Genomic DNA, 69166 nt, shown 5'->3' with positions numbered 1-69166 from the left:
AGTTTTACAGTTTTTTTCTATTTTTCATTTGCACTATGTATGTTCTTTTAATAATTTTAAAGCAAATCATTATTTTTATGTTGAACTCTCATATTTTTTGGTCTATTTTAGTCTAGTTTTTTGTTTACTTTCTCTCCTTCTATTTTTCTGTAATTTTTCTATAATTCTTTTTATTATAATTGGGGGGTTTAATTGTATATTTTCATTTTTCCAATTTGTACTGTTAAATATTTTGTTTTTATGTAAAGCACATTGAGTTGCATGAAATGTGCTATATAAAGAAAGCTGCCTTGCTTTCTTCACAGGCAGAGAAACTACAAGTTCCTGAACATCAGTGACCAACATGTGCAGGTCAAACACACAGAAACGCTTCAGGCTGAACTACAGGAACAAGCAGTTGGGATTAAATCAATTTTTTTGTGTAAAGCGATGAATGGACCCCCAGCAGCAACTGCCTTTGGGTTAAGTTGTGCTGAATTCTTCACTTAATAGTTCCGTTCAAGACTGCCATGAATCTATTGCTGAATAACAGCTGAGACTTTCAGGCTTTTGAGCTCACAAATGTCACTCACCCACAGGCTTTGATTGAATTGAACAGAGATTTTGGGGTTCAGATGGAGCACAAATCAGAGTAAAGGTCTATCTTAAGTCTTGTGGTGTATCTGACACCATTTAATAGTCCACCCATCCATCCTGCTTTCATGTGGTCATCTTGTTTCAACAGTTCCTCGCTCTGAAGGCCAGCATCACATAATGAGCAAATGTTGTGAGAGACATTTGGTGGTTTGTCATCAGCCTGGATCTTGCCCTGTGAATTTGCTCATTTCGGTTTTCACTTGCATGTTTGTGACTCGGATGACTAATTCAGAAGGTTACAGCCTGGAGATTCAACCACGTACCATTAACAGGCTTCACAGTGGACATCATGTAGATAAAAATACAAACTAATGAAGTCAGCTGAATAAAGATTGCATATTAACATTTTTGAAATTAGTTCAAACATGTGAGTCACTTAGCTTTGACTCACATGTTCAATCTGTTGCTTGGTCATTTTTGATCAGTCGAAAACAACAAAAACAGCTGTTGCAACACAGCTAGGGACATTGGACATTTCAAGGAATTATTACATTGTTGGTTGTACTCCACTGCTTTGAAAACTGCTACATGTAACGTTCAATGATGTTTTTTTGTGTCCATGTGGTTTAGTCCAATTTAAAGGGGTTAAAATGTGAAAATAAAGGTATGAATAACTTCCACACATTCTTTTTTTGTGGACCCAAAATCAAATGTCTGCTTTTAATCCATTTTGAGAGAGGATTATGGCACAAATGTCAAAGTGGTGTAACCATATAAAACGTTGTACCAAATCAAAAACCATATAAGCTAGTTTGGCACTATAACTTTTTTTTAATATCAATTAAATAAATTGATCTAAATATTAAATTTAATCTGGGGAATCATGTAAATCAGGAACCATTTCACCAATTTTTAAAAAGTGAAGTAATTGTTTGCATTAGTACACTTAAATACACTGTAGGTGGATAAAATATTTAATATTTATCATTCTTTTGTGGTGACACCATTTGACATTTTCAGGAGTATGCAGTCTTACTTTTGATTTTTTTTTTTTTTTTTTTTAAATGAGAGACAAATAATTCAGGAATTTATACAATCATAGTTTGTCATCATTACTTCTTTTTTTTAATACTGTATCTTTGCTGAATATCACTAGTCTCTGGTAACATGGAGCAGCTGGAGGTTATGTAGTAACACATTTTAATCTTGATTATCAGAGGGTTGGTCTACCACCTGGTCTATGGGTTTGGTGTACAGGCACACAATAAAACGGCATTATCTGTGTCTCTAACTTCATAAATTGTACAACTAGAAACCATCTGTGTCCATCTTTGCACAGTGACTTCATCAATTTTCTATCTCTCTCTGAGGAATCACCCAATTGGTTGATCCTCCGTCGTCACCATGGTCGTAACCTTTGTACCAGGAGACTCTTGAGGCCCATCTGAATGCAATGAGGCAGCCCATCACCATCTGATTAGCCTTTCACAAGATGAGAGTGGGTGTTGGTTGACTCGCTGCCTATGAATAACAAATACTGTCCTCATGCACATATGTAGGGTTTCTGTACAGCTGCAGCTGATCTCACTGCAGTGTAAATATCACTGCCAAAAAGCATATAAGAGAAACTTTGCTTGCAGCTGACGGGCTAAATGCTTCTTGGAGAAATGACAGAATTAATACATTTACATTATTGTGAAACAAAGTATTTTTCCAAACTCTTCTGGCATCTCTAATGAAGTGTAAATTGATAATAAATTAACAGTCCAGGAGGGGACCGAGGAAAAAACCCTGGCTGTCGTTTGCCGCGATGAAAGACTTAATTATGTAATCCCATTTCCTTCTAATGAGCGGAGAAGAGGCCAGAGGGATGGAAAATATAGCCTCACACACAGACAACCAGCACGAACACATGGGCAATATACAATCTGGCTAAAAGCATACTAACAAAAGATGGCAACATGCCCTGAAACTAGCATGACTGAGGTGATGCACTCATGTAGCCGGGCTCTTACTGCCCTTAACGCTGTGTGTTTCTGACCATAAAGCAATATGTAAAAGTGCAACATAGCTCACAGTGTGAAAAAGCTAAATGAATCATGATGACTTGGAGCTACTTTAAGTCCATGCTGCACCAATAATCAAACACTTTTACAGATCCTATATGAGGGAGACACTGAAAACTGAAACTTGCTATAAATTAAAACTGAAACAGTCTAGTACTTGATGTTTCTCAGCTCTAAGTGGGCCAACTTCGATGGAAAAACTTGTCAGATTGTCATTGAAGGATACAATATTCCTTAATAAAATGATGAAGCCAGGCAAAAATTATGCAAGATTTCCCATTGCTGACTTAGTCTGAGCTTAATTTGCTTTCCTGTGACTAGAAATTGACCAAACTCTCCTTCACCATACTCAGTTGGACAGTGAAGGTTATGGCAGCAATTGCTTCAATATCTGCTGCACTTAATAATATCCTTGCCTATCCTCTACTTATGTTAATGAGTATTACAGTAAGGGTTCAGTAGGCTTCATATGAACTAGTTAGATCATGTCTAAAGGCTAAACCTGCTCCAAATTGCCTACCATCACAGAGAATGGTGAGACTTGATGAATCGTATAGAAATAATAGCACACAGTTAAGGAAAATCTCTCCACTAAAGCCTTCATAGTGTTTCTCTCTGTCCAGTAGTAATCCAGTATTAAAAACCATAGAGGAGCTGGGTGTGATTGATTGTGATTTTCATTTTTGGAGAGTTAGAAGAATATTAAAAAAGAAAGATGAGGAGTTTCAGTCATCATCATCTGGTCCAACAAGTCTACAGACACCTTTAGTCTGTCACTGGTGGTACTTAAACTAAAAGAGTAAAAACGATGACAACGAAGGAGCTACAGGCTGCCATATTCACAAAAGCCACCATCCTGAAAACTGCATATACTGCTCATTGAAATTTTGAAAATGTACATTTCCCAAACTTCACCATCACAGGAATAAAAGTAAAGCAAAAAAATATATACCATGTTGTAATTTTGGTTAACTGACCCTCTTAAATTATTCTTCTCATTGTGTCATTATTTATCTATGTATGTAAAGATATTATTATTTATTTTATCCTCAAAAGCTACAGATAACTGTGAATGTGACTAATGCAGTGAAAAAGCCTTTTTCTCTATGCTGCTGAATATCACTCCTGTTATTTTGGGCTTTAAGCTTCATTGATCCTGGTCTCACTTTCCAGCAGAGTAGTGTATTGGGAATATTAGATTTCATTAGCACTATAAGAAGGCTGCCCACATCTCTACTATTTCTCTTTCAAAGGACCATCAGAGATTTCCACCTGCCACTGAAGGAGTTATAACCACATTAGTCGGACTCTGACGAGGAACTGTGTAACAGACACATTCAAAATTGGCACTGATGGTTTCATGCTATTTAACAATTACGTTTAAGTGCGCTGTTAGAACACAAACCTTGAAAGCATTGGCTAAACTAAGCAGCTCAAAATAGATTTCTCTTCTCACACGGGGGGCTTTGGCACTCAATGATGGGAACAGGACATTTTATTTAGTGGGAAATACAAGACCCATTTAGCAGCAGATAGATTCTGGTAGAGAAAAAGACAAGTGGTTACAGGCTCGGAGAAGATGGATGAGAGGGGAGAAAACCACTCGACAGTTCATATACAGCACCGTGACTGTTGCCCTTAAACCACTCAACTCACCAAAAAAATGTTCTCCGAATAAACTAGCTTTGATGAAATCCCATCACGCTCACGGCTCAATTCAGTTTCTTGACGGCAAGAGGTAGACAGAGTTATTATCTTTTCTCCTGCTTCCTTTCTCTTTACCGACACCCCAGATAAGACCAACAGAAAAGTGTAAATGATGAAGCCAAATGCTAAAATCGACTGTCTGACTTTTACTTTCACTTGACAAAGAGGTGAAAATGGTATGTCCACACTGATGTTTAATCACAGTTTCTGTCCACATGGTTAATTAAGCACACTGCACTGATCCACACCTCAGTTTGACCTCATTAATGATACGTTTGTGTGTGGCTGTTAAGCTACATGACCCCATTATAACTTCGTTTCAGCATCTAAAAGATCTGAAAAAAACATGCTTTGAGCTGGAGAATAAAAGGAATAAGACATGCTGCTGCTGAAAACTTTTTGGTATTAAGAGAAATGAAACATGCATGACACATTATCACCTCTTAAAGCTGTTAATGTGGACAAAAAACAGCTGATTTACACATCCAGCAGACATAGAGCAACATTCATCTGGAGTCATGTTTTTGGCCGCCTGATGAATCTTAGTCTAATATTCTCCTTTTAGCTCTGTTTGGCTCTCCACCTACTAAAATATCTGTCTCTCTGGCTGCTAAATGCTTCACTGTGTTCACCAGCTATAGTTGCTAACTTCCTTCTTCACTGCTTCTGAAAGTGACGTTGATGGGAGCAGTGAGACCAATAGGAAAAAGTAAAGTTATGGGCAGTAAAAAAACAAAACAACGAGCTGTGAGACAGTCAAACTTTCTGAGCAGCTGAGGGGAACAGTAGAGATGGTGGATAATAATGTATTCTCTGCACGTTCATCACTACAAGCGACCTTTAACGTTAGTCATTTGAGCTCCTGTTCTTATTAAATATTGATTAGTGCAGCTTTAAAGAGGAGAATTTGCTCCTTTGTGTAGTTTCCTATTTAAAGAAGGAAAAATCCAGCATTTCATCATCTACAAATGATCAAGAATCACATTGAGTTATACAGTATAACTAAATGAGCTCAACACTGAGAATATTAACCATCTTTACCAACTAATAAACTATTTTCTCATTCATCAACTGGGTTGGCGTTTAGGAAGTTGCTTTACAGCAAAAACAGAAACAGTTGCTGTTAAAAAGAGTTATTAGAGCTGCATGAAATAAACTCAAAAAAGTTTGAAGGCCTTTTTCAGCAGAACAAAAGGAAAAACAAATGCAGCTTCATTCGTTCATTCATTGTCAATCTTCTCTCTGTCTCTTTAGTTAACATACAGATTCCGCCATAATCTTTATTAACCAAGTATGTCAAACTGGGAGTGAAAACGTTCGTTGACCAAATACCACGATATCGATATCGCAATAATATTGTAGGGATGACTATCTGTGCTTTCACAAACTATTTACACAATGATATTTTGATAAATAATCATCAGTACTGTGGATATAATGACAAAGTGGGTAAAAGCAAATAATAGAACACCTAGAACAGTCTGGTAAGTTCAGAAAATTACATCATTTTACTGTAATGCAGCCTTTAAAACCAGGAAAAGACACTTATGCTGCATCACAATATTACGATATCCAAATTCTAAGAAGATATCTAGTCTCATATCACGATATAGATATAATATTGATATATTGCCCAGCCCTGCTCCACGCCTCAGATTGAGAAGCTCGCTCTTCTTCTCCTCATCAAGATCTCCACCAAATTCATCTCCACTTCATCACTTCAGCACCAGGTCCAAGACCACCAGAAGCCTGCTCCTCTTCCACCATCCAGATCTCAGCATCCCCTTATTCATCAGTGTCTGGACTCCATCAGGAGGATATTCCTATTCTACTCTTGCCTTCACTTTCGTCTTCACAAATACACTGCCTGGCCAAAAAAAAGGTTGCCAGCCAAAGATTCTCAATGGGGTTAAGGTCTGGACTCTGTGGTGGCTAATCCATGTGTGAAAATGATGTCTCATGCTCCCTAAACCACTCTTTCACAATTTGAGCCCGATGAATCCTGGCAAATAATTGTTCACTGAAGTCTGTCCTGAATGAAATACTCACTAAAAGATTAAAAGAGGAGATGGGACCATTGGCAACAACCTCAAACAGGGAAAAAAACTGGGATTTTATAAAAATCTGGTGGCTTAAACGTGCAAAAATGCTGGTCTACAAAGAGATTATGGACTATGATCTCATGTATTTAATGTAATTCAGTAAATAACTCCATATATAATACAGAATGAGCTTACAATCAGAAGGATTTACATCTCTACATCAAGCTTCAGAAAGGTGAAACAGCCTCTGTTACTGTAGCTCTGCGTGTGTGCCTTAGGGTTGATGTTTTTCCATGTGACTTTCTCACGTCACAGAGAGATGAAATTCCTGTTGTGCACACACGAGCAGGTTAGAACACAGCTTGGAGAGCAGCAGCGCAGGTTGGAACAGTTTATAGCAACGAAAAACCACGATCAAACGGGGAGTGAAAATGTTCGTTAAAAGTTGCATCCAATTAACAGCCCTGCGTTCGCTGCCAGGATGAGTCATTCCTCATCTCCAAATATAACCTCAGCTTTCATCAACACGCTGTTTAACACACCTTCACACATGCACACACACGACTTCAGGTGTAAACCATCACTCTCCATCACACAGTAAAATAAGGCTGGTTGAAATTAATAAGAATATTTATCAGATATCATATTTCACGATGAGGAAAAATATATAAACTAAACTATAATCAATCTGATGTTCAAGAACAATAAGGGTGCTCTAATGTTGCATTTAATCAAACACAAACACTTAAATTAATCTGTGTATAGCTTTGCTTATTAAATCTGTGCATGTGCAAAGAAGTAGTGTACATGTGCTTGAGAATAAATGAAGTAAAAAAGAAATGAATTCATGAAAAAGTGAAACAATGCAGTGTGTGAGAAAAGAAACAAATGGACGTCAGCGGTGAATCTTCAGAGCTGCAGATGGCTGGTAATGTCACGCAGTGTCGAATTCATTCCTCTTGACATCTTTGATTTCAAGCAGTGACGCATGCAGTGAATTTTGCTGATAGATAGAAAAATAAAAGCATGAATATTGAATTGAATATTCCAGAAAATAATTAATTTCCATTTTAACCAAAAACAAATAATCAGCTTAAGTCTAATATTAAGTATCATTTCAGAAGTACAGACAGGTTGGTCCTCAAATTACAAATTACATTCTCAATCTGTGTTTTTTTTTTTATGCCCTGAATGGGTGGCAGTTTTCTTTCTTTGCAGACTCATTGTTTAAATGTGAATTCAGAACAAAACTCCTTCAGTTTCTTAGCAACATCAAGCGCTGCAATCATGTCGATGAGAGAGAAAGTTGTGGCTGACGTCCCCTCTGAAGTCAACACCAGTGAAAGCTGGGTACTTCAGCTAGGCCGCAACATCAGTGTGACTCATGCATGCTAATTACTTCATGCTGTCTCACCAGAAGTTCAACAATGAAGATTTCTTCCCTCACAATCTGCTTATTCCTCTGTGGCTGAACACCTGCTATTTCCTGCTAACTTTTTCACCGTCACGCCAAGCTGTCAAAATCCCTACATTCACAATTCTGATTCGGTCACTGTACCTGATAAGTGGTCTTTCTAACAATAAATGATTCCCTGGCTGCTGTTCTTTATTACAACTCTGTCTTTCTTTCCACCTCTGCTCCATCACCACCTCGACTTCACAGATTTCCAGAGAGGCTCAGCAGAAATTTTTCATCATGCACCTGCTGACTCCTCTCCACCGACACCAGCCTCTAGATCCTGTCCTATCTCCCGTCTTCACGTTTAAGGGATAATGCTGGCAAATTTCAAATTCATGGTCAGCATATCTCATGCAGAGTAAATCAGTGCACTGGGTAAAATTTTGAGTCTCTGGAGAGTAGTTCTTTGTAAGGCAGACACCACTCAGCATTTGTAGGAAGGTAGTTCTGTTATGTACTAATACGTCGAAGTACAAACATAAGAGGTCTACTCTCCAGAAAGTGAAGACGTGATTGGTGCTATTAGTCTTTGATGCCGTTTCTAAACAAGTTAACATCATTATACATTTTTGTGGGGAAGGAACATGTCACCCAGTGCAGCAGTGTGCGGCTCAATTATGTATTTTTAATAATCTTTGGACAAAAAAAGAGAGAGGAATAAGATATATCAGGCTTTGGATGCGTGCACAACCCTGTTAGTAGATCAATACATTGTTGTTTTGGCTCTGCACATCAGATTCTGTGAAAATAAGAAAAATATAGAAAACTGTCAGCCTTATCTTTTAATGAAGATGCTTGATGGATTCTAATTGCCAAAATCTTGTTCTGTTGCTAACCTCAATAAATGTTGTTATACACTTCCAAATGAATCCTTCGCCACAAGAGAACAAGGGAAACTATTTCTATTTATCTGCTGTATGTTATTTCTCATGAGATTAACATAAAATACTCCTGAGGTACACAGACATCAGTAAAATCTGAATCCACACTCTGTCCAATAGACGGCCACTTACATCTTCAGCTGGAGAGTCTTTTCTGCTCTCATGAGTGTAACCAGAAGCGTTGCATTGTGGGGTAGGGTCAACACAGCCCACGCGCCTGCTGATGATTTCCCCCCTCCACACAAGACTCAGTCAACAAACACCAACGCTCATGATAAAGCACACTGTCTGCTGCCATGATGGGCTCAGACCACAGGAGGAGATTACACTCAGCCGTATGTTCGTTTCATATCAGCTCGCCAAAGAGGAGAGACGAGGCAGCTGACGTGGACTGTCTTTAAATATATAACATTAACTGAAGGGAAACAAGCTGCTTAAACTGCTGACAGAGTAGCTGCCATAAGCTATAATTATTCAACTTACTGTATATCCGACTCATAGAAAATTTACATTCACAGTTTTAAACACCTGGTACCTGGTAGTTTATTCTCTAATATAAACGTTATTTAATCAAGTAGCCTCACTGAGATTTCACTGAGATTTATTTAAAGAGAGACCTGAGAACAAAAACATTGGTAATAAAAAAAAGCATACTTCTTTTTAATGGTAAAAATGTTGTGTTTTATGCCACTAAAATGCTGTGTCACTGGCATAAAAACCTCAGCACATAAAAATCCAAGAATAATGTATTTTTAGGGAGCTTAGGAAGCTGAACTCTTAATGATGTAAATACTGCAACAACTTATTATTCCTGCATTCAAATGTATTGTGCTGATCTATTAATTTAAGCGGGTTACATGGTAATTACATGACAAAGATTTTAGTCAAGCCATAATCAATCAGTTTACTCAATTACAGACTCAGTAACTGTGACTATTATCAACACTTCCTCCTTAGTAATTTAAATACTTCTGGGTGCTAATATCTTTGTCATGCGATAATTATATGACAAATATTTTTCGCCAAGCCGTAATCAGAGCTCGACTTTGCTACATTACAGAAGCAGCAACTGTACTGCCTACAGGTCTGCCTGAAATATTTAAACATCCCCTCAAGACATGTATGAAGACATATAAAATTACTACTACTACTACTACTTTAAACCCCTTAAACATCTCCCCCTTCTCCCTCATTAAAGATTCCTATGAATATGCAAATACATTTAATTTAAGTTTACCCGCCGGACACAAGATGACTCCTACTCTTCATTTTCAGTGTTTGTGCATTGGAGGCTTCATGTTCCCACAGCACACGTGTGTGAGTTGAATATTGGACCACAATCAGCTTCTAAACTATTTGTGATATAATAAATCATGCTCAATGACCACATGAAAAAATAGTGTAAAAACAGACGTCTAGTGTCAAACTCTGCACGAACATCATTCTTCAAAGATGATAAAAAACATATTTTTGAGTGTAGTGGGACTTTAAATATATTAATTGTACAAATCAACATAGTCTTCTTTAAATGTTTGTGGATGATGACATTTTTCCAAAAATAGATATCAGTCCTGAAAAGGTTATTGTCTTGTTAAAAATGATTTATACTGGCTCATTTTCAACAATTGCCTCTGGGGTCTGAGGGGGTTAAAGGCTAAATCAATATTATCTCAGACACTAATCAAAATAATATCAACCCCCTAGTGTGAGCTGGTTTAAAAACCTCAATGGTAAAGTAATTGAAATACCCTCTAGACTATTTCTGACAGCAGGGTGAGGAGGAAATTTTAGTATTCTTTTGAAGCACACACACACACACACACACACACACACATACAGCACTGACTCATACTCATCTTACTCTGTTTCACCCATCGAACAGCATCTTTCATCCATCCTCATCTATCATTTTTTCTATCAGCTACTCTGGTCTGAGCTTCCAGGGGAGTCCTGCTGAGGCCATGTGAAGGATGCATCAATTATTCATGTGTTGTTTTCTGGCCACAAGGACAGAGGTGCCAGAGCCGACACGTCCCCCCCTCAGTGGTGATGTATCGGGGCGATAAAAACCTCGGCTCACAGCAGTCCGGTCCCTCCTAAACTGCACCAACCACAGTGTGACATCTGAACAGAGTCGCACAGGAAGTGACAGTGTTATTCAGCTGCACCATGTTCCTGCATGGCTCCAGGCTCATCCAGGCTAAGGACATAACAGCAGCCAGAGAGGAGGGTGTGATGATTGGTTGTTAGGCTTACTGGGTCATAGCTCCTCCCCAACACTGGGCTGTGTATACACAAGTCCCCTTTGGGAGAAATTTGCAGCCTAACATGAGTCACGTCATTGTTCCCCTGCTTGGGCTTTCAGTGTGCACCGTCACCCTGGTGGCACCACGGCAGCTAGCAACACCATGTCAAACACAGTGACGTCAGCTCTCTGCATCCATTTTGGCTTTGCTCACTGCAAAATGGACTGAAGAGGAGTCAGACTGAGGGCAGCTGAGAGGTGCAGTTCCACACCTGCAGCAGGGTAGATAAAAAAAACAACAACAAAAAAACAGCTGTGTGCACGACATCAGTTTTTCACAGCAGCTCACATTGATGTCATTTTCTGTTGTTCAGCTCATTAGCATTCACCACAAGTGCAAGACCTCTATAATTTAATTTTCTTGTGAGCAGCAATATGCCAAAATGTCTTTCTCTAGCTGAAGGTTTGTTAGGAAACGACGTGCTGAGAATCCACAAATATGAAGCAGACTAAATTAAAATAAGTGAAAGCTGACAAACTGCTCATTACGAACCCGAGCTAATGACCTCTAATACTGAGGAAACATAATTAGACTTTGTACAGTTTATCTGTTTTGAGACTAACAAGATTGAGAGGCTGTATTTTGTCACCATGCCAACATTAACATGCAGAAAGTGTCTCATTTTTAAGCCCTTTCCAAATGTTGGCAACACTGATATCACACAATATCCAACACTGCAAAGGCATATGTGCCACTGCTATTAATCCATGTGTGCTTTAACTCCCTCTAACGCTGTCATATATGTATTTTTATATCATCTTTATCTGTGTAAATTAATTGTAGTTGTGTATTTTCTATTTATGGACTCGCTTGCCTCAAATTTCCCCTTGAGAGACAGGCAGTACATCTGTGGTTTATTACTAACAAACTGAAATATTAGATAGATTAAAATTCTGACTTTATGGTAGCATTGGGAGAATATGAATGTGCTGAGATATTTCACTCAAAACCATAATATCAGCCTCATGGTGGCACTTGAGGAAAAGTCAGAGGATCTCTAAAGTCAGCTGGATTAATCATCTGGGAACCATGAATGCCTCTACTGAATATCACACCAATCCATTCAGTAGGTGATGAGATATTTCAGTCTAAATCAAAGTGGTGGGCTGAATGACATTACAATCACACAGATGGGGAAAAAGGAAAAAGGGGCCTCAGAGGATACACTCCAGTTAACACGTTATTTCTAATAGTGAATAATTAACTGTTAAGCAACAGCATTTCCTCCTTGGAGGAAGCGAATTCTTTCCAGACACCCAAGAATATGCTGCAGGGATTAAAAAGGGAGATTACAGAAGTCACTATGCACTCTGCAGATGCTTTGCCGCTGCTTCTCTCTCTCAGTGAACAATCAGTGTTGTCACTACAAGTTTGCTCTTGCCTCCCTGTGCATCAAAGCTACGTGTTTATGTTTGTTTATCTCATTACTGCGTTCAGCTCAGTCCACTGAACATTGTGTGAGTAGAGGAGATCTGGTAACACTTTACAGGTTTTATAATTTCATCATCATTTCCCAGTAAGTTTCCTGGAATGACTAATAAAAGAAATACTAAATACAGGAAAAATGGAGATGTTATATACATATTAAAGGAGTAGTTGGACATTTTCAAACTGTGCTTTCTTGCAGCATAAAGATAAAGTGATACCACTCTCATGTTTGTGCGTCAAGTATGAAGCTGAACCCATGAGGCAATTAGCTTAACTTAGTATGAAGTGTAAAGGCAGCTAATCTGGCTCCAAATATATGCCTACCTACACCTGTAAAGCTCATCACTAACTAAACATTTGTATCTCATCTCAGTTATGTGATGCCTTCAGTTTTATGCTAAGCTAGGCTAATTGCCTCCTGGCACCAGTTCTTCACTTAACACATGGGTACGAAAGTGGGATCAATCTTCTCATCTAGCTGAATAGTTACCTTGAAAGAACTGCAGAAATCTTAATGATTGATGAATGAAAAAACTGACAAATTGACATTTTTTGGAAACCTTGTTATATATTATATTGCTATTGATAACTGTCAGATTGTTTCCTTTACCATTATATAATAATATATATAATTAATTATAATTTTTACATTTACATTCTACAATTAATCTACACAGAAACTATTTTACATTTTCTAAATGTTAAAGCTGACTTGTTGTGCACCAGCTAATGAGTGGTTACTCTAGTACTACAAAATTGTGCTACCAATTAATTAGTCTTTTCAAATATGCCGATTGAACACTGTATTTGCTTTTTTCTTAGTGTCAGATTACATTGTTTTTAAGAGTTTACAGTTATTCGATCAGTTCCTTTAGTAGGAAACTACCGGTAAAATCTCTGATGATTTGTTGCATAACTACAGTAGCTGTCAATCAATAAACAAATATTAAAAAGCCAAAATGTGTGTATAAAAATCTGAAGTAGACCTCTTCTCTCAGCTGATAAACAAAGGCACTGTCAGCTGTTAATGGAGAGTTATGTGCTTGACACTAATCGCCGTTTCGATCCCCCCCAATCTGGAGACGGGGGAAAAGGGCCATTGATTACCTCTCAGTCTCACAGTAAATCTTTAGCAGAGAGGAACATTTCTGCAGCAGCACAAACCAGAAACAGACCTTCTAGAAAAGCAGCGCAGCACAAATGTACCAGTGATTCCTTGAAGCATTGATCTTAATGTTCAAACAGCTGTGTGGATCTTGACCACACCCGGGTGGGGTAATTGAGGTAGGTAGCTGAGCTCTACTGCAGCGCTGCCTGTGTTTTTTTTATCCAATATGCTAATATATCCGGCACCACTGCTTTCCTCGCAGCCGCGGCAGAGGCGAGTTGTAACTTGTGACAGGGCTAATCTCTGTGGACAGACTGGAGCACGGCCCAATCAGCAGGGGTAGCAGGCAGAAAATGAGAACACCAAACAGAGCAGCTCCCTTAGCTCCTCCTGGTTTTAAGTGGTGCTCCTGTGTGATAAACTGTGTGAACAGTCATTTAAACGGGGATGTCAGCCTCGCCAGCAATAAGATGTCAAGTCAAGGGCATTAACTGAGTAGACTAACTTCAAAGGGAAATGCACAGCATACTCATTTGTCTTTCAACTCAGTTCAGATAAGTGAACATGTTGCTAATCCATCAAAAGGGATGTTTTGAATTTTCAGCTATCTTTCTTAGTCACTGAACCACTGCAAAGTTGGTGCAAACACCATTTTATTGTAGGTTGAGTGACAGCTTAATTACAGTCCATACTGAAATCTTCTACACCATGCTTAGCACTGTTGTCTTGGGTTTAACATGAAGTTCTCCTCCTGGTGCTTCAGAGGAATCACCTGAACCTGGTCCAGCTGCAGCACAACACTGCACAAGTGTAAAAAAAAATGTATTGATGGGTGGACTGCATTTAAACATTAGAACCAGCACACAAGAAAAAATGGAAGCTTGCTAAAGATTTGATTAGTAATTGTTGTATGTGAAATGCTTTTTAAGTCTATTTAGGATCCGATCATCTACACCAAAAAGAATATAATCATCACAACCATCACTTCTGGATCCCTGAAGAGGGAAAGACCTGTCCTAATTACCTCGTTACCTCATTACATTGTAGAATTTATTATTTTCTATCTATTCCGGGCATGTGAAATAAAGGTGTGTACATTTTTGCATGAAAATGCTGCTTTCAGTACAGTAGGCTATACATCTCTGTTATATTGCATCCTAATACAGACTAATTAGGAGGCCTGAGGTGTCAGAGGCGTTGGCTGGTTTAATTCACACTTGGCTATCAAAGTCAAATTTTGGAGAAAAAAGGAGAAGAAACGATTTTCCTGCAGGTTCTAAAGTGGGGCTGCTTCCATCATGAGGGCTGGATGCATAAATAGCTCATAAACTGACTGAGCTGCAATGATGGCTGCCAGGGGGACAAGACATCAGCATGCAAAGTTGTAAAACGCATCACCTCCAAACAGGGAATAAATCATAAATCCACGCAGTCGTTTTTACCCTCAAAACTAAATCCACCTTTAAAGAAGAGTTCCCATCATTCATAAAATATACTCACAATATCAAACAACCTACCTCTCAGAGCAAAGACGTTTGAGCACCACTGACATAAACCACCGCAAAGCAACGCAAAACCACAGAGGAGATCAGAGAGAGAGAGGGGGAGAGGGAAAAAAATTGCTCATCACTCTTTCTCCATCACATTCTCCCCGCTGGGTTTCTACAAGGTCATTTTGGCGCACGACGCAGGACAGGACTCCCCAACCACACATGCACTGATAATCTAACCTGAAATTTGCACATATTCAACCCAACAACACATAAGAAAGCCAACTTTTTTTTTTATAATAGAAAGGGGTAATAAAAAGAAAAAGTGTGGTTAAGACAGAACTACAAATTTATGACCGTGTGCTAATGAGGAGGCAACACCGGCGACGAAGGGGGACAAGGGCATCGATGCCAAAACCGTCGCCAATTAGACAAAACTGGATCGATGATGGGAAGCTGCACATTTGTGCCGTCTAACGACATTCAAACATAACAATCGTAACCTCCTACCCTTCCCTCACTGCTTCCCCCTCAGAGAAGACCTGGATGGATGGGATGGATGGATGGATGGGTGATGTTCACTATTTAACGCACAAACCTTCTCACAAAAAACAAGAGCGACGAGCGTATTTCATCCAAATACACAGAGAAGTCTTTAAAATCTTATCTGATTGCAATATTTATAATTAATAAGCTATATTTTCTTATCCATAATCCGAGTTAAGCATTGGTTCCATTTGGGTACAGGTTTAGGGGTCATCGCGTTGCGCACCACAGGCCTGTGAACTCGTTTTTAAATCATCAATAAATGTTTAATTGTGTCATAAACACAATTAAATATTACTATCTGTAATCCTGCTCGTACATGCACGGTTAATATCGGCGGCAGCAGAGTAAAAAAAAAGGACATCCATGCACTGAAATAGAAGTTTAAGATATATTTACGCATTTAAAGAGTGTTATTTATTTCCTTACCTTTTGGCTGGAAGGTCAGGATGTGCTTTTTTAGCTGTGCAGGGAGTCACCCCGAGTACTTGAAGCGAAAAAGGTCCAGTGTGCCCCTGTGATGTACACTGACGTAGTAGCAGAGAGCCGCACCCTCCTCCCCCCACCTCCGCCCCCTTTACCTACTACACAGCATCCTTCTTGGATGGAGACACCGCCCCCTCCCCTCCTACTCAACTCCCATCCCTCCTTCAGCAGACACCATTCCCCTCAGAGACAAGAGGGGGCGTGTTTGCTGGTTTGCATCAAATCAGAATTGGTTTTAAGTTGATTCATTTTTCTCCTGAGTGATCGAGACATTAGGGAGTCTAAATATTACAAGGTCACTGTGAGTAAGGGGCGCACACAACCAGGTGGAAAACGCGCCTTCCGAGCACATGTCAACTGTGTCTCGGTCTGACTGTCATTTGCTCCATATGCACCAAATGGTTGGTGCAATGAACTGTGCAAGACGTGCCTCTCACTGCACGTGCTCAGACTCGTGCCAGTAATTGGCCATGCATGTTTAAAAAAAAAAAAGAAAAAAAAAAAAGGATGCCCCTCGTGGAAAACAACTGGAAGGATGTTTTTCTATTACAATAGAAATGTGACAGGAATAAACTGACAGCATAAGATAAAAATAAATAAAGTCTGTCAGCAGTTATTTATTTCTCATATCTCACAGTATTAAAAAATGTTAAATAATCTGTAAAATATACCTGAATTTTTCCAAAATGTTGTAGATTATAATTAATTCAAAACTTGAAATGGCATCAATGTAGATGACTGGAATGTCCTCCACTTTGGTCCAGACTGAAATCTCTAAACTTTTAGATGGAAAGTCATAAAATGTTGTACATTTATGGTCCCCAGAGGATGAATGCTAATGATTTTAATATTCCTCTTACTTTACCTCTCTAGCACTACCAGCTGGTTGAACGTGTTGCGCTTTTTACTGAACCACCTTATCAGCTTTCGGATGGATTGGCATGAAATCTTCTAGTCACTCGTGGTGAGAGGATGAATTGTACTATCTTTGGTGATTCCCTGACTTTTCCTGAAAAATATATCTCCACATCTAAATGGATTAGCTCAAAGATTTGTTAATATTTGTGTTTCCCATATTGCCATAGTCTTCCTCTAGTGCCTTCAGCAGGGTCAGATTTTTGGTTGTGAGTGAAATGTCTCAACAACTTGACATGTTTGAAATGTAATCATTATGATGAGATCTAACTTTACATGTAGCACCATCATCAGGACAAGATTATAATTCATCCAATATTCTGGTTAATGTGTAAAATGTGCAAATCTAATGGTAGGAGAAATGCATCTGGGGAAGTATCTCAGCTGGTGTAAAAGAGGTATTTTATGTCTCTCAAGACTATCCTATAAAAATGCTATAAATGCTCACAGAGAATTTCTAAACAATCAAACATAAAAAGCCATAAAAGCACATAAATGGAGATTTGAAACTATTGAAAATCTTATAAAACATTTGTACAAACACTAATTGATAAAGACACCCTCATTCATCCCTCCTGAAAGTAATAGTGTTCTTCCTCTTTTCTCTTAGGATATTAATATCACCACCTCTGATTGGCCTGAAATCACATGACCTCATTCATATGAGTGCAACACCTCTGCTTGTGCCTTCAGCGTTTCGGTCTTTCAGTCAGGTTTCCACTAACACACCAGCTGTTGTCTGATTGTCATCAAGAGCAGTCAGATCAGATGAGGCCTTTCATCTCGCTCGAGGCTTTCAGCTGCTATTGTCCGTTCGGGTCATCTATTGATCAGCTGGCGGAAAGGGCTGCTATCTGCAGTCAGCAGTACCGCCATCCTCCGTCCTGCTCGGTCTGATAGTGAAGAGTGATGAAACAGAGCGTTAGAGTGACAAAGTGACTGATTATTTGTCACGGAAAGTCTGGCTACTTTGGAAATGTAATAGGTTACAGATTACTAGTTACCCTATTTAAAATGTAATAAGTGATTTAACTATTTCAATTACTTAATCAGAGTAATGTTACTTATTACATTTGATTACTTTTTGATTACTTTTCTAATTTTCTAATGAATGTTTTCAGCTGTTAGTGTACACATTAAACCCACCAAAATCTAAGTTCAGGTGTTTTTTATGGATACGGAAATGATTTATAAGGGAGATCATTTCTTATAAAGCAAGATTCATCTCTCATTCGAAAATGTTTTTATTCGTTGATGTAGATTTTGGAATATAAAAAAAAGATATTTAAATTCACAATATTTAAATTAATTATGTAACTAAACATGTAACTAGTTACTCCCTGTGTAATATGAGACATAAAATGCCTGTAATTATATAACAAACAGAGGTTTCTATTGGCAGCACATTACAGTTCATGTAAGCACTTTAAAGAATTAAATTAAAGCTTTTAATTTGAATTTCTAGGCTGCATTCTCTGTTTCCTGTTTGATGGCATATTCTTCATATTCATGTGGACACTAATGTATTCCAGCAGCTACAACAGCAGCCAACAGGGGTTTCATGAACCTACGTCAATGATAAATGTCATTGTTGTGTCATTAAGATTATGTGTTTCTGTTGTTGTTGTTGATTCAAGTGTAGATTGTATACAGTATATTTGGGAAATCTGGGAAATAAAATGTCAGATAAATGTCTGGTTTTAGCACCAGCTCATAGGAATCAAACAGCAAGGGCTTCTTTCTTTCTGTTGCCAAAATTCACCAGAAAGAAATAGTACATTTTGATATTTCAGCTGAGTGATTTAATTTCCTCTGCAGCGGCCAGAAAAGACAAAGAAAGAAACCTCTATTGTATTATTGCAAAGACTGATCACTGATAACAACCAGAACTGTATTACTTTTCACTTCCTCTATATTTTGATGATCATGGTTATTTTATTGTTAGAAATATTTTACTGTTCTTGCTGCCTGAAATGTACATTGTGTCACTTTCTGCGCGATTTATCTAGTGTCACATTATCGACTAATCTGTTCATTATTTACTTGATTAATCAATTAGATGGTGACAGGTGGTGAAAAAACCAGAGCCCAATATCCAACTTAAAAGTCTTGAGTCTAAGCCTGACCAACAATCCACAGCCCAAAGATATTCAATTAGAGGATTAAAGAAACCAGAAAATATTCACATTTAAAAAGGTGGAACCAGAGAATTTGGGCTTTTCTTTTTTTTTAAATACTCAAAATTATTGATCAATTATCAAAATTGTTGGCAATTAATTTTCTATCAATTGAGTAATCGTTGCAGCTCTAAACCTTAGCACCTTTTTGGCTAGTGGAGTAGTGACAACACACTCTTCACACTAGAGTACCTGACACCAGGTATAATGAACAAGAAATGTAAAATCCTTCCTTAAATGGCTAATTAAAAGACTACATCATTATGTTATTAATTTTCATTGTGTGTGGTAAAAATAGAGACAGGTCCTTAACTTGGGGTCACAAGATCAGTGTGTTTGACAGGGATTATGTCAGACATGAGAGAACCAAATTGATGCGCGTGTTACAAGCAGCAACTTTCCCAAGGTGACTCTGGAGAGGACAAACCTTGTTTATTCTTTTAATATGTTCATTATTAAAACATGAAGCTGTTTTAGATGTGATGCGCTGTTTCCTTTCTTGTTTGACCTTCAGCCAAGTTCCCATCTGATGCATTTGAGGATGGCAAGTGAAGGTCTTCATTTCTTAAGGATCATTACGTCAGACCTAATGTGAATGAAGACTTGAGACATGATTGATATTCTGCGACCAGGAGTTGTTTTCTGTTGCTAGTTGGTGACCACCACTGCCACAGCTACTCAGAGGTTAAATAAACTGACTTGGGCTGCTTCTGAAATCACTTCCTATTTACTACGCAGTGCACTACCATATTATATTTTATTTGAGTGTCTGATTCCTCAGTGCAATGAAAAATATAGTGGACATGACTTGTTTGAGGAAACAGTGACCACAATTGACTTTGTCCACCAGAGAACAAACAGCTCTAAAGACTAATAACAGTAATCATGTTTTCTGTCTCGGGCAGTCTTGGGGTAATTACTCAAAACATTTAATGTATTACACATTACCTGTTACTTTCTTAAAAAGTAATGCATTATTTTACTTAATTACTCCTTGTGGAAGGTTATACATTACACTACTAGTTACATTACTTTTGAGTTACACCTTAGCAAAGCCTGAGAGGTCAATAAATAAAATGAGTCTTGGCCATCATAACAACATGTAGTGCAAATAATAATTGCCTCAAAATAATATACAAAATAAGAGACTGGCCTTCCTAACACCATTAGATTGCACATGAACCACATTTCACAGGCCAAACACACTCACACAAACTCACTTGAGTTGCTCGCTCACCAAAACATGGCTTTATAGTAGAGTAGTCCCGTTTATTTGACATGTTTATCACTAAAGCAGTGGTTGAACCTCATCTCCGGAGAGTAGTTCTGTGTAAAAGTCACCATTTCTGATTGTGTTTACAGTGTTTACAATGCATCACTGGCTTCTGGTGCTACATATCACAACCTCTTGCCTTCATACTTAAGTTATTTACAATGTTCAATGTTGTAAAAAAAAGTCAAAAGCTTATGATATGCAGCATCACATGCTAGTGAGGCTCTGTAAAAGGAACCACGCAATAGTGTCTGCCTTACACAGAACTACTCTCCTGAGACTGAAAATGTGACTGCTACAGCACAGAAGAATAAGATATATCAGGCATTAAATACACACACAATACTTATAAGTAGGATCAGTTCATTGTTGGTTTGGCTCCACACTTTAGATTTGTTGACATTAAAGTCTGTGTAAAGGAATATCAGATAGAAAATTCTTTTTGAAACATATCATATAGAAAAAATTGCTGAAAATGTGCAAATCCGTACTGAATTGTGAAGTTAGACTGTTAAACTGTTTTTCACCATTTTTGTGTTCAGGATTTGTTGGGCAGGCCTAAAATGGCCTCACCCTCACTCCCTCTGGCTGCATTGCGGACGCCACACCGCTACCTTCACCATCACTACAGACATCTTCCTGCAGCTTAAACATGCAGACCAGAGCTCTTTTAAAGAAGTGAGTAATGTGGACACTGAACTTTAACATAACGATGATTGTGATTTATCATGTGTACTCATGTAAGTTACATTTCTACTGAAATAAGTCCAAATTTACCTACAAAATAGGTGCCAATTAAATCAAATAGTGTCTCCTCAGGTTAACTTTTGTTTGAGATATCATCCATGTTGCTGGTCTTACACCTACCAACAAGGCCCATTTTAAACTGTATGTTTTTTTAAGGGAATTAGACATTAGTTGTCAGTTCAGGGGTCAGACTGCTCATCTGGGGGTGGATTTAAGCACCTTCAGCGGACACACCCCCAACTTTTAACTTTCAAATGTGAAATGTCTAGTTCTGCCAATTATCGCCAGACAAACACACTAATGCTGGACAATTCTGCTATTACTTTTAACTTTTTTTCTTCTTTAAAAAAAATTACATGGTCTACACACTCATTAGTTTCTTCACTTTCTGCCTCACAACATAAAGGGCACACTATAACTGCGTTGGCACTGCATGTTGGCATTGGATGTAAATTATGTGTGGAAATTAATCACTATTGAGTGTTTTAAAACTCTAAGTATCAGTGTCAGCATTGGCCTCAAAAGTCCAGTTTCAGTTGGGCTAACTAAGAAAAGAAAATAGCATGTGTCACCCCCTTTTTAGACATTAATGAACCATGCTGAATCATCATGTGACAGTTTACACAGATAGAAAAGAGAGAGGAGGTGAAGCAACACCTCTCCATTCTGGGCTCTGCAGAGGAACCTGTTGGTCCACTGACAGAGCAGATGAACACAGCTGCACACGTTCCCCCTGCAGCAGCCGGCAGCTGGCCCGGCTGAAGCTCTGACACACCACATTATCATCTCTACAAACCCAAATATACCTCCAGAGACGAACTGCAGCTCTACAGCATGTGTGCATCTACAGCTGTTGACTCTAATTGTTTTCTTCTTTTTTTTAAACAGCGTCTTCTCACAGGAGCAAGGTCACACCTAGTTGACACACAGTTTAATTTCCAAGCAGGATCAAATTTCCAAGGCACAATAACATAGCCAGAGTCCATTTAATGATGCTCCCCTGCCAGCCCTTATCTGCAGCTGTAAATGTTGCAATGAATCACAGGTGAAAACCAAGGCTTTATATAAAATTGCACAAATACAGGTGTTCAGCAGCTCAATTAGGGTTGTAGCTGAGTCATTATAATCATCCTTAATACCTCAGCATTAACCACAATGCAATGTGACTCATAAACCTCCATGTGGCATTTAATATCAGCTCTCCTGACACACAATAATGTATTCTTACAATATTCATGTTGGAACTGTAGGATTTCCTTTCTTGGCTAGTGTTTATGATAATCAGCAGTTGATACACAGTTGGATTAAATTAAGTCGTCATTTCCTTTAATGGCAGCTGTGCAGTTCTTGTTTTTAAGGGACAAAATGATGGATGATAAAATATTATAGACTCTTCAGCATCAGTGTCAAACTGAAGGTTTCTGTCTCCATCTGGTGGCCGTTTAAGGTCACGTTTAACAATAATATCAAACTCCAGCTCCAAAGAGCTCAAAAACTACAATTTTATAAGGGCTCAGTTTAGAAAGTGTGCAAAGTATGAGCCTGCTTTGTCTCAAAATGTAAAACTGTAACCCAGAAGAGACGTATTGGAGCTCTAACTCAGCTTCAGTTTGTGCCACTTATGCATTAGCGTCACATACACGTCATAGAGCTAAGCTAAAAAGATAAATACTTTTTTCCTAAATCCAAACAAAGAAGCAGATGTTTACCTCAACAGGAAATAGAGTAGACGTTTGAGAAATGGGTTAAAAAAAAATCTCTTTTTTTGTGCAGTGGACAGAAAACCTTTTTTCATCAAGACGGTCATGAGAGTCTTTGAGAAATTCCTTCAGAACATCGTTGAGCTTTTTTGAAAGACCTTCTGGGTTTTTTCAGACATCAATAAGTATTCATCTTTAACAGAAAGGGTGGCTTAGCTCTGTGATTCGTAATGCATGAAAGGCACAAACTGGGACACATTTCAATTTACAGACTCTCCCTCAAATCCTCCGTCAATGCTCATCTACTCCTGCTGGCTGTACAAAAGAGGAACAATTAAGATCAGATTAGATTAGATTAAACTTTATTGTCATTTCATGCAGTAGTACAATGAAATGCACCCAACCACACAGTGTAAACTGTGGAAAGTGCCTAGAGTTTCAAAAACAAAAACCTTTTTGGGATATAATTGTCTGAATGGAGGCTGTCATTTCCTTAACTTTGTGTCTATTATTTCATAAAACCATCCAGAAAACTGTAGCCTTGTGCATCTCAGCTTTCAAGACGCTGACCTTTCAGCTGGAGCCAGTTGATCGAAAACTTTTAGACTCTCTGTTATTGAAGTATTATTTTTCGCCTCAAGGACCACACTCAAATTATCTTTTCTCGTCTTCCTGCGTTACAAGTTGACATTGAGACATGACAGCTGCACAGTGGTTTGAAAGAAACTGAAACATGTTTAGGCAAATATCAAATATGACTTCACCATTGAACACGACACTCCATAACACTTTATTATTAACTGTGGAGTCTCATGCGACCCAATACAACAGTTCTACCATAAATTATACTTTTATGAAGCTTATACATTCTCAAAAAGTGTTCCTAATGTTTTGCAACCTTCATGTATTTTGATGGGATGGACAACATATTGGGAACATTTTCAATATAATGCACTCCCTTACACCACCACCACCCACTACGATCTCAATTGTAAACATAAAGTAGAATTAGCACCTTTCTATTAACAAAAACTGTAGATGCCTAAGCTTCATTAAGTAGGTTTAAAGGCAGAGCTGTGTGTATTGGACCGCATCAGACTGCACAGGTGTTCCTAATAAAGTTCTCGGTGATTGTACATACCTATCTGTGCTACTGAGCCTGGCATCATTGCCACAGTTTGAATTTCCTATGATTATTCTGCTGTTTAGCCTTACTCTTTATTTATAATGTATCTATTTATTTAGTTATTTATTTATTTGTACTGGTTTTTAAATGCACCTCTGGGGTTGTCATGTTGTGCTATACAATGACAATAAAGTGCTTCAACTATAGAAATATTACAGCAGTGGATCTCCATAAAAATGAAAAAGGGTAGATAACAAGAGGACAGAAACAATTAACAAAATTTATAGAAATAATCAATTTCATTTAGGATGTCAACACTAGCCATACAACCAGAAATTAAGGGAAATATTATTAGGATACAAATCTAATGTGTGTGATAATTATGATAATTTTCAGTTATGAAATATTGGGACTTTTTTATGCTCTAAATCAGCAGTATTTTGAGGTGACGCGTGAGAAAGCTGCTAGACATAGCATCCATTTTTCAGGTCGTAGTGGTGATAAATGATTGACACTTGAGAGGGGGGGGGGGGGGGGATTTCTCACAGTTTTGAAGCTTAATTTATTAATTTTTTTAATCATTTAAATTTGACAGGGTGGTAACAACACACTTTTCTGTGCTATGTTAAACTCAGAACATATTTATTGTTGCTTTACAGACTTTAAGTAGATTTAATGGCAGAACTGTGTTTATTGGACCACATCAGATTACACAGGTGTTCCTAATAAAGTGCTTGGTGCGGGTACGTACCTGTAGAAATTCAGCAGTAGACATCCATAAAAGGAATAAGGGCAGATAATAAAACAATATATTCCATTTCATTGAGGATTTTAGCTACACTAGCCAGAAATTAAGGCAATATTAAGCTATAGGATACACATCTGATGCCCGTGATAGACCTAATTATGATAATTTTCTGTTATGACACATTGGCACATTTTAATGCTCTAAATATCAGCAGTATATTTTGAGGTATTTCGAGGCCATTTCAGTCTCCTGTTCCACTTTGAGCTCATTGGTGAGGTTTGATCAGGCGTGTGTGTGACTCTCTCTCTCTGATTGATGCAAATGAAACACCTCAGCTGCGCCTCTGTGCGTCTGTCTCTGCTGCTGACAGGAAACCACACTGAGAGCGATTCAAAAACGTGCACAGCAATGAAAGTAGCGCTTTGTTTACCTCCCGGATGATGACAGCACATCGTTTTCATTCGTATATAACAAAAATTAAAAAATAAAATAAAAACCCCAGCGTGGGAGGAGGAGGAGGAAGAGGGGGGAGGTCGAGGGGAAGAGAGAGAAAGACAGAGAGAGAAAGAGAAAGAGAGGGTGAGAGGGGGGTGTTTTGTTTTGTGCTTTAATTCAAAAGGCAACAGAGACTCAGCGTTGTCGTGCTGCTCTCCAAAATATGACGCTCGCCAGAAACCAGGTCGATGAAATTTGGATTTTATCATGAGAGGAACCAGCATGGATCTGCTGTGGAGGATCCTAGCAGCTCTCAGCTTCGACTGTTTTAAAGATTCATCGTCGACGAGGTGAGTGGAGGCTGTCAACCTGGTTTTGGTTTTTTTTTTTAATTTAAGGCTACATAACGTGAAAAATCCCAATATATATTCCCATACAATTACTGTGTGATGAGTTTATTATGAGGTGAACCAATTTTCAAAATCTACTATGCTGATATTCATATTTCATATTTCCTCGTATATGTTAAAATTCAGCACTCTGGATAATCCTGAATTGTGTAATCCTTTTTCTTTTTTTTGTCTCACTGAGGACATTTTTTAAATATGGGCCATGAACTGATTAAATGATACAACACTGCAACAATAGATTTTAAGGAGAAATATCGTCCTTCACCTCACAGTTGTTATGACAACAGGTTTTCTGAGTCATTATTTGTGTTCATTTGTTCCTCACTGTGATCAATTTATGTTACACAACGTGGAAACAGAGCATCTGAAATCATTACAAAGGTTATAACCACTACCATGGATCATTTGTCTCCTTTTCCATGTGTGTCCAATGGGAATATAAATGAACATAGGATTTTCTAGCTCATTAAAATGGGCAGCATGCATTCAAATTGTACAGGTTTCATGTCATGTCTTGCTCATCTTCTGACAGTATCCTCTAAAGTTCAGCTCCAGCAGGTGTTCACTGCAGCTATTTATGAGGATTCAACATTCAATAAACAGCCTGTATCTGTGTCAAAATCTGATCTTGAATATACAGAACATAGATAAATGTCAGCATGACACACCTTCCAGACAACAGAAACTTGCACAAGAGCCAAAATCCACCCTAACTGTGTATTTAGTACTTGTTTGACCAGTTATTCCCCATAACATACCTGTACACTAAGCTCAAATCTGTGTTAGTGTGCAACAGGAAAGCGTGTTTATATTTGTATCACACAGCTGCCATATCATATTTTTAAGGTTTCAAATATGTTTTCATTATTATTAATCTACATATTTATTTGATCAATGAATCGATTGATAGTTTTGTCTACAAAATCATTCGAAAAGTTAGTTGTTTTTAGAACCAGAGATTATTTGGTATTTTTGCTCAGGAAATGACAAAAAAGGTTCATTGTTGTAGATTAATTGTCAAATAGAGCTACATATTTTTTGAGAAAGCTACAGATTTCAGGCAGAATGTGTTTTAAAGGAAAGCAGCATGGAATGAAATTATACTATGAAACAGTGCTACGATGATGAGTTGGTTCATTTTAATTATCAGTTCATTTTCAGACTCATTTGTCAGGCAAAAATTTCAAATATTTGCTAGTTTTAGCTTTTCAAAAGTGAAGATTAGCCTCTTTCCCCAATGTGTTTAATTATAGAATGAATTATACTGTTTTAGACTGTAGATTATACAAAATGAGTTATTTAAAGATGTCATCATTTTCAAAAATGTCTGACACTTAAAAGACTTAACAATTAAAATAAATAACATAGCTGACATATGTACAACTGAGGACCACAAATGGCTACTGGATATTTGAGGGCGATGAGAGTTTAAAAAAATGTGATTACAATATATCGGTTGACAGTTTCTTTCCCTTTTTTTCATGAATAGAAAGAAACATTTTTGATACGTTTTGTTTTTTTAAAGGAATAGATTAATTTATGAGTGCTCTCTGCTGGACAAACTGTGCAATGGATGGAGACACAGTTTCTAAAATACATAATAAACCTGTACTAATATTTCATGTTGTTTATTAGTCAACATATACACAGATACTGATGGAACTATAAGTTATCAGTTGATATAGTTGCCAATGTATTGCTCTAGCTTTAATAACCATATTGATCCTCCTGTGCTGTACTGTATTAAATTAACTGTATTGGGAACTATCAGGATAATCTTTTGTCTGACCTCTGCCCCCTGATCCCACTATAACTATTTCCCTCTTCCTCAGGTCTCCCACCAAGTTGAGCTCCAGCCAGGCCGGCAGCTTGGAGAGCAGCTCCCTGACCGGCTCCCTGTCACTAGGCCCTGACCTGCCTCACTGCCAGTGTTGCATCTCCTTCGAGGCCCGCCTGAAGCGCCTCTCATGCGGCCACCTCTACTGCGATCCCTGCTGCGACCAGATCGTCAACCTGGCCTTCGAGGACATCGAGGGGCTGTCTGACTACCCCTGCCCCATGTGCAAGTCCCTCAGCCAGCTCGGATGCCTGGGCCCGTCCTCCTCCGGGTACTTCAACGGGCCCTACAGCATCCTGCATGAGCATCAGTGTACAGGGAAGGAGCACGGGAGCCGGTGGGGGTAAACATGAAGCTCCAGCATGGGAGGGATGATGTTGGACTTAAATCTTTTTAGATTTTTCAGCTGCGACCTGGTTGAGTTTTCAACACACTGCCATGACAGCGATGTGGCGATTTTCAGACTGCAGAAAACAACAATCTGACTTCATTCTGTCTCTCTTGCTCTGTTGTCTGTGTTAAACAGGTGAAATGTGAGAATGCATGACACTTCCATCCATAGATTCAAAGTGCCAAAATGCGTCTCAATAAATGGTTGAAAACTTGCACGTCATCATAACAAATGTGGTCCATCTGTGGTCCAAATTTGGTCCATTTTATCCCAAATTGTAGTGGAATATAACGATCAAGAAAAACACCTCATTCATATATTTTTAATAGCATGCAGGTTTTCTACCTACGTCTGTACAAAAAACATAGATCAGTTAAAATAATGTTGGAAAACTGGAGAGACAAACCAGAGCCATGACTTAACTGTGCAGTAGATATTTTGAAAATCTAACATTTCCTGTCAGGCGAGTTCTTACTTTGTACATTTTTCCGTGAAAGTATTGAGCATTTTTGCACATTATTCTTACATTGTTTTATTCTGACTGTACATATCATGCGAGACGGTTGGATTTTAAATTTTAATTCTATTGTACAGTACCATGCTACTTTTTAAGTGTTCCAGATCATATTTCAAATATTTATTTTGTTAAAAAATAAAGTTTGTGAGCTGTGTATAAGAACATATTTGTTCCTTGTTTTCATATTTGTGGTGGAGATTCAGATCAGAGAGTTTATTAACTGATAATACTTTTTATTTATCAGGATCAAAACATGCTGATACAAAAAAAAATATGTACATCTGGCAAATTGAAGTAAAGATCGTACCAAAAACATTAAATTATACAATGAAGCAGACCAAGAGGTGCAGCAGAAGATCAGATTTGATCTTTCGTGCTGCAACAGGACGATGATGAACTTGTTTTTTATTCCATGGAAGACAAGCAAATGCATTGGCATCACACCTGGAAAGCTCTGAAATTGTAGCTGATATTGATGTAATGAATATTTACAACAATTTAATAATTCATAGTGCTATTAAGTGAGGTACCGTTTGACATAAGAGACGGTCAGCATCAGGCATACATCTGTCAACTGTTATACCGCCATAAAAAAATCTAGAAAAACATGCTTTTTCAAATACATAATCGGTGCAAATTCATTCATCCGTGGGAATGATGCCAGTGCATCTACTTGACACCCACATCATGCGAACAACCTGGACTTAAAGGCACAGGACCAGACGCTTCCCTCTGTGCTTTAAATGCAGTCAGACACTTCCAAGTCCTTGACCTAAATGCTGGCTGCATACTGATACACCACCAGGGAGAAGAAAAAAAAGAGTAAACACAGGAAGAAATAAGCTTCCCTTTGCTTCCAACACTGGTACCTTCTCAAGGTATAATAATCAAAAGGCAGAATAACATCTGTGTTTTTACAAAAATGATGGAGACATTTTCAAAATAATACTAAATTTGGTCAAAAACTAGAGTTTGGTCAAAAACTACAGAAATCACATTTATCAACATGTATCATCATGTATGACATCAGAAGTTGACCGATAAAATAACATGAGAGAAAGATAAACGTTTAGTTAAGATTATATTACTTAAGCCCTGAAATGATCTCAGTCATGCAGGAGATGAATTATACTACAATAATATTCAGTGGTCATATTCTGACACATAGAGGCTAACACTGAGCTGAATCTGGGCCTCTCGCTGCTCCCAAGCATGCATGCAACTGAGGAGATATGAGAGCAGCACCAAAATAGCTCTCATGCCCTAAATTCCACATTTAAGTCACTGGTCACAACGCCTGGAGCTCAAAAATGAAGATTATCATTAGAAGAATATTATCATTTACTAAACAAAATTCTACTTTTTATGAAGCTCAGATACCAAAATGAGGAAATGAATGTGTCTTTTTGCACATATTAAATATCTAACAGTCACATAATGGACTCTGATGTGTGTATTCACTGCTTTGTGTCTTGTCTAAGTGCCCTTAAAGCATGACACCATTATCTACATCCTACCCTGTCACTCGGATAAGAACGCCTTCTAAGAAGCTAAAAATGGACTATACAAGCTTTTCATGAAGAGTGTCATGACACTTAGAAAAAATGTGTCATGACAGTTTCGACTGCGTTTTTTAAGATATTGCAAGATGTGCTCTAAAGCTTTCATTCTGAAGCCCTTATTCTTTTTAAGTCTTTGCTTCACTGCACTAAGATACATTTCTTTAGAGGAAATATTGAATAAATCAGGAGTTTGTTACATTTACAAATATACAAAACAGTTGTCACATTTTTTTAAAAATACAGTACTGATGATATGTAACAGAGTCGAGGGCTCTTGCACTGATTATTTGATACTACTGCAGTAAGTTTACTGTGCTGCACCCAAATGTGTCTCATTTTGCTTATCATGTTATAGTCAATAATCAAATGACAGGAAACACGTCTGGGTCTCCTCAGTACATGAAGCCAGCCAGAGAACGGTCTGTTTTATAATGTGCAGGCAGGTGATTTGGTTATAGTACCCATCATGGGTTGGGAGGGTCTGTATCAGACCTCAGGAGGCTATTGAGGATCCGTTGCTCTTAGGCAGCTTGGCATTATTAGGTGCAGGATAGTAGCGCTGGTCAGGACGGGCCTCTGTTACTGACGAGTGCCCAAAGAGGAAGGTGTGTTTGTTGCTTCCACCGTTATCTTTGTGGCTGGGCCTGGATGGTGGGGCTGAGGCGGGCACAGGACCCCTTGAAGTCTGGTAGTTGGTGGAGTTAGAGGGGGCCGCCGCTCTGCTCGCACCCGCGCTCTGAGGCCTCGACGCTGGGAAGAGGAAAGTGCCGTTGTTGGTGTTCTGGTTCATGTTGGTGTCGGTCCGCCGGGGCTCAGCTGTCCTGATGGGTGGGTGAGGATCCGTGCTGGTGGTGGTGTTGGTGGTGGAGGACACTTGTTCTAGCTTGTCTTTGAGCTGCTGCACCTCACGGGCTAGTCGCTCCACAGGGTGGGGGTGGTTGGCAGAGATGGGGTGTGAGAATGCCTGAGGATGGAAAGCAACACAGTTTCTCTTGAGAGGTCACTAACTTCACTTATTCAGCCTCAATGCACTCAAAGAATTAAAGTCGTTCGATATTCTGCATTTTTCTTATTGAAAAACACCAAAAACACCAATTCAATGATCTGATTAATAAATGTTGTTTGTGTAGAGGAAGCCTAACATAACCTATTCCTCTTTGGAGTACCGGAGAGCTCCAAAAACTATTAAAAACACATCATTGAGCCACAATGTTCCTTCATTACCACAGTTGTGTTAATCCGCAGCTAAAAATAGTTCCCAACAAATGCCCTGTTCCTGTTTGATTAACGTTTGCTAAACTCTATCATGCCCAGGTGTTTAAACAAATTATTTAGTCTTTTTAAAACATTTAAGTATATTTTCATGAACTGTTTTTCAAAGATTTATAATTTCAGTAAGAACAAATAGCTTTAGGGTTGAGTGCCACAGACAGATAGAGAAGTAACTGAGTGTTGGTTGATCGTCGAAAGCATTGCAAAGCATGTTCTGGTCTTTTCATAGGGTTTATTGACAATATCCAAAATATATTATATAACCAACCTTTTCCTTCAACATTCACACAATTTTACAACAAGGTCCCAGTTTATTAGGTACACCTAAACAATCTCCTCCAGCCCATGAAAACAGCCTGGCATTGAATCCTACCTCCCACCACATCTAGACTTTTATATAGAACAGCATATAAAACCAGATAGTAGAAATAAACCTTCAACAAAAAAAGGGAAAGAATCTAAAACTGAAGATGACAATATTCAGCCTTTCCTGTCACTGCGTCAGAGAGGTGTATCGTAATGATAAAAGGCTGCAGTGAGTGGCTCTGTAGTGCTGAAGTGCATTAAACATAAAGTTAACTCTCAAAAAGAAACAGGACTCCAAATAACAGTAACCAAAATTAAACAAGAGTTGGGTTGTTTTATTCTCTCTTGTTTTTCAGGACTTCAGCAGGTACTGAAAGTGAGGTTAACTGCTATAGAGGAGTCAGAGCAAAAATATTCAGTGATTTCTGAATGAATAGATATCTTGTGTCAATGCTGCTAAGAAAAAAACAGGAAGGCCTTAAGGGGTTAGTTAAATGGTGTGTGAAATTGTAGGAGAAACACTTTAATTACATAAAATAACATAATTTAACCCTCATTGCTCCCACAGAGCAATGAGTTTTAGCGGTTTTGATTTTGGTTTAACTTGTTCCTCCATCTCTCTCTTAAAATAGACGGCTGCACCCGCCTACGCACCCCTTCACTATTCTCTACTAGATGCACTGCTGCGCTTACGTCACAAAAGGCTGTCCCACGTCCATATCTGGAGTTGTCGATCATCAGCTCAGACTAATCTGCACATCAAAGAGACCGCGTCATTACGGAGCGAGCGGTCATGATGTGAGAGGATGTAACACAGAAGGCATGATGAGGCTGTACGTGGCGGATATGAGGAGCCTTATGGAAATGTTGAGGGCCAAATTTAACAAAACATCTGTGGAGGATGGTGCTCACTCAATAACTAGATGGCACATCCGCACTTAGACACGTAACCCTTCAATGTTTAAATGAGCTAACGCCTGTCGGATGAGTCTGTAGACTGAAGACAGATTAGCATCATATCTTTTCTGATATAAACTGAATGAATACCTTACGTTTAATACTTTGATTGACAAATACTCTCACATTTTACTGGCTGCCTGGTTCATGTGGAAACTTAAAGTCTGTAAACTAAACATGAGCTGGAAGAAATGTGGGGATTCAGATAAAGAAACAAATTTGCTTGTCTCTAAAAACTCTAAAATGCAGTTGTAGAGTTGTTGATTATGAACAAAGGACTTCTGTGGCACCAAAGCATGGGTTACACACCACTCGTTAAGAGGATGAATTAATTGTATGTTTAGTCTCTTCTGGAGACAGCATGAAAACATAAAATAACACAAACCCTATCATTAAAAAAAAAGAAACTATAAGTATTTCGGTTTTAAGAGATCTTGAATGCATTTTAAGATCAATGTATCTACTAATTAAAAAATGTTTAAAACTGGCAGATTCTTCTTCAAATAAAAAAGAATCTGTGATATAAGAAGTATAAAGAAGCTGTTCCCACGTACCTGTGCATGGAGCGCCCCTCGGAGGTAGCACTCCCTCCACAGGCCCATGCAAGGCCCCATAAGGAGGGGCAGTAAAGGCTCGTAGGGGTCAAGTGGTCCTTGAGGTCCAGAGGAGGAAGTGAGGCCCTGGGGAAGCTCAGTCAGGGCCCAGGCTTTCAGTAGCCTCTCCAAGCCGGGAACGTTTTCAGAGGACGGCGCCCTCCGGTGGCTCTTTTTGTAAACACCCAAACTGCCGCTGCGCCAGGGAAGCAGGTTAGCAGGACAGGTGAAAGTGCCTCGAGAGAGGAGGAACACCGAGCCGGGGATGGTGTCAGTCAGCTGGTGGACAGAAGAGGGAGGATGAAAGCGAAAAATAAATTTGAGTTAAAATTTAAGGAAAAGACACCTGAAAAAGTAATCTAAGGAATTTAAATGAATGAAACCAGATATTGTCCTGTATTGTGGTTCCCAAACACGTACCATGAAGAATTATGTAGGTTTTCATTTTAAAATAATCACATTACTTTATTTTACTGATTAGCACATCTAATAATTATCTTAATTAATAAAATAAGATTAATAATTAGTGATATGGAGATGTTAGTTTGAGTGCATTACTGTCATCCTATTACCAAGAAGTCAATTTCAGTCTGATGCATGTTTTATAACTAACACAAGAGGGTGCAATGGACTGTTGCAAATATTTTGGACATTGAAAGATGTCTGTTAAGTCTGCACACTAGACAACAGAATCAGTAACTACTACTCATAAATCCTGATGCTGCTCTTCTGTATCAACATACTGATTAGTCTCTTACGTAAAGGAGCAAGCTACCGTCCGAGAGCTGTTTTTATTGTAACATTTTAAAATCTAAGGAGAAAGGCATACATGCAAAATTTAAAGCAGGCTACGGGGCAGATCTGATATCTGCTGCCAATAGACTCAGACAGCTGGGCCTGCCTAAATGGCTGAAAACAACAAAGACAAAGAGAAAATCTCTCTTTGCCTCACTATAAATTTAGTTAAAATTATATATTAATGAAAGAAACACCCATCACTGTGTTAACAACCATATATTTATATAAATCAAATGAAACCCTGTCCGACTTGGACAAGCATTTAATATAAATAAATAGTTAAATACACTGGTACTATTGTTTGTTGTTTTACGTTAATATTTTTACACTGAACAAAATGTAAAATAATGGTAATCTTGAAATGATTAAGTCTAGCATAATTACACTGAATCATTTACGTGATATATGTGCACACATACCAATCATAGGTGAAGAAAAGGTTAAATTTGGCTGAATTATAAAAGCCAGAAGTAGTAATTAATGATGAGCCGTTAGGGAGCCTAATGCAACTGCAATTCCCATCACTAGTACTCACTAAGGTGAAGTGATCACTGTTGAAATGGCCACTAGAGGGCGTGATGCATCACATAAAGAGTGAGCAGTCTTACTCTGTGAGTGTCTGGGTTGGTGTTGAGGTTTCCGTTGAGCAGAGGCTGCAGCGGAGGGTTCGGGGGGACAGGTTGGGTGAAATGCACTTGTCTCTGCTTGCTGTACTGTAGAGCCCAGTCCCAAACTGAGGGCAGAGGAGGGTCAGATGGATCTGAGGAGTCTGGATGAAGGACATCTCTCCAGCCATTGACCGGAGTGTAGGACTGCCCGAGGGTCTGGACAGAGTAGGAGACCAGGTTAGATAGATCCAGAAACACCTCTATACCTGTATGTCTGCATCAAATGATCATGTAATGGCTTGAATATGTCATAAAAAGTCACTTTTAATGACATCAATACAGTGTTAAGTTGCACGATAATCATTATCATCACAGGGGTTTTTCTCAGTTTTATAATCGGAGGCAGAAGATACCAAAGCCCCTCTCAGGTGTCCCGTACCTGGGAGCGTTTGCATCTCTCCCGCTGGCAGTTGGCCAGGAAGCTGGAGAAGAGTGGCAGGTGGACGCTGTCGTGCAGAGCTAACAGGAAGTCATCTGTCAGCTGGAAGCGAGAGGGATACTGGGACCACAGCTGCCAAACGCAGTCCAGGAAAAGCAGGAAGACTGGAGCCTGGAGGGAGGAGGGGAAATAAAGGGAGCGAAGAAAAGAAAGTTAAGAGAGAGGTAGGGATTATTTAATGAGTAAGGGAGGGAAGGGACATAGAAGGGAGGAAGAGAATATGACAGGAGGGATAAAGAAGACATAAAGGAGGTTAGAGATATAGAGGAGGAAGATGAATGAAAAAGTAGCACAGGATGAGGTGGATGAGTGGATGGATGAAGAAAGAACAGGCCAAAATGTTTTGAATTCTGTCTTAATCATGTCCTATGTTAATTTTAGAGGAGACGTGTATCTTTAATCACTTTTAATACGATCTGCTAAGTATGAATCATATCATGGTAGAAGGGTTGGGCAATATAAATCAAATTAATGATTATCAAAGTAGTATATGAGTATGGATATGTTCAAATGTCTATGTACAAAGTCACATAGTGAAGAGTTAAAAGCTAATTGATTCCTTAAGTGTTCATGCTTCACAAAACCTATAGTTAACCAATAAAATGTTAAATTTATCTTAGACAAACTGTTAACAATGATATCAAGATTAACTTTTTCTTCCATTGTTTCCATCAGTGATATCACCAAATGTACGGCAACAAGTGCTATAATTGCACAATTATATCTGACCTTAAACAAAGATTGCACACACACTTGGTACAGCGAGGTGCTACATTAAGGTTTTTTTCTTTCCCCGTGTCTGTTCAGTATTTCGGTGAACTGTCCGTGCACCACAGTGAAAGCAGAGGCACCTTGTGAAGATTTGTCACCTGCAATCCGAGGTGACGGTGCCAGGTTTTAGTGTGAAGCTTGACCTCTCACCTCTTCCTTGTCGTTGTCGCGGTGATAGTTGACGCGGCTGTAAAAGCGGTGGCCGGCCATCACCCACTCCTTCTGCACCAAGCTCTGGAAGCCACGCTGGGTCCGACAGTGGGGGTCACACATCACCTGCACCAAGCTGGACACCATGCAGCCCATGTCACGGTCATCCGATTCTGCAACGTCAAAACAGGCAGAGAACGAGGTCAACATATTTATACATCAAATACCTGAAGCACATTATATAACAACCTGCTGAATATGTAGTTATGTCTGCTGTTTATAGTGTCTAGTTGCTCTTGATTTGACTCATCAAGCTCAAGTTTATGTAGATGCTTTTTTTGTGGTTCTATGTTGAATATAAAACGAAAATATAAACGCTGTTCTAGACACATTTAGCTCATATGACATTACATGCAGAGCACTGTAACCTTAGTATGAATGCTTTTCTAATTGTACTGAATCAAAAACATACTTGCAAAAACAAAAGTAAAGTAATATTAATTTAAAGTTTAATAATCTAAGTATTTAGGCTTAATGTACTGATTTCTCCTGCAAATTGTAATGAGTAACTCCCACATCCGCAGTGTTGGGGAGTAACTAGTCACATGTAATAGCATTACGTAACTTAATTACACAATAAATGTAACTGTAATCTGTTGCAGTTACTAAGAAAACGTGTAATTAAATGACAGTTACGTATGAAAAAGTTGGTGATTACAAAGGAGGTTACATCTGAAGTTAGACCTAATTTTGTAATATTTAACAAGTTACTGAATACATATATTGCTGTTTTTAATTCTTTCAAATCAATATTTTTTATATTTTTTTAATTAAATCGTGACGTGGGCTTATTTGGAGCACACATGGGCTTAAATGGTGTCACAGTACCAATTAAGCCCATGTCAGACTTTTGACTTTTTTCATAAAATATCTTCATTTTATGTTCCAAAATCTACATGAACTAATGAATACATTTTCAAAGGATAGATAAATCTTGCTTAATAAGAAATGATCTCCCTTATAAATCATGTCAGTATCCATGAAAAACACCTGAACTTATATTTTGGTGCGTATTGGGAACACTTACCCTAACAGCTGAAAACATTCATTAGAAAATTAGGAAAGTAATCAAATGTAATAAGTAACATTACTCTGATTAATTAATTATAGTAATAGTTACATAACTTATCACATTTTAAAATAGGGTAACTAGTTATCTGTAACCTATTACATTTCTAAAATAACCTTCCCAATCCTGCACACCAGTAAGAGAACAATTGAGTATTGAGTTTTTACAACCTCTTAACTGGAAATCAGCATTTAATTGTTCTTTTATTCCTCTTAATGCTTCCATCTTTTCTCTCACAATAGAGAGACAGAAACAAATACAATGAGCCAGACTGAAAAAATGATGATGAGACAGAGAGACAAAGACCCAGAGCCAGACAAGACAAAAAGAGAGGGAGAGGCACACTGTTTTGGGCTAGTGTAGTGACTCATTTCTGCAGTGGGATGTTTGACTGCTGATCCGGCCGACAGCAGATCTGCCGCAACAACAAGGAGACTTAAAGCACGACTGATATATGATCCTCTCAGCTAAACGGGCGATTTAAGGGCCGCTATGATGTTAGTCACTCGCAGCTGCAGAGTTCCAGAGAAAATCAAACAGCAGCAGAGAGCAGGAAACAACCTTCACTGAGAACAGCCTTTGTTTGAGCGATTTAGTGTTGGGTCCGCCTCTCTGAGTGTTTATGAAGGCACGACAGGCAGCGAGGACAGATGATTAAAAGCAAACAACAGCCTACTGTCTATGAAAGGAGCCATAAAACGGTATCTAAGGAGTATTAAGTATTCGCTTTCAGACATACTGATAAATGTGGCCAGGATGGCAAATAGAAATGCAATGTCATTGTAGTTACAACTCACTATTTTCTCTTTTATTTATTCCACTTCTCCTTTCCTTCTAACTAATTGGCTGATTTGTTTACCCTCTGTCACCCCCTTATTGTCCTGATTAAGTTCACCGGGTCGACTCAAGCCTTATTTAAAGACTGCACTCCCTCTCACTCATTCACTTTCACTTTTACATGGAGTGGCAGACCTGGTTAGAGGTTTTATCTTATTCTATGTACATTTAGTTAAATTGATGATGTCATTTAACTTGTTTTTTAGACATGGGAGTAATCCAATTTAAGATAAGATAAGATAATATATTCCTTTGTTAGTCCCACAATGGGGACATTTGCATTATTACAGCAGCATTGGACAGAAAAATAGAAGAGAAGCAATAAGAAAAAGAACAATAATAGTAAAACAAATATATAATAAAATAATCCTGACATTATTTACATTATTTACAAGAGTAATATTGAGTGGTAATATATTGTGTAAGCTTAATCTTATATTTGTGTTTCTCTTCCCTTCATTTACTGCTGCACCAATATAATTCCAGATTAATGAAATAAAGTTAAGAGTGAAGTTTCATGGCCTTCTTTTCTATGCATTCTGACTGATATCCATGGTAATAATCTACCTTTTTTCTTTTTTTTGAACCTCCTACTTTACAACAGCCTCAGTAAGTTAATTTCAGGAGGTCTGAACAACAACACCACAAGTAATCAATCTGTAACTAGCAGTAACCTCTGCAGGTGAAAGCTGAGGACCTCGCGGACATGAGCCCCAGTCAGACACTCTAAGGTCACCCTCACTGCACGTTTGGGTTTACCTCGTCTGTCTAGCAGCATTTCCCCGCCACCTGATCCAACTCGCTGCCAGGCGGTGATCAGTTGACACCTCTGCTCCACAGAAAACAACAGTCAGCATCTTCCTCTTTGCACAGAGGTGATCCTCTTGTTCTTAGAGGGGGGACAACATGGTGAAGCTAGGCTGGAAGCTTTTAGGTATCCCTGCACTCACTAAGCACCTCTCATCATCAAAGACTACACCAGAGAGGGAGAGGTTAGCTCTTATCTAGGAGTTTGATCCAATAAGAGCCGGTGTGTTGAAGAAATGCACCAAGCTATATCCACAGCTGGTTTTGCTTCACCTTACTATTTACATCAACTACCCACACAGGCAGGTGTTAGTCTATATCTAAAGATGGTGTTTTCATAGCCAGGCATCCTTTTGCCTTCAGCTAACATTACAATCCTACACTCTGCCTTGTAGGAGAGCACCATGTACCTGTAGCTGTAACTGACTTGCAATTTTATTTGTATAGTCCAATATTACAAATCATGAAGTTACCTCAAGTAAAAGTTCAAACCAATACTGAATTTCAAATGGGTCCAGCTAACAATAAACTGACCAGAAAAAGAGTTAAAATCACACTCTCAACATCATTACATCTCTCCTGGACAGGTATGGATACAAATAGTAAAGTGAACTTTTGTTGCACATAGTGTATTTGTAGGTATACAAATGGTAGGTTTATTTTCATATAATTTACATGAGGTAGATTTCACATTTCTAATATGGAGTCCATCCCGTCTCTCAAAAGAAACAGTAGTAGCAGGTGTAACCGTGTCCTTAAAAGCATGTTATATGAAGGCCTATTGACTGTGTGCATGTAGGCTCAGTGGAGTGTGCTTGTCTGTGGTATATCGCTAGTTCAGGGCAAGCCCTAATGTGGCATTAATGAGAGGGAGGTGCTGTGAATAATGAATGGATTGAATAATATGATCTGGGGTCACGTGACTCACCTTGCAGTGCCACGGTCAGGTGACCACCACGAAGGAGACAGGCCACCTCTGAAGCTTTCTTCAGACAGGACCTGGAGACAGAGAGTAAGGATGATTTTATTATGTAACTGTATATAACACTGATTATAAATCTGAATTATAAACAAGTTTGAGTTTTAAAAGTCTAAGCGTAGACATCTACTTCTTATAATTACTCAAATATTGCAAATAGTGGAGAAACTTCCTCAATTGCTTATGCAGAATAACAAGCTGTATCTTGTTATTTGAATGATCTAAATGCTCATTTTTTTTGCATCTGGTAAAAGTTATTTCACAGTCCATAAACTATTTCTAGTAAATATTATAAATATTTTTGATGCATCCACATAAATCCAAAATTAAACAAATAAATCTAATGTTAACAGCTGAGTAAAGATAATTAAAGTTCTAGGAAATTAATGGCCAAGCTCTGCTGCCTCAACACATATATGATAATATGCACTGGTGACCACACACCACAGTGTGCATCCAGCTGGAGACGTTTGTTGCACATGATTCCCCATCTCTCTCTGCAATGATTTCCTGTCATTGCTAAACTGTCATTATCAAGAAGAAGCATGAAATCCCTAATATATACACATAGGGATCAGTTTATTGTGCTGCCCCTTCAAAGATAACACACGTGACATATTTATGTTGATCCCCATGACTACAACGCTGAAGAGTACTGATACATTTGGGTGTTGTAATTAAATGTAAATCTAGTACATTAATTATCATCCAGTGTTTGCTGACTTTTCTTTTTAAGCTTCATGATCACAGTTCTTCTTCATAAGAGGTAAACATGTGGCACCACTGCGGCTTAGGTACTGAGTACAGCTGGGAACCTTCGTTGCATCTAGTCATCATTTCCTGTCTCACTATAAGTTAACCACAAAAATACAACCCCCCCCCCCCCCTTATACTGCACAGACTTGACACATTTAACAGTGACTTAGACATTTTTTGTTTGTTATGGATGATATGGATTGCAAGACTGCCAAATCAGAGCTGTTACCTGGTGTAGTCTAGCCAGTGGGTGCCTTCCAGGGTGGATAACCATTTGTCATCAGGCACAGTCACAGATGTGGAGATATCTACGAGCCAAAAGAGGAAACAGTTCATGCTTAGATATGATCACAACAAATGTATGAAAGCCTGAAATGGTTTCAGTATGTCTAACAAACTGGTGTCTACAGTCCTCTTGTTCATGTTTGTTAAATAAGAAACTCACCTCCTGAACTGAACAAATTCAAGCACTCAATATAAAATCCACATAATCTCAAGTGGATTATCCTTTAATACAATCTGCAATGTCTATTTTCTTTATTTTTGCACTTGTGAAGACTCAAAGCCCACTGCCTGAAAGCTGACCAAATACATTTGAGTGGTTGTTATTATGGGGCAATCCTCTGAGCCGTGAAATACTCCGCCACAACAGACAAAACACTGAGCTGACACATGTGTGAACCGTGATAATTGGTGACCTTTAAACATTATTCAAGCCAGGAGAGAATGACAAGAGAGAGTGAAACTGTGTGTGTGTGTGTGTGTGTGTGTGTGTGTGTGTGTGTGTGTGTGTGTGTATGAGTCTGAGATGGGTCAGCAATTCATTTCCAGGACAGATGTAGACTGTGGGGATTTTTGTCATCTCTGTTCTTACTCAGCCATGGAATGTGCTGTGTGCGCTTACGTGAGAACAAACAACAATAAAGACCATCTCACAAAGCCTGTTTTTAACCTGCCACTGTGTGAGTGGGAAAGACTCAACTAAACCGCTGGAAAACAGTGATGTAATGTAATGATACACTTTGAAATATACGACCAAGTGTGATAAAGAAAGAATTTTGCAGAGTTATGGACGGTTCAAATGATCTCTCACTCTCTCTATTTGTCTATTATACACCATAAATAAAAAGGTAAATAAGATGCCCTTTTTTTTTCATTTAAAAATGGGGTGTGTCTTACACACCGGTGCGTCCTATACACCAGTAAAATACAGAGAGAGGTTGGATCTGGATTTGGTTATGAGTCTGTAAAAGGCTGTCCAACCTAAGAGTGATAACTGTAACAATAACTATAAAGTTAACGATGTGAGCATCCACACTTATGAACGATAACGTCCTGTAAACAGCGGTGTCAATCGCGTGCTGTGCGCTCCAGCTGTGTTTGCAACTGATGAAAATAGGCTACTGATGATCTGTTAACTGGTCTATGTTGTACAGAGAAATAAAAAGAGAACCAGAAGGGTTCACAGGCAAGTGGTGAGTCAGTGTGTTACTCATAAGTATTTCAGGACACTAGCTGCTGTGATATTTCGGTATTTACAGACCAAACTGACCCCACCGATAGCAGCTGATGTTGAAGCGCCATGTGCAAAAGTGCACAGAGGATCAGCTATTATTGAGCTGTGGCAGCGACACACAGTATGAGCACAGATCTGAAAGCTAAAAGATTCACTATCTTTGTTGTTTTGTCCACTGGATGGAACAGAGGATGATACTTTGTTTGACTCTGGGACTGACACAGAGTCCAAGGACAGTGTGCTTGCTGAGCCTTACAGAGACTTGGGTGCAATCTTTGCGAACAGCGACAGTTTTTTGGATTCGAGTGAGTATACAGCTACACACTGTATCAGTTATGTAAAGATACTGTGTTCTTTTCAAAGGTTTAATTGAAACTCATGGCCTAGCCTGAACTGTTATTGTTGAGTCATTATATCGGTCATGTTCAGTTAAGCAAAACATTCCCAGTAGTTTGCATACCATTAACCCGACACAGAAAATAAGATTACGTCATTAATCCAAGAAGGGAAAATCAATTGTCATAGGAGTCAGGTAAAGTAAAACGCAATAAAACATTTTTTAAATAAAAACAATGACAAAGAAAAATGTGAATTAAAGTGTGAGTTTGAATAAATAACAAGTAAAATGTGAAGAATAGTGGATAGATAAGGTGCAGACTAACTTACAAAGTGACTGACTTCTTAACATAATGAATATAGTAAAATAATATAATATAACATTGAATGGCATGACTTTTTATGCTGTGTGTGAATACAGTTGTTTGCTCAGTTGTTGTGTGCAGATGTGTGTGCTCATGTCTTATCCCCACCTCCCAGACAGAGGGCGCGCAGACGGCTGTGTGCCAGCTGGATGTCAGCAGGTGAGGGCAGTTCCTCTCCGAGCTCCACCACCACACACAGAGAGGACTGACTACCAAACAGGATCAGCTCCAGGTTTCTACGGGACAAAACAACCTGCTGTTAACACACAGCTACACCTGCAACAAGCCTGTGTTACTGTTCAATCAAGTTGCCTCGGACGCATTTAGTAGCTTTTTAGTGATTATGTCTGTAAGCAGTGGATATCATCTCCAAAGGCATAAAAGTTTAGAGTCAAATGCCTTTAAAAAGCTATCAGGATGGATTTCCCAGAGAAACACTGTGATATTTAATTTTAGTAATTGGTTTAAATCTTGCTTCATTTGGAACAGATAAAAAGCAATGCTGAGTAAAAAGTCATTAGAGCAACTTAAGTCTGCTTTTCTGACTTAATGCTGTATGACGCTGCTTTTTTAACTGGGGCCTCAAGCTTCTGTACACTCCTGCTGTATTTAGTCTGTGGCCAGCTGCTTGTTTTTACTAAAGGCTATTTTGGATTTAAGGTTTCCAGTGTTCAGACAGCTATTAAACACATCAGTGCGTCCTCTGTACAGAATGATGAACTATTCAATGTGCTGCATGAGGAGACTCAGTTTGCAGTGACTCCTGACCCCTCCAATCTCTTACACAGCAGGCACAGCATTTTTTTTAAAGAAGGAAAGAAGGAAGAAATGGACTTCGACTAACAACTGGTGATGTGAGAAACGAACAGTTAGATCTGGGATAGGAAATTGTGTAAACTGATTGAATAGAGTACAAAGACAACTTGGCTTGTCTGTGAACACTCTATCAGCTGGCAGAGAGAAATACCACTACATTTATTCTTACTAACTAAGATAAATCATCTTAAAACACGTTCATATGCTTCCACTGACAGTCACACGTGCACATCCATCTGGAAAAAATTACACACACACACACAAACCTGATGTCGTCTTTCTCATGGTAGATGTTATTCTGGAAGCTGGCCATTCGCATTAGATCGCTGCCTCTAGGGTGTCGCCAACACCAGCGCTGCAACAAAAACAACCAAACCCCAGTTTCACTATCATGTGCTGGATTATAACTAACATTTACTAACATTTACAGATCCTGTCTTTTCTAATAGGTCACGTATAATGTGTCTGGATACTAAGTGCACTCACTGGGATGCGTCCCTCGTTGAAATGGGCGAAGCTTTTCTTCAGCTCAGTGTCTAAAACCTTTTGTGGAAACACGATGAACCTGGGCAGGCTAACAGGAAACAGAAAATGCTGTTTTTATTGACAGAATACAAACAGGGGAAAAAATGCTGGGAAAAAAATGGGTGAGATTTTCTTTTTATTGAATACGCCAACAAATTTCACATTCATTGAGTATATTGACTTTGTGTGTGTGGTTTGTTTTGTTTTGTTTTTTTTAAGGAGTTTAGCCTTGGATTTTCAGTCAATTTTCTCTGGTCAAAGACCTGAAAACAGATGTGTTCACACATTCCTGAAGAAAATTTGTTAGTGGTGGATACAATTAAAGAGGAGGTAATGTAAAAATATACATCATACTTCACATTTAAACTTGTATTTAAAGAACAGACACAAATATTTAGTGTGTGTTTACAACATTGCATATTTGGTTGCTAGTCAGCTCGGGTGTGAATTTACCTTGTGGACATCTCGAAGCGGTCGTTCACCGAGCTGACTCTCCAGCCGGTGGCTCCACACCTCTCCACCTCTTGCTCCCAGTCTGAGACGGATTCAAACCAGTTCATGTGGGCGTCTCTGCGGCGGTTGCTTAGAAACTGCTTCATTTCTGGTGAAGGACAGTGATTCACGCTTTCACACTTACACTGAGGTTTGTTTTTCAGATGCAAAAAATATCTGAGTGTGATCACTGCTTTGATGATGCTCATGACATTTAAAGAGACTTTTTAATTAGATTTTTTAATTATTATAATCAACTGAACTAAGTAGAAGGAGATCAAAATGTTAAAATCATGCCAATTCACTTGTTGAGTGAGTGATTCAAACTATCATAATAGAACATCTTTAGAAAACTTTGAAATTTTGAATATAACGCATATGTTATGAATATAACCGAATCACATCTAAAATGCTTGCTTATATCTCATTATGTTATTAAATCTCTGGAACAGTGACGTCTTCAGCGCACCAACCACACACCGGACACACTTGACCCTTGGTGCAAAGTTGAGATGTAGGTCGTATAGAGACTTGTTTCAGAGGGGGGGGGCTTTGCATTATTTATCCAACAGCTGACAGTCAGCTACAGCCTGGTAAGCCCAGCATAGCGTCTACATATCATAATGTATTGTACAGACAGGCTCATATTTCACTATATGGTCCAGCACAATGGTTGAGAGTTTGTAGTTTCATTAGTGAGATGTAAAATGTGTACTATTTCTTGAAGTTTCATTAAAAAGCACAAACAAGTCAGATTCCTGCATTCTGACAGCATATTATTACATTTAATTATGGCGGTTTAATCTTTAACTATAACTGAGCTTTTCATTTGCTGTCAAGATCAGCTTTTAAAACCTTTACTGAGCCTCACTCTCAAACCACGGAGAGATTTACACACATCTGGATATGGTTTCAAAGTAGGCATTTTTTAAATTTCGTCATCACAGAGGAGACTGTTTCTAATTTTACCAACAGGAGAGGATTTGAACTTTATATGTCATCACGGTCTGTTCAGAAAATCCTGAAGTTTCCTGTTTAATAGTCTCCCCAGGTTTAAAAAACTGTAACATCGTGTCTTGACGGTGCAGCAGGAAGCAGAAATAGAAAGATGAAACAGTGATCACAGCTTTGGGTACATTCTGTCTCTTCTGGAGCTGGACTGGATGTACAATTGGAGTAAGAACAAACTTGATGAAGACACACCAGGAGAAAATCTGTAAGTCTTTACAGAGCACGTCGAGCAGATGACTAACAAAGTCATACTGCATACTTTTGTGATCCATGTGGCTTGTGCTTCTCACTAACACGGAGCTGTTATTTCTTTGAATATTCATTACAGTGAAATATGCACAGGAGAAAAAAAAAACCCAGAATAACCGATTGACTGAGTGTGCCAGTCCAAGATCACATCACAAAGATCCACAAACAAACAGGAGGTACACTTGAACTCAATTTGGGGGAACCAAATAACCGACTGTGTGAACTGAGAAAGGAAAAGTGCACTGTGGTTTTGGAAGTATTGAGTGTGTGTTATTTTCTCACTATCTGTAAATACATTGTGGAAACTGTAACTTGCTGTGTTGTGTTTTGTGCTGCTGTTATATTGAGTTTGGGTGTGTGCTGGTGATTAAGGGGGATGGTAGGGTTGTCAAACCCTTTGTAGGGTCCCGATTCCAAATTAAGAGTTAAAATTGTCAGATATGAAAAGAGAGACCGCTATGATACTCAAAAATAAGACACACAAATAAGGCCTGAAATATGTATTCCTTTTCTAGGATATCTCTCTTTAAGACTTAATTATATAAAGCCAAAATGATATGAGCCACAGTTGATTAAACTAACCCTATATGTCCTCAGGCATGAACTAAACCCACATCTGTAGAATGACAGACATGCTGCTGACTGATAGACTAATAAGGTATTGTATCAGTGACAGGCAGAGAATTAATGGTTGCGTACGTGAGGGCGCATACATTAAGCTACTCACCTACACTCCCGAGGGCGGCGTTCTGGAAAGACAAAACTGAGCCTGGTTTGAGAGGCTGGTAGGTCTTGGCGATGGTGTAGGTCATCTGAGGAGGGGAAAGCACAGTGAGCCCATCAACATGACAAAGGTCATCAGCTTTCAACACCGAGGCCCTGCAGTGTCAGATCAACGGTCTTCGGCACAGATCAGCCTCTCTAGGGGACGTTTTTAGACTCTGATGTACAGTACAACGGTAACAAGAGACTTTCATATAACACAATGCACAAATCGAAAGACTGCAAGCACTAATGCTAACACACAGATTTTAGAAAGAGTAAAAAAATGATTAGATTAACAAGTGGACAAAACAAAAACTGCATAAAATAACATGAAAAACATTCATAAAAAGTGATCTGTTTCTGAGGTTTTGGACTCATAAGATCTGTATTTCACTTTCTGTCAGACTTTATTCATGCTTAAATGAGATCACTAAATTCCTCTAAAAATTAAAAGATGGACACACACCTCTATGACTTGTGCGTCAGGAGTGAGGCGGTCAAACAGGAAGCAGATGACTCGCAGGTCCCTGCAGTAAAGCACAAGCTCCTCTGGTGTGAACTTCAGCGAGGAGTTTGGGGTCACCAGCTTGGTCCTGTTTGGCCCCACTGCAACAAGACAAATGAGTCAGGGGACCAAAGAGATTTAAAGTATGTAGGTTTTAATTAACTTTAACAGAGAAGCCAAAAAGCAGTGCACTCTATTAGACTGACATTTAAACATGTTATTTAGCACAAATCAACTATAGCAAAAATCCAAGTCATGTGCTTTAATTACTTGAAATATCACACTACATTTGGGCTACTTCATCACTTCTGGATCCATTTTTAACTGTAAAACATGTCAGCTTTCTCATGTCTTAATTATAATGTACATATTAATAAAAAGAAATCTAATAAAGTGGTCAAACCTGAATTGAAATTAACTTAATAATAATAAATAAAGTAGAAAGTGAAACAGCCTTTCTCTGAACTGACTCCACTGTCAAGCACATATAATACAGTAAGCTCACTATCACTTTGTTCCTTATTTGCTGTAGCATGATTTAGTTTATGTGTACTTTATTAGTCCGTGATTGGACCGAAACAGGGAGCGCCAATGTGCATAAGATAAGAATAGATAAAATAAAAGATAATCCTTTATTAGTCCCACAACCACAATAGGGAAATTTACATTGTTACAGCAGCAAAGTGGACAGCAAAAATAGAAAGAGCATCAATAAAAAAAATAAGGTAGATTAAATAATAAGGAAGTAAAACAAGCGATACGAACAATAGGACATCAAAATAAAAATAGTAACAGTATGTTGAAAAGAATATTGGTGCAGTCAGAATGATATTAAACCTGAGTGTGATATTGTTTTAAGTTTAAAATGTTACTTACCAACCACAACCTTCTCTATGGACGCCAAAGCCACATCATGATCTCCTAAAAGCACTGGATCTGCATTGTCCTGAATTTAAGAAAAAAAGTGTAACAAATTAAATTTACATTAAACATTTTACATCCTTTAAACCATATGATATATTTTAACTGTTGTGAAGGACTCACATCAGGTTTGGGACTGTCCTGGGGTACAAAGGCGACTCTGAAGTGAGTACAAAAGAGTGTCCCAGACAGCCATCCTCTTCCTTCCCTTGCAGTCAACTTCTTCCTCACCATAACGGCCCTTTGAAGCACACACTCGCCTAGAACGGAAACACGACAGATAGAAGTACAGAAGTTAGTTACTGGTTGTAATTTACGGGTGCTGAATGTCAGGCGATGAGTTTTTCCTTTGTACTAGTTTACCTTTATCTAATTATAACAGTTGTTGACCTCTAATCTGTGTAAAATTGCGTAACTGTGTGTATAAAGAGGGGTGGAGGGGGGCTGCTGGTGAGGATACAAAACAGGAAGTGCATGGACGGAGAAACAACAGCATGAAAGTTCAGGAGCAGGCTACTGGGAGTGGGTGTAACAAACACCCTCACACACAAAAAAAGGTACTCAACAGAGTCGCTTATTGTTAGTCCTCAGGCCTCATGTCAGAGAAGAGGAGCAGAAAAATAATGACAGTAACTCTCAGTTCTGAATCACATCTCACACACACATGTTTGGTTTGCTGGTAAATGCTGACAAATTTACACAAGTGAAATACCAAAAATTAAGTACATGAGCTGGAACTCATAATCATAACTCAAATACTGAAACTCATAAAACCCACAATTTAAACTACAAGCAGGTGTCACAGATGTAAAATGAAGCACAATCCTGGATCTGCATTGCTTTAGAAACTGAGTCCAGTGGATAATTTAGGAGAAATCTAACTTGTTCTAATGTTATAATTAAAAGCAAAGCAAAGTTTGGTAATGCAGTCAAGTGTGGGAAGAGTGCAGGAAGGCTTGATGTCTCAATGAAGGAGATATTTATTCTCTTGTGTTGTTTTGAATGTTTTTTGGATTTTTTTTGGCTTTACTTTGATTGTTTGAGCTTTAAAAAAGGGGTAGAGCTAGAAAAGTTACTTATTTCGTTGTGCACCCTTTCAAACATTGAATGGTTATTGTTTTATTGTTTGCTGTCATTTCTATGTTGTTATATTTCCCTACCTATATATATTTATTTTGTTATTTCAACATATTTGAAATAAAAGAAATGAGCTACTCAAGTAGCAAATCCACTGTATGAGCTATTTGAGATGATCTTAAATCAGTTCTTAAATCTGATATCTGAAATGGTCAGTCCACAGATGCAGGACTGAGGGCTATAGGGGGGGGGGCTTCTCTATTGCTGCCCCCAAAACTGTGGAAGTCTCTTCATCCCCCCCACCATCAAGACTTTTAAGAAACACCTAAAAACCTGATTTATTTTATTGTGTGTGTGTTATTCCTCCGTTTGAAGCACTTTGGATAATCTATGTTGTTTTTAAAGTGCTATATAAGTAAAATTGGAAGTTATTAATATTTGATAGGTTGACATACTGTGCAGGACTTTTATTAGTAATCTACTGAAACTGTTGAGAGTGATGAATCCTTCTCTCTTTAGTTAAAATGGAGAGGAGAGTCAGAGAGTCGTCTGAAATTCCAGGATAACAGCTTCCAAAAACAAACCTTTTTCCCCTCGGAAAAATTCTCTTCATACACAAACACAGACGAGCATAAACACTGTCAAAGAAATAAAAACGGAAAACAATTTCACCAAAACACACACGCCCATACACACACACACACACACACACACACACACAGACACACACACACACACCAGCAGCAGTGAGACAGCACGTTTATAACATCCTCCTGCAAGAGCACAAAGCCTCTGCCAACAAGACTGTGGGTTTCCATGGCAACAGAGTCTGGGATAGGGTACACGTGGAGAAAAAAAATGGCATTTTTTGTCCATGACAAGAGAGAGTGTCTGGAGAGACACATGGCAAGGTAAATGTTTTCATATTTGACTCAAAATACCAAGAAAAAGACACACACAAAAAAAAGACCAAAAAAAGAAGTGCTGGTTCCTCGAAACTGAAAAAAACACAACCAAACCATGACATTCCTTCACTGCTCACATGTGGAAGAAACTAACGCAGACCTGAAGTAGGAAATAACAGCAGGCGTGTTGGATGCAGAATGACACCCCTGGCTCTTAAGCTTAATGAATGTTTCGGGGGATACCAAAAACGCAAACAGGAAACAGCCATTTTTACTCATGAAACACTTGTTTGTGCTGTGCTGAGGAAGAGGAAGAGGAGCCTTCGCTTCCAACACCATAATTTTCTGATTGCACAAGGAGTTTTTGGTATTTGGGCGTGCTCTATGATTATACTTTATGCCCTTCGGTCTCGCATGAAAACCCTAGACCGGAATTATCAATTAAACCCCCGACCACACATGAACTTAGCTACAGAGATTTAAGACGCTTAACACAGTTGAACACAAGTGAACTCTTGTTTTGGAGGGGACAATCTGTGACTTTGCATGCCTGGTTTCAATGTCTCCCCAGGGTGCAACAGAGCCTAAAACATTCCTCCAGCCGTAAACTTTGGGGAGTTGGAAGAGGAAGTTCTGCTCCTCTTTGCACTCTTTAGTGACATAGTGAGAAGTTTTTGTGCTGGCAGGTGTTTCAGCCCCCAGCGTGAGTCAGGTGGACAAGTGAAGTGAAGGTGTTTTTTATGACACAGTTGTCCTTTAATCCAATAAAACTTTATGTTTTTCCTGGAAAATCTGCACACAGAGTACTAGCACAGCGTTATAGCACTTGTAGCTTTTCTACTGATTAAAGCCACACTATTTTAACCCTTTACATTAACCCTTAAATACTGTTATTTTTCATAAGATTAATAACTGATGGGGAATTTATGAATGTGAATAGGTGTAGAGACTAATTATGAGTCAGAATATGAACAGTATGTTCAATTAAGGATTAATTATAAATTAGGTGAAATGTTTTATTGGTCTGTGAGCCTGAGTGAATATGACAGTGATGTTTTGGTCAGCTGTGCTCTGGTTGTGCCCCACAGTTAGCTGGATTATTAGTATCATTATTGTTGAGCATGACAACAATATAGCGGACAATAATAAGACACAAAAGAAACAATGAGTGTTTGATTTCAGATTGCTGTATTTGCTTTAAAGTCTTCACTGGTATTACAGCTTAGATCAGCCGCTGACAGCTCGCTCCGTGCACAGCTGGTAAATAAATAAAAAATAAAATGCTGGGTTGGAGCAGAGGGGCGAAAATAACAACAGAGTATGTGCCTCGAGGCAGCACGCCGAATAACAGTTTTATTACACTGAAATCCAAGCATTTACTGGCATTTCTTATTTGTATTTAAAGGAGTAGGGTCTTACATGCCAATAATGCAGAGTAGAAGAAATCATTTTAACTTAAATACTGAGAAAAGTGATTTACTAGGAGGTACTGGGAAGTAGTTTAATCATGTGTTTCTTTGTTTTAAAATGTACACGATATGAAAGCAGTTGCAATGTTTTGGCAACTGCCAGGCATAAACAGTATTTTTTTTCCCACATTAAGTTTAATTTTAAGCCCCCCCGCCCAGTCCCCATCCCCCATCCCCCTCTTTTAATGTTTCAGCTGCTTCTATTGATGTTGTGGTCCTTGACTTGGATGTGATGCAAGAGCGACCTGGAGGATCAGCCTGAGAAAATACAGCTGAGAAAGATGTGAACCACATGCTCTCTCCCGGCCCATTTTTTATTTGTTTTCATCCACATTTGTTCCTCATTTTCAGCTGGGATGCGTGCAGGGCGAAAGGTTTCTGCCCCTCCTCAACATACTGAGAGGAGAAGTAAAGAGCAGGAATGGGTCATGTTTATGGCTGGTTTAAAAAAAATGACGATACCAGTACCAATCCAAGTACCCTTAAAGTGATACCCATACCAATTTAGTACTTCATTCGATACCTATGATGAAAATAGAAGCATTACATTGCATAAAATGTCACCACTCCTCCACATCTAAATGATTTGATTTTTACATAAATGCATTCTGAAAGTCTTCAAATTATCAATATTTATTAATCAAACAACGCTTGCGTTGATTGGCCGTGAGCAAGTCCATACAAATAGTCATATTTTTCTAGCTCTGAGTGCAAAAAAGATCGATTGCAGGTATCATTTGACGGGAGACGTTTTGATACTACTTGGTATCGATTTATTTCCGTCGATACCTTAAAAAGGTATCAAGTACCAATACCCAGCTCTTTTCATGTTGAGTTAAATCTAAGAGTACAAATATGTTTATGTCTACAGACCATCAGCTGGTAATGGTGTATTTTCTCTATAAACTGCTCTAAATGTCTGGGGTCTTCTTCCTAATAATCTTTTGGTTGTTTTCTTTACAGTCAAAAACACAAAGCACCATATGACACCACATCCACCAAGTCTGTCTAAATTTCCAAAATGGCAACTAACTCTAACTCTAACTAAGGTTAGCTTGTAAAGTAACAAAAGCAAAACTTCTCTAGCCTGCCTTTATAAATTGTTCACATTGTCACTGACATCCAGCAAACTAACACATTAATCATTTAATGTATATTCATTTTTAAACCAGATATATAAAAAAAATAACAATATTATCCACTATATCTCTGCAGATACACTGATTATCAGATAAACCCTTACATATCCTTGCATCTATCCTATTATGGGGCGTTCAGACCAAAAGCGTCTGATGCGAATTGAGCAGCAAGTCTACATAGAAAATCAATGTGAATGGCGCGATAACACGCGATTATATATCAGGCGGCGCGAATGAAGTGTCTGAAGCGAATGTATGAATGAATCAATCAATCAATCAAAGGTTTGAAGCAGCACAAATTAAGTTGGAAAAATTGAACTTTTCAGGCGGCATCGCGCGATGACATCCAATCAGTGGCAAGTTTTTCCCGACGTCACAAGCTCGAATGAAGCGAATGAAGCGATGATCCAAAAATTGATATTTATGATCAAGCGGCACAATAGAAGCGATTCAAGCGATTTTTTCGCGTCAGACGCTTTTGGTCTGAACGCCCCTTTATAGTTGCTTGCCATTTTCTTTTTTCATTGCTTGGTTTCTTGGATTGTTTTTACTCACTCTATAAAGTTTCCTTGGGTGTCTAGAAAGGTGCTTTTAAATAAAAGGTATTATCATTATTATATGTAAATGTAGTTATATCTGTGCTGTCCAGTCATGGACTCTACGCAGAAAAATGGTCACAGGTTTCTCTCTTTCAATAACAAAATTGAAACCCAAGTATATCAAGGCCCTGGTCTCTTGTCCATCAATCAACGAGGAATAAAGCTGATTGACGGGTTTTAAATCCTGCTGTAACATAAGACTGTGGAGAAAGGGGATTGTGAAGTTGCTCTGAAGGGGGTCCCGGCCTCTTGGCATTGTGTGTGCGTGGACAGTATACCCCCTCCCCCCTCCTCCCTCCATCCTCCCTTATCCTCCTCCTCTCACAGCATTGAAAAGGTACATGATCTACCTATGGCTGTTTGAGCTGTCCTGACCTGTTTGGCCTCCCGCAGACCGGCTCGGTTTCTGCGGTCCTGTGTCCTTCTCCCAGCGTTCTCATGTGACACCGACGCTGAACGCTGCCCGTTAAGTACTGGGAGAACTGGGACAACTTTTGCAAACGTATGCTGGACTCTGTCATCAACATGGTAGCCCTCAACTTGTCAGTGCACCTAGTTTTTAACACAAACTAAATGAATAGTTACTTAATCGTATCATGCAATGACAGCATTGTGTTGTTATTGACGGAATAACTAAGAATATGCTTTTTGACGCGGGGTTGACAAATGAACCATCCTTTCGAAGAGTGTGTGCATGTGTGTGTGTGTGCGTGTGTGTTTCAAAAAGAGAAAGGGAGAAAGAGAGAGAGGGGGAGGCGACGATCCAGAGGTGCAACATGAGCCGGTAACGCTGACTCGCGACTCCTTTGTGTCTGAAAGTGAACTTGTTCTCACAAATTGTCTCAACACGCAGCCAAAGGACAGATTTCTCCTCAGCAAAATCTGAATGTGTTTAAAAAATATTTAAAAAATAAAATAAAATAATAATAATAATAATAATAATAATAAAAAGGATGTAGCTCAAACTGTTTTATAGAGAAAAATAAAAATACAAGACAATAAAACAGCAAATATACAAACAAAAATAAAATGACACTAATTCAAATCCAGATTAAATGAATATGTTTCCAGCTATCGTTTAAAAATGTTCACACAGCCTGCATCTCTATCCCTGTTCTCATCCCTATTTTCTTGTGAAAATGCCCAAAATAAATCTAAATGCCACTTTTAGAGCACACTAAAAACTACTTTTAGCTCAGAGTTACTAATATTGACCTGAATGGAAAAAGAAGAAGAAAAGGGGATAACAGTTTTAAAAAAGCTTGCCACTCCTGCCAATGCTCATCTGTCTTCCTCTCTCTTGCTTAATATAAGACAGGTTTCTCATGGACAGCTGTTTCTAATCGGCCTGGAATGATGATGGAGAAAAAGGGGGAAATGGAGAAAAAAAAAGCGAAGGAGGAGAGACATGAGAGAACAGTAAGAAGGAGTTGGAAATGGAGATGGAGTTGAAAAACTGGACCAAAAAAAGGAGAAGTAGAAGAAGCAAAGACTGACGACATTTCACAGTAAAATGTTAACAGCTAAGAATAGGATCGCTGTACAGTATGTGTGTGTGTGTGTGTGTGTGTGTGTGTGTGTGTGTGTTTGTGTGTGTGTTTGTGTTTGTGTTTTAGAGGATTTCATAAGGTGGGTGTGCTCCTTTTTGACTTTATCCAGGTTCAGCTCCACCTTATGATGATTCTTCTTCTAAAAATATAATTTCTATTTATTTTTAATCGTTTTTTCACTAGTTTTCTTTGTAATAAATCTCAGTAAGGTTTAGCTGTGACTTTGCAGGCTTACACTGAGCTTTCACACATGCAAAAATACTCATAGACACACGTTCATGCTTTGCACACATGTTAAACACACACGCACAAACACTTCCTTCCTTATTTCATTCCCTTACTCGGCCTAATTTGTTTTCCAGCAGTGTGTTTTGATCAAATACTTTCCAGCCTCTGCTGCTTCTTGACAACACACACACACACACACACACACACACACACACACACACACACACACACACACACACACACACACACACACACACACACACACACACACACACACACACACACACACACACACACACACACACACACACACACACACACACAGAATCTGCTTTAGTGAAGAGTGCTGAAAGTCACTACTGATGGTGTTAAAGATTAGCCGGTCTCAGATCGAGGCCCTCCTGTACTGTAGAGGGTTGCTGACACAAGAACATTAACACGGCTGAGAAATAACCTACAGCAGCAGCAGCAGCGAGAGGAAAAGAGATTTTCTGTGTCTCCACTCTCTGGCAGATTATCACTTGTGTTAAGAGGGTTGACCTTTTATAGACGCTCTCTGCAGCAGGGGCTTTAACAGTTGAGGGGAAAGGGGATTTTAGGCTGGTCCTTGAAGGATTCTGGTAGACATACCTGGAGGATCATCTTTTATGTTTAACACGTGTAGAAAGGAGAGCACAAATTCACCTTCTTCTAAAGTGAGTGGAGAAAGAAAGAAATCTGAGCAGCAGCAACACTTATAATTCTCATAATAGAATAATAATTGTACTTTATACCATCTAATATGTGTGGGAAAAGCAAATAAGACATTGTGGTTTAAAGGAGTGCAATGTCTGTGGAAAATTTAGTGGCATCTAGCAGTAACAGACTGCAACAAAATGAATACTCCTCCCCTCATCCTCCTCCTCTTTCAAGCATGTAATGGGGCTTTTCCATTATACAGTTCTAGCACTACTCGGCTCGACTTTTTTTTGCTTTTCCATTAGGGATAGTACCTGGTACCTGGTACTTTTTTAGTAGCTGCTCTGGCGAAGTTCCAATCGAGCCGAGCCGATACTAAAATGTGACGTCAACAGACTTTCCGGCCACTGATTGGTCAGAGAGTGTCGTCACTGGAAGAGTCATGAGCGTGACGTCCCACACAAGAATCAAAACCCGCCATTTTTAAATACTGGCAACAATAGTTACAGCAAGTTTCATGCGAGTTTCACGCAAGTTAAATGTAAGACAGTCGCTGCATAACTCATGAAAAACGAAAAAGTCCCTCTAGAATCAGTGTTTGGTTTGTCCTTTCTGGGTTACTGTAGAAAAATGGCGGTACAACATGGCGGGCTCCGTGGATGAGGACCCACTCCCTTTGTAGATATAAAGGGCTTATTCTAAGCTAATGAAAACACAATGATTTTTATTTTCAAGGTGATTATACACTAATTAAAACATACTTATTATTATTAATATCATATTTAATTTCTGCCCACTCTGTTTGACTAGATGCCACTAAATTCTACAAACTGCACCTTTAACAGTTTTAGCAGCCAGCCAACAGTTTGGACCATCAGCTACAAGGTTTTATATTTCTGGCGGCAACAGACCTGTCTGTAAATAGCACCATGTTACACACACTGGTGCAGTAGGTGCATCTTTAAAGTTTGTTTGTAGTCCACCAGTAAAACCAAAGAAAAAGAAGAAGAGACGGGGTATATGTGGTTGTTGACGACAGCCAAATCAATCAGGAGATCACGTATGATTAGTGTCGATGATGAACACGTCGGCACATGTTTGTCCAAAAATGATGCATTCAAGTTAACTCACTGTCACTGTCAGTGAAGCTGCTTCGGTCTCACAGCCTCAAACTTTGAACTAAACCTGTTCGTGAGTCCTGCATTTTAGCTGACAAGTCTTTTGATGTCCACAAACTGAGGCTGAATCTGAAATCACTCCTTATGTACTATATAGTGCACTACATTTACCCTCCACCCATTTATCTGAGCGTCCAAATGCTGAGTGTGTAAATATATCCGCTATATAGAGCCCCGTAAAATATTACACAATGGAGTGAAAAAAGTAGAGAGTGATTAAGGACACAAACTGTATCCCCACACCAAGCTAGCACATACTGGACCAGTCAGCCCACTGAATGTACAGAGACAACATCAACTCTCCATTAAACTACCTGTAAGATGACAAATAAGTCAACCTCAAAATTGTAGAAGTAGTGAAGAGTCTTTACTTGTATTAGTAACTGTACATGTTACAAAGTAAGCACCTGACCTTTACTCACATACAAAAAACATTTCATTTTACTAACTAACATCTGACTACATTTCATATCACAACAAACCTGCAAGATTTTTTGGATCTTAGCTGCACGAGTATTCATCGAGGTAATATTTGCGTGTTCAGGTTTTTAACAAAAGATGTTTCACCATCTCAACGAGAGAAAAAAGTATCCTGCTGTGACATTCCTGGTCCAGGTGTGGCTAAGAGTTCAATATGGACATTTTAAACCACAGAGAACAATGAATGCAGCAGCAGGTTTCTCTCAGATGTTATAAAGTATTGAATCAAGTTTGTGCCGCTAAGTGTTTTACTATTTAATGACTTCGCGTTTGGCTGCAAAATGTTTATTATCATATTCCATGCATTGATAAATTGTCACCTTTCTTGATACACTTGTAACACTTTAGTTTTTTTATGTTTTTGTTTAGCTTTTGTATTTCTTTACTCTTAAGTCTTTATATGTCTTACCATAGGGGAGTCACCCGATGAGCACTTATAGGTTTTATTGGCTTCCTGCACTGTAGTAAAGATTCACCATTTTCTTTTATTTATTCCACTTCCCTTTTCTCACTTCACTTCCTTTCTTCGCCTTTCCTTCTCACTAATTGGCTGTTTGGTTCACCCTACGTCACCCCTATTTGTCCCGACTGAGTTCACCTGGTGCACTCAAGCCTTATTTAAAGACTGCACTCCCTCTCACTCATTCTCTTTCACCTTCACATGGGGCAGCAGACCTGATAAAAGGTTTTATCTTCTTGAGTTTATATCTTATGTACATTTAGTTTAAATAGAAACTTCATTTACCTTTCTAAGGGGATAATAATTGTGTTTTAATCTAATCTTGTGTCTTTTTCTTCTTCTTCAGACATTGAGACCCATGTGTGTTTCTTTTCCCCCTTTCATTTACTTTATCTCCTTTAGCTCATGACAGAACAATGTTACCTGGTAGGCAGCGTAGTCCGAACACATCTCGACTCCTTGCGTTCGTCCCGCTCTGACTCAGCATCCTCTCCTGTGAAGGGGAAAACAGAGCTGACATTAACACCCATCACGTAATCCCTGCTGTTAAAGAGGTGACCACATTCACACACAGCATTTTGTTATACACACATACACACACACCTCACAAGACTATAAGAGCAGTTTATTTGAAAGGGTTACTGCTCTATTTTTAACCTACGCCACCGAATCTTCACATTGTTTACTCAAGAAATAAACAGACTAAACAGAACACACACACACGCACACAGAGCCTCGTGTCACTTTTGTTTTTGGGTACATTTAAATCATGGCTCTGCCTGCTTCTCTCATCAAAGTCTTGCTCGTCTCTGTGGACCCATTTTCCAAAAAACAAAGCAACAAAGCCACCACACAATGCTTTGTGATTCTGAGTTTCCATTGCTTGCTGTTTGTTCCTGCCTTCCTCTGCTCTGTGATAATCATGAGATCTTGTGTACTGGAGTTTGTTCTGCAAGTACAATCTAGCCTCACAGAGCAAAGAGAGTTACTATAATCACACTGTGTGCCTACTAACACATATGGATCCACTTAACTTTGCCACTAACCCCCCCTTGGTGAAGGCCATTTACATTTATCGTCTAGAAATCCCATAATATGCCGAGGCCTGTAATGTGAGAGGACGACGTGATTATACAGGTGGTGAACCAGCTTTTAGAGTAGCACAGAAATAGGAGGAAAAGGCCTGGGTTGACTTCCAAGAAAACTATACATTGTAGAGTTTCAAACTTCTCTCTCAGCAACTCTGGCCCACAATGAAACTATTAATCATGGTTTCGTTTAAAGGCACCGGCGTTATCGCAAAACAGCGGTATTTCTTTGAGTCAGCAAGGACGTGTGAGCAATAACAATGAATCCACTCAGCTGCAAATGTTGTGCTAACAATTCTGCAGTGTGGCGAGTTCTGTGTTAGCAGCCTGCTCGTAAAAACCTGAAACTCTGAGCTCGTAGACCTCCATAAAAATCATTTAAAAAAGGGAACGTTTAACAAAGGGAACCATTGCTCCTTTAAAAAAGTGGTAAAATCACACTTTTTTTCGTGGTTGGATGTTTTCTTTGCATGTGAGAACACAACTTCAGTCTCACATCAAAATGTTTAATACCTACGTTGGTCCCACAGTGCAAAATATAGTGTTGGTTTCACAATAAACACGCTAAAATTGTGATTTTTTTTCTTTTTTTTCTCCTATCAGTCTGCATCCAGGTCACACACAAAAAAAAGTAAAACACCTAAAAAAAACTGTATATAAGACTCACTTTTGTTACAATTTCTTTTCATTTAAAAGTGGGCTACGTCTTATACACCAGTAAAATGCAGAGAGAGGTTGGGTTACAGATCCGTAAAGGGCTGATGTGCAAAAGCGCAGAGATGACAAGCTTTTATTGCACTGTCTAGATTCACTAACTTTGTTGTTTTAAAAAGAAGAAAATAGTAGATTGAAAAAGTTTTGGAGTAACTTGTATAAGCTATGGGTGCATTCCAATAAACCATTCTTTAATAGAAAAATGTTTTTCTTGCATGACACCCCCCAAAATAGAGTGCATCTTATAAACCAGTGTGACTTATTTACCAGTTTTTTTTTATTTTCCTCACTTTTTTTTAAAAGTGAGGAAAATACTTCCAGTCAGACAATCACAAAGCTTCGAATTCAATTCATCCCTACATTTTTATACTGAAAGAACATCAAACATAACATAACAACAACATAACGCAAAGACAATGATTCAATGATTCATAATAACTGCCAAACTAAACATTATACCCATTCAGTGAAGGAAGATTATGAAAATAAAATGGGACTACTTCCTAGTCATCTACACCGAGGCTGGGTAAGCCTGACTATGAAAGGTTCAATCCAAATAACGTAAGTACTAAACAATATCATGTGAGTAAGTTTGCTTTGGTCCAATATTTTGGAATAAAATGGTTCAATACTTCCAACTTCAAAGTCTGTATTAAAACAACAGGAATTAGCCAATATCACAGAGTCCTTCTCAACATCTATTTCTAGGTTGTTTTTATTCTAAGACATTCAGAATATGTTTATAGTTGCAGCAGCTTTACTGACCAAACTGTAAGGCCAAAGCCTCTGGAGAAATAAAACAAGTCTTTTTTAATTATAAGGCAGGACAATAAACATTTTACAAGAGTTCGAGCTAGCCAGAGTATTGTTCAGTTGTTGTTTTCTTTTTTCTTTTTTCATCTGGCTTAAAAATGTATTTTGCTTTCCTCCCTGTCTCCTCCATCAACACCCACAGAAAAGCCACAGCTGAATTCCTTCTTCTCTCTTTTAAAGAACATCAGAGGCGACTCAGATCTTGGTTTTGTTTTTCTTTTCGTGAGTCTTGCGCCTTCAGATCTGTCCTCTGAAGGTTGTCAAGACTGTGAAACTTGCGCCTCAGGGTCAAGTGAACTCGGTAGATAAGACTTCAATACACAAACTAAAGTAGCACTCCACTGCAGGCCAAACTATGTACACAATGTGATAAAGGTGACGTGAATGGAGCTCCTTCTAGCACAAATAAAAAATTAATGTGACTCATTGAATGTGACAGTTTGAAAAGAGCTACTGCAAACATAGAGATCAGGAAAATAGGAGTGAGATAACATCTCAACATAAACCTAAACATAATGAGGACAAAGTAAGGCTGCTCAGAAGTCTCTAGGTCACAAAAAAACATGTTTCCAGAGCTATCTCTTTTGCTGACTTTTCACTTATTTGCTGCTACATCACTGCCTCTTTCTCCCCCTTTTTCGCCGCCTCTCTGCCCCACTTTTGCCCTCCTGCGCACCCTCCCTTCATCTTCAGGGACAGTGGCCAAGGCCTTATTGCAGTTTCCATTGCTCATGGCTTCCCCTCGCTGCTGCGGCCAGACTTCTGCAGTGAGCGTGCTCGTTCCTGCGTCTGGAACATACTTCTCTTTCCCCAAAACAAGAAAAAACTCACATGGAAAGAGGGACGAATGGGAAGTTTAGAGGGACAGTGGAGCATCTTAGTGTCTAAAATTCAGTTTCCAAGCAACTTTCAGGCATGTCGCCACCTTTTTTGGATAAAAATCGAAACCAAAAAAGCATTAAAAACAAGTCTCAAGTATCTCAAGTATTTGATTTTCAATTCCAAACAAGACTGAATTACTGAGTCTGTTTTTTAAAAGCTGCTGTCTGAGAAAGGCTTTGCTTGTGGCTTCTTAAAATATACATTAGCTTTTCAGCCACTGTTCACTCCACTGAAAAAAAGAGGGTCAAAGCTGATGTTTTTGTATTGTGCTTTCCATTTCCTCACATGAAAGAGGGGGACAGTCACATGACACTGTGGATTGGCTCAGAAAAGGAAATGAGGACGTGAGGTAGTTTTGCTAAATATGACTCAGTTTGAAGTGTTTCCCTTTTTTCATTTCACAGTAACTTCCGAGTTGTTGTTTTTTTTATCCACGGAAATAAAGTAGACGTGTCGCTGGTTATCAATAGCGGTGCCTTTGTTTTATTTCCTCATCTTTCCCTCAGAAGCAGATCTGTAAAAACATACTGTATTTGCTATAGTAGAAACAGAAAACCTCACATCATATTCAGCAAAAACACAGAATTAAGTCCTCAGTGGAAATAAATGATCTAGTCTAGCGTGTATTAAAATAAAAGCTGCATTTCAGTCTCAATGTGAGAAAACACAGCAATAACAGAGACAGATCTTGACATATAGGGTAAAATAATAAATCAATAATTCATGAACTGGGATTTCTTTGTGGTTAATATTTAATGTGAGAATTTCTGCATCACACCACATCCGGCTTTTAACCTCGTTGCAGCAATTAGCGTAACTTCGCCTGTTGTAGCTTCTCATTCGTGAACATTTCTCAACATGCGAGTTCACAGCAGTGTCGCACTCTCAGTTGTTCGTTATAATACCATCACGTCTTCCATTTGTAAAGACTTCTAGGCATGAAACACATGGGTAATTACCGTCTTTTTTAATGGTATCCCTGCTGAGTAATTTGTGATTCATTGTCTCGTAACATTTGCACCCTCATTATCTCCTCCTTTTAGTTTTTTTGAAAGCACTGTGCATTGTTGACAGATAAAACACTGTTTGAGGCTTTGATTGATTACATGAGAAGAGTTTTAGTTTTAAAGATAGTTCTAACTTCAGTGGATGGCGGAGTCTACACCACAACTATGACGACAACAACAGTGGTGAGCGATATCGTTGGATCACTTTCAGAGCGATTTGATGAACGATAGAAACAATGACGGCCAATCAAAATCCTTCCAATAAACCATACAGGACAACATAATCTGCATCCAGCCTGATATTTACAGTAAATTTTAGAAACCGACTGATGACTTTATTTAAATGTATCTATTTGAATGCGGCTTTGCTCCTCTCTGCGCTGTAAATTGGAGCAGAATGACACCCAGAAGTGATTTCTTTAGAAAGGTTTGTCTCTCTTTATTATACAAAGATGCTGGAACTCTGTTATAATGTGAAAAAACAATAAAGTTAGCCGATCTTTTGGGCTTCAGATCTGTGCTCCTACTGTGTGTCGTTGCCACAGCTCAAAAGAAGCTGCTTCAACATCTGCTGCTGTGGGTCAGGTCAGTTTGGTCTGTCAATACTGAAACATCACAACAAACTAGTGTCCCGAAATACTTATGAACAACACACTGAATCAGCACCCGCCTGTGAACTCTTGTGGTTTTCTTTTTCTTTCTCTGTACAACATACAGTAGTAACAGGTCATCAATAGCCTATCTGTTTTCATTAGCCGACACAGCTGGAACACGTTATAGTTATTGTTATAGTTAACGTTCTTAGTGTGGACGGCCCTTAAGGCTGTGTCTGAAATCACTTTATTTACTACATAGTGCACTACATTTACTCTCTGCCATTTTATTTGAGTCTGAATGCCGAGTGTGTAAATATATCCACTATAAAGCGCCTTAAAATATTCCACAATGGTGTGACAAAGTAAGTTGCTGCTCACTACTGAGTGAAATATTCAGTGTTTATTATACAGTGAGAAGTGGATGAGTGAATAAAGGAGTGATTTCAGACACAGTGATGCTAGCCAGTCTGTGAGGCTGATAATAGGCACAGCCTTGCTTTGAGCTAAATGCTAACATCAGCACGCCAACATGGAGGAGAAACTAACAATTTTGATCTGGCCATGGCACAATATTAAAACTCTAGAGATTACTAAGAGGAAAATGAATGTCTGAACTACATATGTCAACCTGCTGGTGACACTAGTAGTCTTCTTTGTCTGTTCACTCTTTATATACAAACACACACATTGTTTGATCTGACAGCATCTTCATCAGCTTTTCATCATTCACTATAATGCCTGTCAGTGGGGCCTTGACACCAAACACATAACACTATGCTCGATGTTCTGGGGTCTATAGCCACTATAGGCAGAAGTGTTAATTAGTGGCTAGCTAGACAGACCGTTAAAATGTACATGTCTGACACCAATAACAGCTGCATTTACACCTCTTGCCCCCTGGAGAACACTTTTGCGTCTTTAAACCTCTCACAACCAGCACATCAATGCAGATGAGTGTCACCTTAATGGCCTAAAGTAAAAAATCTAATGTGGAATTGATCGTCTCTCGTATGAAATTGTTATTTCGTCGGGCAATTACTCTGCTCAGGTCCCGGAAGTGAGATTATCAGAATCATTCTTTACACTCAAGAGCAGACAAATGACCCCAGCTTCTTGAGAGGAAGAAGCTCTTTCTCTAGTAAATAGCACTGCTGGTTAATTATCACCCGACGCCAGATCGATACACCCTCTGATGGGACCATAAATCTGCTCCGGCGTTAAGAAGAGCCCATTGTTTTGTGCTCTTGTGGTGGAAGCTTTATAAACTCAAAGGCTGGCAGTGACTGTGACGTCCGACTCAGGGGAATGGGTGTGGATGTCTGTGCTGCTTTGGCCTACTCCTATCAGGCTGTGCATCTTCAGCCACTCTCAATAGAGCTCAGATGATTCCTCCTCTGGCATTTTTTTTTTTTTGCTTCTGTGCTGGAGCTTTGTGCTGTGTGCGCCTTTCATGCTGACTGCTTCAAAGCTTAGCTGAGAGATGCAGATAGAATGAACACTAGGGGATAAGACAGAGCCAAAATAAGCCCGAATATGCCGGCCATCCTGTCGAGATGCAGGACTGAGCTTCGCATTTAGAGCTGCAGAGACTTTCATGTGCAACTAATGCCAATCAATGTCTGGTTCCAGCTCCTAAAATGGGCATCAAATAGAATATTTTAAGGTTTTAGACTGAGTGGCATTTATGTACTGCTATTGTTGCTCTCAAGGTTCATAGTTTATATCACTCAAACTGATTTAAGTACAACACTCTTATAGCAGAAGAGAAGATTCACCAGTACAAGCAAACTGCAACTACCATCTGGTCCAAATTCAGCCACTGATTGGATTCAGTTCTCCATAGCGGTCTTAACGCGTGCTTGTTGAGAGGAAACCCACATGAGTGTGTGGGTGGCCCGTGCATATAATCTACACACAGCCCACCACTACATTATCATATCTTATGCTGAGCCACATTCTCATACTTGGACACTGGTGGATCCCCACTAATGATTAGGGGGGCAGGGGGGGTTGCGATGATTTCGGAGCATCTCATTTCAAGGTAATCAAATTCAAAACTCCTCCACCTCCTCCTCAACTGCTGTCTCCATGGCGACAGACAGATGTTAACCGCTCCCCCCACACTCCACACAACACACGAGCCTCGCCCGAGGGCAGAGTGAAGGGGCATCTGTTCTCGTTTTCTCCCCCCGCGGCTGCTGAAAATAACCAGGGAGGAAACAAAAAAGCCAGGCAACGTAAAGACGGTGCCAAGAGAGAGAGAGTCTGCTCCCAAAGGAACGCATTCATACTGTGTGCACACAATGCTTTGAGTCCACCTATGTGCACACTTATCCTCTCAGATGCTTCTCAACAAGAACATCTGATCCTTTGTGAAGGAGCAGCAGATTTGAGAAAGGAGTTCACTGTTTTCATTATGCAGGCTTTGAAACTGCAGCAGCTGAAACTATTGTGTTGGATGCATAAATCTCCAGAGATGATGGTTGTGTGTGTAATTTGTCTTTGTGTGCAGCAATGTGAAAGATTGGTTAAATTATGCTATGTATTCTTCTTGTATCTCCCTGAGGAAACGGCAACCTAGTTTTTCCTGCTGTAAAACTGCCATCCTGAGTTGTGAGCAGAAATCACACGGGACAATCCACATCTACACATCCACACACTGAATATACTCATATACTTTTGGGAGGGGGGATCTCTGAGGGGGAACAGCAGGTTTATAATCCAGCCAGACTGCAAAAAACTACCTGACTGCTCATTTTAAAAAGCTCAGCATGTTGAATGATAGTTGGTGTTTCCTGCATCCTCTTGCAACCCCCCCCCCCCCTTTTTTTTGGTATTTTTAATCACATGAGGAGTGCTAAAGCAAAGCTAAAGCAACTTTTAAATCATTACTCAACTGCAACATGTAAGTTTTGACTACAGTGTAAAGTCCAAAAACAGAGATGTAAAGATAGTTTTTAATAATGTAGCTGCACAAAAAGGAAACTGCATTTACTCATAAGAAATAACATCTGCTGTGCATCAAAACACAATTACCACTAAGACAATTTACCATTAAAGAAGAGTTTGTCTTTTTCTAAATTAAATTAGTAGCTCAGGCTCAGATTTTAAATAAATGAGTTAGTGTCAGATTAGGATTACACTCAACAGGGCCAAAAAAACATCATTATACGACCTTACCTTGATATCTGGGAGCATTTGTCTGACTTTGAACGTGGTTTTAGATCCAGTCAACATCTTTTCAACTCGAGTTAAATAAAGAAAAGAAGCTGAAATAAACCCCTAATAAAAAAACTATATGTTAGTATTATTAACAGGTTAATTGTGTTGTTTTAGCGCCGTCCTCTTTCCATTTTAATCCCCCCCAAAAAAGCATTTAAAAAAAACAAGAGTCCGGAGTCCAGCAACGCTTGTAGCAACAGAGGTGTTCAATGTAGCAAAGCAAACTATTTTCGCTGTTTTCATCGCTATTCATCGCCACTGACAGCCTCCTCTGAGTCCTCTGGTCACCACACGGAAAACAAGCGCACACCCTGCACGAAAACCGACCATCAGTCACCGGACTATTAATAATTATGTTGTGAGGGTTAGTCACCGGGAGAGGAGAGAGACGTGTCCACTGTTAGTGACGCTTTGCAGCCCATTGCTCGCTTTCTATTTGTTTATTCGTTCGCCATAGTGAAACACACACTGGTGGAAGAAGAGAGAGAGAGAGAGAAAAAAGGGGGTAAGTGCAGCAGTGGAAATCCTTAAAGGGCCAGTACATCTGGAACATTAAAAAGTGAGGCAAGGGGGGAAAGGAGGGCCACCAAAAACTGACAGCAAAAGTATAAAAACACTCATTGTGAGCAGTGGTGAGAAGTATTTATTTTAATTTTTAGTATCCTCGTTGTCTGCTGCTTTATACTTCCACTCCACTATATATCAGAGGGAAATATTGTACTTTATACTCCACTACACTGGTCCGTCTGATTCTTAACCCTTAAACAGGCAAAGTGCACCAGGAGATATTTACATTTTATTAAAATGTCAATAAAGGCAACGTATCTTTGTGGAGATGCAACTCATAAAACCCAAAATATATATATTTTTAAAAATAATTAAATTACTTGTGGAAATGTTTACTTAGGTGCAAATGAGATGTGTAGTAACATCAAAGTAAATAAAAAGTAAATAAAAAGAATAACTAACATCTTATTTTCCACTCCTGCCTGTTTAAGGGTTACTTTGCACTTTTTGAATCAGCACACAAGCAGTACAAAGGTTTCTATTCTTTAACTTGCACTTTATTAGGTTATGTGTTTTTTTTATTACAGATGTTAGTATCCTTATTTACGTTTTAGACATTACATAATGTTTTTTATCTTGTTATTAGTTTTATTTACTCTTACACCTCTTGTCTTTTTTACTGTTGCTGAAAACCTACATTTCCCACTGGGATCAATAAAGTGACTATCTATCTATCTATCTATCTATCTATCTATCTATCTATCTATCTATCTATCTATCTATCTATCTATCTATCTATCTATCTATCTATCTATCTATCTATCTATCCATCTATCTATCCATCTATCGTACCTTTTCATATAAAGATTTGGAGAATATAACAAGCTTTAAGATACAACACACTCTTAAAGGAGGAAACCAGTGGTTTCCCACATTTTTTGTCTTTTGGACTAAAGTAATTTTTCTTAAACATTTTTTCTAAAAACTAGCTCCACCTTCAGCAGCTACAACAGTAACATGATGATGTAACACTGATGCTTCAATAATCTAATGATGTCATATAGGCTATAATAATCAAAAAGTGCACCAAAGGAGGGCCCCAAAACTGACAGAAAATCACTGGATAAAAAGTATAAAAACATTGATTATGAGCAGTGGTGAGAAGTATCTAAGCACATATACTCAAGTACTGTACTTAATTTTGAGTATCCCCATTTTTGTTTTACTTTATACTTCCACACCACTACATTTCATTTCACTATTAATAATTTAATGATGTCATGTATAATAATATATCAGTCAGAGGGACCAAACCACTACTTTTACTGTAATACTTTAACTACATCAAGCTCATAATACTTATGTACTTTTACTGTAATACTTTAACTACCTTTACTGTAGTACTTCAGGTAATTTTTGCTTCCAATACTTTTGTACTTTTATAAAAGTAGGATTTATCATGTATTGGAGTATTTATACATAGCTGTATTGGTATTTTACCTTAAGTAGAATACTTGTGGTGGAAAGTACAGGTTATTTTCCACCACTGCGAGTCATTTTAAACTGTATAATTATTTCCATATTAGACTCCTTAAACTTATGTATTATGCTGTCCAAGCTTGTTTATATCATCTTTGTTCTGATATAAAATTACCTTTTCATATAACTGTGTCCTTTGTTAACACACCTGACAAATGTGTTTAAAGTGGTTCACATGTTGGTCTCTAACAGCGGTTGTCTGCATGTCTGTTTGGCCTTTAATTATATCCATGGAAACAGCTTTCCTGATGCACACACTTAATAAAATGAATAAGCCAATTTCACTTTTCAGAGTGGGTGTTCTGGCTTTGAATTCAGGAAAACTTGTTTTTGAGGGTTTGAATTGAGGCAGTAGCTGTCAGTCAGTCAGCCAGGATCCATAAAATCATTAAACTCTTGGCCCTCGTAGCATTTCCTTCATTCAAAACCTGTCCTGAAAAATGAAATACTCTGGCTAATTTACCATGTACGGCCTCTTTTGGTTCAGCAGTACCTTTTAGTGATCCTTCAGCAGGTCTCTCTTCATCCAAACGCGTGACAAGAAACCACCAATAGCTCTCGCTTTTCAAACCAGTACAGGAGGCCAATTCAGAAGAAATTCCTTTTCAGCTAGAACAGGGAAAGTCTGAATAATCCTGAGCGTCAGTCTGTCCGGGCGAACAGGTGGGGAGACAGTGTCCTTGTGAACTATAATAGAGAGAGGTCTGGATTTTTGACCACATGGGAAACTGTTCAATATTACATAAGGGTCTCCGATTTCTCTAATACATAAAACAGTCCCAGACACAGGACCTTGCATCATCTGAGCTGGAGGTATTCAACAATGTATAATGCAACAAGGTTAGGGCAATACAGAACGAAACAGATAACTACTAACAATATAAAATGAGGCTAAGCTTGTCCATCTTCATATTTAATTTATTTCTACTCCATTGACATGTTTGTGAGTTTTTCATCCCTGCAGCTCAGTTTTTAATAATAATAATAATGATAATGATGACGATAATAAGATACTTAATTGTGTCGACTGTGCAATTTTCGTCCTCCTGGGTAAAAATTGACCCGATCTGGTTTGTTTAAAGCATATTGTATAAATTATCACCCAATTCTGTGTTACACCTATTTTTTGCCAACTTCAT

The 69166-nt window shown here is 38.7% G+C and overlaps 1 protein-coding gene across 1 annotated transcript; it reads right to left on the bottom strand.

The window, feature by feature from the left end:
* Positions 1-28593: 28593 nt before the first annotated feature.
* On the bottom strand, positions 28594-66399 carry mtmr11 (myotubularin related protein 11). The gene is made up of 17 exons (XM_062423070.1): positions 65940-66399; positions 58083-58152; positions 48020-48156; positions 47852-47921; positions 46937-47076; positions 46433-46517; positions 44407-44554; positions 43915-44002; positions 43695-43783; positions 42721-42848; positions 40625-40703; positions 39589-39659; positions 35888-36060; positions 34907-35077; positions 34468-34683; positions 33023-33340; positions 28594-30897 (listed from the first exon to the last, which is right to left on the bottom strand). Exons 1-17 carry the CDS (start codon positions 65994-65996, stop codon positions 30427-30429), a joined length of 2511 nt encoding a protein of 836 aa, XP_062279054.1. The 5' UTR covers positions 65997-66399; the 3' UTR covers positions 28594-30426.
* Between the last annotated feature and the right edge of the window lie 2767 nt (positions 66400-69166).

The sequence above is a fragment of the Scomber scombrus genome, chromosome 7 (genome assembly GCF_963691925.1).
Source record: "Scomber scombrus chromosome 7, fScoSco1.1, whole genome shotgun sequence".
NCBI lineage: Eukaryota > Metazoa > Chordata > Actinopteri > Scombriformes > Scombridae > Scomber > Scomber scombrus.
Note: the sequence above shows the minus strand (reverse complement) of the source record. Positions and strands in the feature narration are given on the sequence as shown.

Bases quoted from the DNA above. Each gene is read 5' to 3' on its own strand.
- mtmr11 (XM_062423070.1), bottom strand. From the start codon at position 65,996: ATGTTGACTGGATCTAAAACCACGTTCAAAGTCAGACAAATGCTCCCA. The intron at 39,660-40,624 runs GTAACAGCTCTG...CTCTGTCTCCAG, and splicing joins CACTGGCTAGACTACACCAG to GTCCTGTCTGAAGAAAGCTT. The intron at 33,341-34,467 runs GTAAGACTGCTC...TCTGTCCACCAG, and splicing joins CCAACCCAGACACTCACAGA to CTGACTGACACCATCCCCGG.